This window comes from Rattus norvegicus, chromosome 13 (genome assembly GCF_021556685.1).
Source record: "Rattus norvegicus strain SHRSP/BbbUtx chromosome 13, alternate assembly SHRSP_T2T, whole genome shotgun sequence".
NCBI lineage: Eukaryota > Metazoa > Chordata > Mammalia > Rodentia > Muridae > Rattus > Rattus norvegicus.
This window is the reverse complement of record NC_141546.1, coordinates 46,303,685-46,364,248: the sequence shown is the minus strand read 5'-3', so window position 1 is coordinate 46,364,248 and position 60,564 is coordinate 46,303,685. Positions and strand designations below refer to the sequence as shown.

The 60,564-nt window shown below is 50.2% G+C and overlaps 2 protein-coding genes and 1 long non-coding RNA gene across 10 annotated transcripts; 1 reads left to right on the top strand and 2 right to left on the bottom strand.

Annotated features, from left to right (window-relative positions):
• Positions 1-21,277: 21,277 nt before the first annotated feature.
• Nuak2 (NUAK family kinase 2) lies at positions 21,278-38,048 on the bottom strand. Of its 2 annotated transcripts, XM_087580486.1 has the most exons (8): positions 37,711-38,048; positions 29,238-29,358; positions 26,336-26,487; positions 26,006-26,071; positions 24,505-24,624; positions 23,882-24,014; positions 22,849-23,250; positions 21,278-22,076 (listed from the first exon to the last, which is right to left on the bottom strand). In XM_087580486.1, the coding sequence occupies exons 1-8, from the start codon at positions 37,951-37,953 to the stop codon at positions 22,072-22,074; spliced, it is 1,242 nt and encodes a 413-aa protein (XP_087436612.1). In that variant the 5' UTR covers positions 37,954-38,048; the 3' UTR covers positions 21,278-22,071.
• LOC120096185 (uncharacterized) lies at positions 31,677-38,443 on the top strand. 2 transcript variants are annotated; one of them, XR_015635894.1, is made up of 4 exons: positions 31,677-31,867; positions 32,726-32,782; positions 35,016-35,053; positions 37,188-38,443. It is a non-coding gene; the product is annotated as an uncharacterized LOC120096185 (long non-coding RNA). The 2 variants fall into 2 exon arrangements; XR_015635895.1 differs by having other exon boundaries at positions 35,016-35,095.
• A 9,158-nt stretch (positions 38,444-47,601) lies between these two features.
• Klhdc8a (kelch domain containing 8A) lies at positions 47,602-56,294 on the bottom strand. 6 transcript variants are annotated; one of them, NM_001429589.1, is made up of 8 exons: positions 55,493-55,698; positions 54,956-55,274; positions 54,676-54,849; positions 51,711-51,847; positions 51,434-51,598; positions 50,962-51,177; positions 50,263-50,364; positions 48,370-49,306 (listed from the first exon to the last, which is right to left on the bottom strand). In NM_001429589.1, the coding sequence occupies exons 5-8, from the start codon at positions 51,570-51,572 to the stop codon at positions 49,113-49,115; spliced, it is 651 nt and encodes a 216-aa protein (NP_001416518.1). In that variant the 5' UTR covers positions 51,573-51,598; positions 51,711-51,847; positions 54,676-54,849; positions 54,956-55,274; positions 55,493-55,698; the 3' UTR covers positions 48,370-49,112. The 6 variants fall into 6 exon arrangements, 5 of the variants coding, with proteins under 5 accessions (NP_001094153.1, NP_001416518.1, XP_087437207.1 ...); XM_087581081.1 differs by having other exon boundaries at positions 54,956-55,731; NM_001429588.1 differs by lacking the exon at positions 51,711-51,847 and having other exon boundaries at positions 54,956-55,698.
• Positions 56,295-60,564: the final 4,270 nt, after the last annotated feature.

Here is a 60,564-nt window from a genome sequence, read left to right as displayed (position 1 = left end):
GGTGACACAGGCAATGCCTCTGACCTGAAGACCCAGGATCTTTTTTTCCTCCAGACGAAAAGCCTGCTTATTTGCCTAAGTCTCTCCTCTCAGTCCTCACCAGTCAAAGCTCAGCTTCCTAGAAGATGAGATGAGACACACCTGTCCTGAGCCACCATCAAAGCCTTATGAATCTATCCAAGTGGGGCCCTCCCTCCTCTAGCAGGTGTGGTGTCCAGGAAAGAGAGTGAGAACTGAGGTCAAGATGCTATGCATGGGTGTGAGTTAAGACTGTCAGCCCATACACTTGGGTAGAAATGATGCCTATGCTGCCCATCTAGTAGGATTTGGTAAGGCACAGAGATGTCAGGAGTGGATGCTGTCCCACAATGCTCTCAAATGACCCCCTCAGAAGATATTTCTGGGAGACTTCCCAGCCATCTAGGACTCCACTGGGGACTCGGATCTGCCACCATGGCTGGACAAGGAAGTAGCCAGAGCAAAGCGGCTTGAAAGCTTATAGACAAACCTCAGATGAACATGGGAAGAGGCAGTGGGTCCCACCAAGGCCTGCTGGGATGGTGTCAAGGGAGGAGAGGAAGTAGGGCTTGCCACAGCATATCCAGACGTGTTGGTAAGTCCTGAGTCACCCAAGCAGCCAGAAGGGCAGTCTGGGTGGGGACAGCAGCACTGCGTCTTCTACACAGAGCCTCCGGGAGAGTGCTCCCACGCTGGCAACCCAGCCTTGACATAGTTCCCTGAGTGACCGTCTGGATGGAGCAGCCTGGACCCTTCACTGCTGAAAAGGTCACCTCTGCCATATCCCTGCCTACAGGAGGGACTCATCAAGTTGGCTCTGGCTCCAAAAGTATCCCAAGTCTCTTCCCCAGTCTGTCTGTTGGGATCCAGCTCTGCCCCTGTTAGGCTCCTCGTCTGAACTTTCTTGATTGTCTCTTTCCTTATCCGATGGGAATTTCAGCTCCCTAGATGGAAGTCAAAGGTCAGTAAAGGCCATGGCAGACCCTGTCTCGGCTACAGGACGGCCGCTTCCTCACACCACCCCTCAGTGAGAAGCCACTAGCTGTGTCTGGAAAGGTCTCCAGCTATACTTGGAGGTGGTCCTCTGGCTATTTATCAGACACCCCAAAGGTGAAAGCAGGGAGAGAAAGTTTAACTTCCCTCAAGGTGGATCTCTGATTGAATTTATTCCAGAAACAGGTCCCCATCACAGACCTGCTGCAACCAGCTGACGTTGACCCATCTTTCCCTCACCTTCTCAGTCCTGAGAGGCACAGCTGAAGAGGAAGGTGCTAAGAAGGGTCCCAATATTTTACCACCTCTCCCACTGTGGCTCTTAGGGTTCCCCTCAACTAAGGCAAATGACCTTAAACCTAGCCTTGGGTTCATGTCAATCTCAAAAATATGGTTTTGAGTACCAGGGCATGCATGAACACAGAGACACAATCACACACACACAAGAACACACATACAGACATAAGAACACTTCCACATAAACATACACACGGGTACACATGTACATCTGTGAAAACACAAACACACAAACATGTTACACATACATACAAGCACACAGTGATGCATGCAAGCACACACATACATACATATTTGTACACACATGTGCAGACACAGAAACATGCACTCACATACATACAAGCACACAGTGATGCATGCAAGCACACACATACATACACATGTGTACACACACATGTGCAGACACAGAAACATGTACTCGCATACATACATACATACATACATACACAAATGCATAAACATACAAACACAGCCATGTGCATGAACACATGTAGGCATGGGTACACTTATACATGCAGTTATGCATACATAGGCATATAGGCCTATATGTGGATATAGGCACATCCACTCACACAAGAACACCAGCACAAACATCCAAGCGCACAGTGTACTGGTTATTTTTGTCAACTTGACACAAGCTAGAGTTGCCCGACAAGGAGAGACTTTCATTGAGGAGGTAATATGCCTTTATCAGATTGGCCTGTGAGCATGTCTGTGGACATTTTCTTGGTTAGTGACTGATATGACAGTAGTGATGTTCCTGGACAGACTTCCACCTGGGCTGGTGGGCCAGTTATATAAGAAAGCAGGTTGAGGGGCTAGAGAGTCAGTTCGGTGGTCACGAATGCTGGCTACTCCTCAGAGAACCCACGTTTGATTCCCAGGACCTGTGTGGCAGCTCACAGCTATCTGCAATTCCAGCTCCAGAGTATCCGATGCCCCTTCTAGGCTTCACATGACATGTACACGTAAACACTCACACCGTCACATGCATGCATACAAGATCGCTCTTATCCAAACACACAGCCCAGTGTCCACACACACGTCATTACATTGCTTCTCGGGGATTCTAAGTTGCCATGTTCACTTGAGACCCTGAGAGATAGAGAGAGAGAGAGAGAGAGAGAGAGAGAGAGAGAGAGAGACAGACAGACAGACAGACAGACAGACATAGCCAATGAGTTTCCAGGCCCTGGAGGCTCAGACAAGATGGGATAAGGTGCTGTGTGAAGCCTACTCAAGGAAGAATCCCATCACACGGAGAGGAGGGGCGTCTGTGATCCTGCTTATTTGGGATGCTATGGGGTGGGGGTGTCTGGGACCATCAGGCAGGCCCTCACTGCTGGAAAGCCCAGGCTGGGAGGAGTTCCAGAGGCTGGGTTTGAGTCAGTGTTTCCTTTTTCCTCACTTCCTCTCACACGTCCATCAAATTTCTTGATGACAGCATTCTGACTTGGGGTGAGGAGCATATCAAAGTAGCTTTAATTTGCGTTTCCCTGATGATGAGAGATGTTGAACACATTTAAAAACAGTTCTTGGCTTTTTGTGTTTCTTCCTGTGAAAACTGTCTGCTCGTTTCATCAGACTATTTGTAGATTGGCAGCTTAATGTCCTTGGTATTTAATTTCTGCATCTCTTCATACATTCTAATGTCATGGCTGATATAGATGTTCTCCCATTCAGTGGGCTGTCTCCTCTGCTGATAGTTTCCTAATAATAATGACTTAAAACACTTTTTTAAAAGGAATTTCTTTATTTTATCAGCCTGAGTATTTTCCCTGCCCATGTATGTACATGCACCACCTGTGTGCACTTCCTGAGGGGGCCAGAAGGGGGCACCAGAACCCCCTAGAACTGGAATTACAGGTGGTTGTGAGCCACTTGGTGGGTGCTGGGAACTGAACCTGGGTTTTCTGTAAGAGCATCAGATGCTCTTAACACAGGAGCCATCTCTTCAGCGCTTAAACAAACAAGCAAACAAACAAAAACCTTTAAAGAGGGAGAAAGTGAAGACAGACTTCTGAGTTTCACTGACTTACTATTTCTTCCAAAACTGGCTCCTTAAATCGCTAAGCTGATGCCAGAGGTCAAAGTTAAGTCTCCAAGGAAACCATTTGTCATCCATCTGATCATCAAAACAGTGCAGACATCTGAGTGAGTGATGGCAGACACAGAAACCCAAATGTACCCTGGAGACAGAGGCAGAAAGAGGCCCATGAGCATGTGACTTACCAAACGCCGAGGGGTGGAGCAGAGTGCAGGTGGGAGCTGACATCTCATCTCTCCTCCATGAATGCTTCCATGTACACCCACCTGGGAAGTCCTTTTGGTCACCCCACTTGTCCCCTTTGTCCAAGTACCGAAATATACCTGGCTGCACCCAGTGACCCTGCCTATGCCTGAAGAACATGGAGACTCTCCACAGCTTCTGGCCCATGTCTACACTGAACACATGAGGAACTGACCCAGAAAGGGAGTTATCACCACATTTGCCACAAGAAGATCTGCTGGCCTGAACCCTCTCACCTGGGAGCATTCCCACCACGGCACACATAGCGTCATCTAATTGGGAACCTTGTTGCCTGAAGATGCTTAGAGATGGATGTGGGGACCAGGCCGGGCGGCAGATGAGCAGATAGCATCTAGGGGAAGCTTGGTCTCCAACCCAGCTTATTATCTCCATCTCTTGGGCCTTCTCAAGGCAGGGCTATCTAAATTGAAAGTAGTCAAAAGGAAATAAATCCTGTGTGCACTAGCAGCCTGTCGGGTACTCAGCAGATGCCCTGGCTGGCGGCATTCTATCATAGCACAACAATCCATTCAGACACACACTTTACACAGGTAACCTCACCTAAAAACAATTCTCAAGGGCTGGGAGGACGGCTCAGTGGCTAAGAGCACTGGCTGCTCTTCCAGAGGTTGTAGGCTCGGTTCCTAGATCCCACACAGTGAGTGGCTCAGAACTGTTCTAATTCCAGATCCAGAGCCTTCGCCATCCTCTTAGGCAAAAGGCATGCATTTGCTGCTCAGACATGCACGAAGGCAAAATGCCTATATTCAAATTATATATCTACAATTAATTTTATATATGTGTAACCTTTCAATTTATTATTACATGTTTAACTTTAAAATAATTTTTAAAGGGAAAAATTTAAATTATATTTATTATTTATATCAAATATAAAAATATTATTTATATGTATATATGTACATATGTATATAAATGTGTATGTATTTATGTGTATGTATACATGTGTGTAAATATGTATATGTTTATGTACATATATGTATAAATACATATATACATAATTTTATTATATATACTTTTTTTCTTGAGTTTCCCCGAATACTTTGCTGTAGAAAGTTAAGCAATGGGGGTCGGGGATTTAGCTCAGTGGTAGAGCCCTTGCCTAGCAAGTGCAAGGCCCTGAGTTCGGTCCCCAGCTCCAAAAAAAAAAAAAAAAAAAAAAAAAAAAAAAAAGTTAAGCAATGGAACTCAAGTCATAGGTGGCACTGAACACTGCTGGCACTGGCACAGATCCCTGGTTTCTAGTCTTTCCATAAAAGAATTACAAGCTAGCTTGCAGGGCATGGCATCACAAGTCACACCTCACAGAAGGCTGAGGCAGGAGGATTGTTAGAAAGTTCAAGGCAGCCAGAGCTACATAGTAAGGCCCTGTATCAAAAAAAAAAAAAAAAAAAAAAAAGGAAAAGAAAAAGAAAAAGAAAAAAAGAAAGAGGGGTTGGGGATTTAGCTAAGTGGTAGAGCGCTTGCCTAGCAAGCTTCGGTCCCCAGCTCCAGAAAAAAAGAAAAAAAAAGAAAGAGAGAGAGAGAAAGTTTGAATCAGGCATAGCATTGGTAAAAATGTGTTTTGTTTTGCTTTTGAGACAGTGTCTCACTCTGTAGCCTTGGCTGATCTTGCACTCACAGAAATACACCTACACCTGTCTGCTTCTTTAAACATTGGGCTAAAAGCGTGAGGCACCACACCTGGCTACTTATTGGTAAAAATGTAAACATCGCAGAAGTGAGAATAGTTTGAAATGTACTTAAAGCCAGTCCCCCCCCAAGGATGACACAAGGCTGGTCGAGCTTCCCACACATCCATGCTATGTCCCCCTGATGCCCCTTCCTCCCACCTCCATGTGCCGGCGCCTTAACCACGGAAGCTTTTTCTCTTTGTCACACTTGTTGCTCAAAACTTTCCCCTCATCCAATGTCCCAGCGAACATCGAACATCGCTGCAAGTCCTTAGTCTGGTTTCTCAGTGTAAACCTCCAGCCACCTCTCCTTTGGACCTTCCAGAAACTCTCCTATTCAGGCTCCGGCCAGTTGTGCTCCCTCCAACACGGGGAGGCGAGGCGGGGAGGGAGCATCATGGTTCAAGGAAGGGCTCTATGTTACCTTTGTCATTGTGACAGACACTGGACATTGAAAGGAAGGAAGGCCTTTTCAGCTCATGGTTTCGGGTTTTTCAGTCAGGGATGGATGGGCTGACTCCCACAGACTGGCTGGCCTGAGACGGCGAGGTTGAGCGGCATTGTAGTGTCCTGAGCACTTGGCAGAGGAGGCTGAAGAGAGGGCGTCATCCTAACAAGCTACAGCCGCGGCAGATACACCTCAAAGGCTGATGATTTCCCCTACTGAGGCCCCACCTTCAGCATGTGAGCCTTTCAGGGGATGCTATACTCAAATCACAAGGGGCGCCACGACCCTTCCGCTCGTCTCTGTGTTCTTGCAGCTGCTCCTTGATAGCAGCAGTCTCCCCAAGAGCAGGTCCTGGGATCAGTCCCAATGGCAGCCTGTTTACAACTTCACCTCTGCTCTGGCATGGTGGCACACACCTTTAATCCCAGCACTCGGGAGGGAGTGTCAACCAGGTCTACAGAGCTACTTCAGGACAGCGAGGGTTACACAGAGAAACCGATTTTAAGGCGGGGCGTGGGGGTGGGGGTTGAAGATGGGGGTGAGGGTGGGGGTGGGGGGGTGGGAGGGGATTCAACAGCTTCACCTCTGTTTTTCCATTAAGAACCGCACAGTAGGCTCTGCCTGCAAGTGCTGCTGTGAGTGGTGGTGGTGGGGCACTCTGCCCCTGCCTTAGTAGATTCTTCAGCTGGACACGAGGAGTCGGCCATACCAGACCAGCAAGAGAAACACACAGACTTAATTTTTCACGTCCATGTAAAAATCCCCGAAAAAAAATTAAGACCCCAAAAATGACCCCCTCCAAATCTTCACGTGGTAGTGATGTGTATTGATAATTAAAATATACCCAGAGGTGGGGGAGAAAGTGTCTTTTAAATAAACAGAAAGAGTCACATGGAACCCACGCTGACCTAAAAGTCGCCATAGAGAGTAGATCGGCCTCAAATTTGTGATCGTCCTGCCTCTTCCTCCAAAGTGTTAGACATACAGACATGTTTAACCGTAGCCAGGTGAAGGGAGTCGTCCTAACAAGGTTGGCTTGTAGAGGTATTCCCAGCCGCAAGCCTGTTTGTTTCTTGTAACAGGAGTGTTTCCTCTCTTCCATATAAGGAGAAAAGGTGACCTCAGAGGTCCTTCCGCATCTGCAGGCTTTCAAGTACCTTTTGTTCCATATAACGCTCAGCCAAAGCGGCATATTGAGGGCTGCTGCCCCTCAATCAAATTAGATAATATGCCTTGCTTTAGGAGATAGTTACTACTGTCGTTTTACAGATGGGGAAATTGAGGCTTAAAGAGACCTAGGTAGGGGTTGGGGATTTAGCTCAGTGGTAGAGCGCTTGCCTAGCAAGCGCAAGGCCCTGGGTTCGGTCCCCAGCTCCGGGGGGTGGGGGCTGGGGGGGTGGGGGATGGGGGTGGCGCACTTCTCCAGCACCTGCTGGCAGGAGCTTCCGGAATGGAGTTCCAATTCTCATCAGCCTTAGCTCGCAAACCAAACTTCTGCCTGCCCAGGGCAACTGTCCCTGCCCTCTACATGTCTATATCTGTCCCGATCAGAAAGAGGCAAGATTCGGTCCCCAGCTCCGAAAAAAAAAAAAAAAAAAAAAAAAAAAGAACCAGAAAGAGGCAAGAGAGGCCGCTCTAGAAGAGCCGTAAGGTGGTCCCAAACTGTCCTCAAAGAGGAGGCCTGCCAGGATTTGGCAACACACCCCTACTGCGTTGTCCCTCGCCCGCAAACTGGGCTCTCCTGTTACATATGTCATATAAGGGCCCAGACATATAATAACCTTGTGCTTCTGTGATTCCCTACTCCAGATGACATCCAGGCCACAGCATCAGTCTGACAGGGGCAGGATGGGTTGAGCCTCAACCCAAAGTTACTCCTACTGTCCCCAGACTTCCCTGGGAGTCTGGGAGAGGGTGTGGTGTGGACAGGCCTGCTGGGTGAGAACAGATTTGGAAGGAGGCTCGGGAAGGGTGTGAGGGAGGGTGGGCCTCTAGGGCTGGGCAGTGATCTCACAGGAAGCATGCAGGCAGCTTCTTCTGCAGAGTACCAGTCAGGGCCTGGCAGTCTCTCCGAAGGCCACTGCACGGCCATCTTAGCCATGTGAATAGGCAGCTAGGCTTTGGAGGGCGCCTTCCACCCTGATCAGGTAGCTCACTAGCTCTGTGTCCTGGGTGGTGGACAAGGAGCATAAAGAAGCCAGTCCCCCATTCTTCACAGAACTGGGAGGCTCTGGTGGTGGCCAAGCTGCCTTCACAAACCCAGCTGGCTACAGTTTGTCTCCCCAGCTTCCCTCCCCCAAGGAAGAAGGGGCAGACAGTGTCCTGGTGACTCATCCAAGAGCTATCCTCCCATCCCACCCCCAGGCCTGGCCCAGCCCAGCCTACCTTCTTCTATACTACAAGCTAATGACCAGCCTTCCATGGTGTGGGAGGGAAGGGTCTCGGCTTCCTTTCCCAAGCCCTGCTGAGTCTGCCTGCTCTGTGGCAGGTCACAACACTATCTTTATGGAATGGGGCTGGAGAAGCGAGCAGTTGCCTTCCTGAAGACAGAGGCCACAGGACGCCAGAGCTCCTTCTCTCCTGTCCATAAGGCGACACCTGCTCCCTCCTGGTCCCAGGGAAATGGCGCTATCCTTTCTGCCATCCCCTCCTTGGAGGGGTTGAATCCCTCACTCCAACAAAGACTAGGTGAGGTAACTTGCAAATGCCATTCCACTTCCTACAGGTCAGGGCTTAGTTCTTTTGCTCAGTGATCTGCCTTCCTGTAGAAACCAGGAGGCAGCACTTCACGGATTTCATGTCCACTCCCAGTGCCCACCAGGCCTAGGTTCTCTTCACCCAGCACGGCTTTGGATAGTAGTTCAGTGGCAGAGTGTGCTATGGGCCGGGCACGAAACAGCTCACACATTAAAAAACAACAGCCCTTTAACATCCAGGCGGATGACTTCTGGAAACGTTCCCATCTCTTTGTTTTTATGCAAGGTATCTAGAAGGGAACCCGTCCGTTGCTCCTGTGGAAGCCAGGCCGTGATTGGAAGATGACACTGAGACCTCACCCTGAAGGCTTGGTCATCTTATCATCTGAACATGAGCTGATGTCCCTTTTGAAGAGACATGGTCAGGTCTGCAGGTCAGCCTGCAGGGTAAGGCTTCCCTTAGCAGGAGCCTAAAATTCAGCGTGCAGTCCCAAAGTCCCTTGAGGGTCTGTGGAACCTGCATCTACTCTCTCCTCTGAGACTTTTCCATCGTCCTGTGCGACACCAGCAGCCCTAACAACAGTCCAGGAGTCACAGGCTAGACCGGCTGAAAGCTGTTAGGCAAACATGCTAGAGCACCTTCCTGCTCGCATGGGTCTTCACACCAGTTAGGCTCACAGCTACCTCGCTCACACCCTCATCAGGGACAGAACCTGGAGCAGAGACTGTCATCAAGCGAGCACTAAGCCAAGGCCCAGAAAAGAGCAGTGACTTCCCCAGGGTCCCAGAGCCAGTCTGGGCAGCTGCATCAATTTTCTTACCCCTCGAGGGCCTCCAAAAGGCCTAAGTGTAGAGCCTAAACCCCAGAATCTCAGGAAAAAGAAATTGGCTTCTGGCCGTGGCCTAGTCAAAGGATGTGAACTCCATGTTTGGCCAGAGCATACACCCTGAGCACAGCAAGTTGCCTGCGGTAGAGGGCAGAAACGTGTGGAGCCCATCTATGGGTGTGAGCATTACACATAGGCTCACACTTGTCCATTTTAAGGTTTCCAAGGAATTCCTGCTCCCTAAAAACCTCTCCACTTGTTTTGGGGCCATGACTCCCTTCCATGGTGAGAGTTCAGATGTCATTCTTGTAGCATCCCTCCGAGAAACTCCATATTTAGACCCCACGGGGTGCTATCTGCTTCTGGGTGGACTCACATGACTGCACGAGTCTCAGGCTGGAGCTGTGAACTCAACCACTTCCCCAGGCTTCTGTGGTAAGCCCTCTTTCTGGTCCACACACCAGAAATCATGAGCCATGCTTTGCCTCCAAGTGTGTTCTGTGGTTTCCCTACGTCCCACCATCTCAAACCTCTGTGGCCAAGAGGAGTCCAACGTCCCTGTTGCCGTCTAAGGGTCTTGATAGGGTTCGTCTTCTCTGCTAGTTAAAGAATTAATTGGCAGTGGCATTTTGCTATCTTTCATCTGAACATCTGCCCCGAATTTTTCATTCAAACGTCACCCTGCAGCATGGTTTGCAGTGGCCCTGATGTCTGATGACACTTGAAGCCCTGTACAAAGACACCACAGCAGTACTAAGAGGAAACTTACTAGGAAATTGAGGTAGTCTGTCACATTCATAACTAAATAAACAAAATGAAAAGTAAGAAAGAGAGGAGAAGAAGAAGGAGGAGGAGGAGGAGGAGGAGAAGGAGAAGGACGAGAAGAAGAAGAAAGAAGAAGAAGAAGAAGAAGAAGAAGAAGAAGAAGAAGAAGAAGAAGAAGAAGAAGAAGAAGAAGAAGAAGGAGGAGGAGGAGGAGGAGGAGGAAGAGGAGGAGGAGGAGGAGGAGGAGGAGAAGAAAGAAGAAGAAGAAGAAGAAAGAAGAAGAAGAAGAAGAAGAAGAAGAAGAAGAAGAAGAAGAAGAAGAAGAAGAAGAAGAAGAAGAAGAAGAAGAAGAAAAGAAAGAAGGAAGAATAGAAGATTAGGCAGGAAAAGATCTTGAATGTAGTAGGTCTGGAAAATCTCAGACACAGCAGACAGAGCCAACCAGCAAAGAAAGGCTTTTATTAGGGGTGAGGACGGACACACACACACACACACACACACACACACACACACACACACACACAGAGCAAGGGACACAGAGACCCTCTGCTTAGCTTAGGAGGGACTCGGAAGTAACACTGGGTCTCTTTGATGCCTGGGAGTTTTTAAGGTCTTTGAGAGGTCATCCTCTTCTAAGGAGATCAGTTTGAACAGACAGAGAAGCTCACAGGCCCAGGATTATGGAAAAAACACATCCTGGTCTCTGCTCACCAGGCCCCTTTCTCTGGTCAGGAGGAAGAAGCCAATGTTTGCCATCTTGATCTTTATTTTGGGCCGTCTGTCTGTCGTCTGTCTGTCTGTCTGTCATGGAATTAATTTAACTCCAAGTGCACCCCCACACCCACCACCACTCCCAATGTTGGCTCCCAGGAATCACCCAGGAAACACCTATAAACCCTGTTCAGGAGGGTCCAGAGTTCCAGACCAGCCTGGCCAGAGCCCAACAGCTTCTCTCAGTCTGTGGTAGGCAAGGAGGGGAAGATAAAATATAGAAACTAGACTGGGCATGGTAGCACATGTCTTTAATGCCAGCACTTGGGAGGCAGAGGCAGGTGGATCTCTGTGAGTTCGAGGCCATCCTGATCTACAGAGTGAGTTACAGCACAGCCAGAGCTATAAAAACAATCCAACAACGATAAGAAAGCTATCATTTTAAGTCATTCCCCCAAGCCAGCTAATTTGTTTTGCTTTCTTTTTTGAGGCACAGTTTCTCTGCACAGAACCCTGGTTGTCCCGGAACTCAATCTGTAGACCACGTTGGCCTTGAATTCATAGAGATCTGCTTGCCCCTGCCTCCCAAGAACTGGGATTGAAGGTGAGCTCCACCACGCCCAGTTTAAGTCAGTTAATTTTACTTTACACCACAGAGCAAGCAAGCATTGTGGGTCAGGACAGAGACAGCAGCTGGAGAGGTACATTGGGTCAGGTGGTGACCTTTGACTTGTGTGCAATCTGGCTTAGGCACTCTGGAGGCAGAGGTGAGAGGTTGGTGGCAAATTCAAGTCCAGTCCGGACTGGGGCTGTTATCCAGTTGTTAGAATGTTTACCTATTCAGACCAAGGTCTGGATCTGGTCCTTAGCACTTTTAAACCTGTGTGATTCGTGAATGCCGGCCTGTTGGGGGGCACTGGGGAGGATCAAGAATTCAAGGTCATTCTCAGTTAAAGAATAAGGCCAAGGTCAAAGCGAGCACAAGCTATAAGCCTATCTACAAAAAGAAAGAAAAAGAGACGTTCTTTGCCTTGTAAGTTACAAATTCACAAGGACTTACTTGTCTCTCCTCCCCTGGACTTCCAGGCTTTGAAGGGCAGTGAGCTCAATCTGTTTAGTTCAGGACTCCCCGGGTTCATCACCACACCCAGTCCGCACTAAAGGAGGAGGAAAACAAAGCAAGCTTGACAACCTTCCTGGCAGCCTGATTTCTAGGGCACACCTGTCTCTCTTACCAGACTGAGTGCCTTAGAGCTCACTATGGTGACACTAGAGACCCACATCGGCCCCTCCTCTGATGGTTCTCCTGAGGCCATCTTCCTTTCTCTTTGGGGATCATTTCTACCCCCAAATACATATCTTAAGATTTTTCACCCAAGGCCTCTGAACTCCTGTTGTCCCAGCTATATTTGCAGAAGCTCACCGGACCCTCCCACTGCACCCGCCTCAACCCTCTTTGGGCCCAAAGTGAGGGGGGTGGAGTAGCCAGATGATCTCAGCACATCCTCCCTGGGGACTTCAGGCGTCCCCTGCCTCCACCCAGTGTCACTTACTCATTTTAGCAGGAACTCCACTGATATCTCGTTCACTTTCCACCACTTCCTGTGATTTATGTGAATCTTCCTGAGCCCAGCTACAGATCAGTCTCTTGGATGTAAAGACAAGCCGAAATGTCTAAAGGCTACCCACCAGCTCCTGGGCACACTCGGTTTCGTTTTGGTTTGGTTTGGTTTGGCTTGGTTTGCTTTGTTTTCTTTTGTTTTGTTTTGTTTTGTTTTGTGTTTCAAGACAGGGTCTCACTGTGTCTCCTTGCCCGTCCTGGAACTTTCTCTGTAGACCAGGCTGGCCTCAAACTCACAGAGATCCACCTGCCTCTGCCTCCCTAGTGCTGGCATCAAAGGTGTATGCCACCATCTCCTGGTTTGCCACAATCACCTTATTAAAGCTGTCCAGAAGGGGAGATTCTCTCCTCCTGTGGTCAGAAGCCCAACATCTGGTCCAAGATCTTCCTGTTGTCTAACCTCACTCTTCCTACTGTTAAGATTTCCAGATTGCGGGGCTGGAGAGATGGCTCAGTGGTTAAGAGCACTGACTGTTCTTCCCGAGGTCCTGAGTTCAAATCCCAGCAACCACATGGTGGCTCACAACCATCTGTAATGAGATCTGATGCCCTCTTCTGGTGTGTCTGAAGGCAGCTACAGTGTACTCATGTATAATAAATAAATAAAATATTTAAAAAAAAAGATTTCCAGATTGGGAAAACAAAAATACAAGATACTTATTCAGTTTTGAGTTTGAAGGAGACAGTGGGCAAAAATTCTAGTAAAACATCTTCCCTTCTATATCAGAACAAAAGTCATTTGGACTTAAAAGTGTAGCTTGTTGGAAGTGTGCATGCTTAGCATGTAGGTTGGACCCCCAGCAACCGTCAAAAATAGATTTAGGGTCTGGGAAAACAGCTCAGACAGTCAGAGTGCTTGCTTTTCAAGCATGAGGGTTTGAGTTCAAATGCCAAGCACTCGTGTAAAAAGCTGGGTGTGTCTGTGGCCCTGTAACACCAGGACTGTGGGAGGCAGATGGAGAATCATTGGAGCTCGCTGCCTGCCAGCCTAACTTTGGGTTCAGTGAGACCCTGTCTTAAGGGAATAGGGAAGAGAGCAACAACCAAAGTACCAATGTGCTCCTCTGGTCCCCACATACTTACACGTGACTATGTACATCGATCCACTCACATGAGTACCCACACATGCATGTTCTCTCTCTCTCTCTTTCTCTCTCTCTCTCTCTCTTTCTCTCTCTCTCTCTCTCTCTCTCTCTCTCTCACACACACACACACACATACACACACAACATACACGCACACATACACACATACACATACACACATATACACACGTACCACACACACATACACACATACACACACACACACATACGACTCAGTGAGAGGAGCAGCATTGTTTTTATTCTCTCTCTCGTGTGTGTGTGTGTGTGTGTGTGTGTGTGTGTGTGTGTATGTATGCATACGTACCATGTGAGTGCCTGGTGCCCTTGGAGGCCAGGAGAGGGTGTCAGATTGTCTGGAATTGGACTTATAGACAGTTGTGAGTCATCACGTAGGTGCTGGGAACTGAACCTGGGTCTGATGTAAGGACAAGTGCTCTTAGTGGCTGCACCACCTCTCCAGTCCCTTATTCTGCATAATCATGTGAATATTTTCTTTTCATAGCCAGGCTCTCACTCCGTAGGCCAAGTTAGCCTCAGACTTGTGATCTCCCTGCCTGTTCCTCTCCAATGCTAGGATTACTAACATGTACCATGTCAGGCTCTACTTTTAATTGTTTTCCTTCTGGTTTTTGAAACAGGGTTTCTCTGAGCAGCCCAGGTTGTCCAAGAACTTGCTCCGTAGACCAGGCCAGATTTGAACTTGTAAAGATCCACCTGCTTCTGCCTCCTGAGTTCCGGTACTAAAGGTTTGTACCACCATGGCCCAGTGAACTTTTTATATCATAGGGAAAGAAGCTTAGTCTGTGTCACTCTGAAACGATTCCTGAAGCTACACTTGGAAAGCAATAGTAATATAAAACCAGCGACTTACTTGCTGATCAATATTTTTTTTTCCTTAAGTTAGTCAGGAATGGGAATTACACAATTCCACACATACAATTTAACATGAGTTTTTAAAAAAGGGGTCACATTTCTAAGGTAGCTGTTGAGGACCTGGGGAGGCTGAGTCTGGATCTTGCTTAGAGCCACAGAGGGGAGGGAGAAACTGATCTAGGGAGACAGACTCTCTCAAGGGGCCTGGTCATGGGACACAGATGGTAAAGTGGTCCAATTGGACTCAGCGGAGGCGGAGGAGAGGGGTCTGTAATGAAGACATATTGCCTGCCAAGCATCTTTAGGTGCTGTGACCTTTATTTCTTGCAGCCACACGTGAATGTGAGGGGACTGTGGAAATGGCTTTAAGGTGTCAGAGCATGCTTTGTGGAAGATACAATAGGCACTGAAGAGAGTCAGGTCCTCTAGGCAGCAGGAACAAGAGAACAGTCACACTAGCCAAGGCCAACAGAGCTATCTGCTTGCTGCCCACCTCAAATGTCTGGCGAGGAAGGGATTAGCCTACTCTACCCACCCATGTCTGACACGGGCATGTCCTCCGATGGCAGTAGCCAAGGGAAAGCAAGGTGACACTGGTTGTGAGGAAGGGTACAGGTCTATGAGCGCCACTTGTCACCAGCTAGACTGTGGGGCCTAGCATCCGGATGGGCGAGCTGACCTATCCAGCACTGCATTTACGCAGGGGTCCCCTTACTAACAACAGATTTGAACATCTTACCACATGCTCTGTCCCCGGTCCCCACCCTTAGCACCCCCATCCCTGTATTGTTAACTATCAGCCTCTGGGTGTTGGTTTTATAGCTTCTGCTCTGCATAAATTCATGGAGGGAGGGGACCACTTCTGTGTTTTCTGTGGCATCAAGAACAATAGTCCGGTCTCAGTCAGTGTTGATGGGTTTATTAGGTAACGAGTTGTCTCTTGTTTCTCAGATTCCCTTTTACAAGGGGCTGGGCTGGCTGGTGGAGGAGGCCCTTCACTGTTGGCTTACCGAGTGCCTGTTCTCGCTCCTTAGTCTGGCCTCGGTGATGTCTTGCTTACAAAGCACTCTCACGTGCTGTCGTCTCCCTTAATGCTTGCAACAACTGGATGGGTGTGAAGGGGACTCTGAAAGTGACTCTGAGTCACTTTGTCATGCTTTGTAGAAGAAAGGATGTGCTAACACAGAAGTTGCTGTGGTGGCATTGAACAGCCTGGGGTGAACCTGATGGCTGTGCTGGGATAAGGGCTGGCACCACCACCCAGGACAGCTCTCGGCACCCAGCATCCCGCTGTCTAGGTGACACTCTCCCATTGCATTTGAGTTTCCTTTGAATGAATGTCCCCAGCAGTGGACGTGGTACAGTAGCTTCAAGTATCAGGTTTTGGCTGCTGTTATGTTGTTCAGGCTAAATCGGTGCTCATGACCTGGAGTGGGTTTTTTTTTTTTTTTTTTTTTTTTTTTTAGGAGGCCCAAGTAGGCCTATGGGCAAGCCCAGTTGTTGATTAGCAAAATTTCAAGGTGAATGCAGACGCCACCTTGAATCATCCATAGCTTTGCCAAATCCGCAGAGGACTGGTCACCAGGGTGGGAAGCAGGTCAAGCTGGGAGTCCCTTCGCAAGGAGGGGCTCCTGGCAGAGGACGGACTGCTTCGGAGCATGAGGTGAGGCTGCACCAAGCAGAGATAGTGGTGAACAGTTGCAGCCAGAAGTCCCAAGGCGAGCAGTATCGGACAAGTTCAGACTCCAGCCCCAGAGCTTTGAAGGATGACAGCTCCCTCCGCCTGGCCTGCTTGGTCAGCTTGGCTGGAGGAGCTGAGCACCCACAATCCAAAGTCCAAGCAGTGCAGCCTGGAGACAGACTCAGGGGAGGGGAGGACGCAGGGGGAGGGGGGAATCCTGCTTGTTGGGTCCCCACCTCCACAGACACACTGTTGAGCACATTTCCATCAGGAAATGGGGGCTTAGCATGCGGAGCTGGGAAAGCCCTGTGTTTACAAGGGAAGCTGAGTCAGACTGGTCTATCTTTTAAAACATTCAGCTATTTCTAGAATCTCATTCCGTCAACGCCGATTCCTTCCTCTTCCCAGGAACTCCCTGGCAGGGAGAGAGCAGAAGGCCGAGACTGCCTTTTTTTGAAGACTAAAACCTAAAGAGTTAGTGTCCATTTATGGACTAGAAGCCCCTTCCCCCGTTAAGGTGACTCATTCTCCCAGCTTGTCCTAAATCTCCAGACAGAATGGAGGGGGGCCGGGGCAGGGGGACTTTGAGGTGGGATTAGCCTAGGAAGGGAGCGGGATGCTGGAGAAAGAAGATTGAGGAGGAAATGGGTTCAGATCCAAAGGGAGCTAGAGAAAGCTTGGGTCTCTAAGAAAACTGTGGTTCTAGATCCTCTATAAGCCCTCTACTGAGTACTTGTCAGTAGGACCAGAGTCATGGCCCTTGTGAACACTCAGCCTTTAGGTCTCTTTCCAGATAGCAGTCTGTGAACAGCCTCCTCAGAGGACTGAACAGAGGATTCTGAAGTGCAGAGATGACCAAAGATGACCCGAAATTATTCAGTCCCAGCCCCTCTGTGTACAGCAGCACCTGTCCCTGTCCTAAGGACCAAGGCTAGAGGCAGAGCCTGGAGACATTTCTTAAGTTCTTAGGGAATCCAGAAGCCTTTGTGACTGTGGGATTTCAGGCTTGAGAGTGAGAAAATGTTAGCATAGCCCTCCTCGTATAGATGAAGAAGCCAAGTCTCATGAAAAACTACACAAAGGACGATACACTCCCCAACTTTCTCCTCTTGTCCTTCAGAGAGAGCCTTTCAAGGTTTCTCAGGACAGTGGTGACTCTGCCCCTGTCTTCAGCTCAGCACTGCCGGCCTCCCCAGAACAGAACAGTACAGGCAAGCTTAGGAGGCGACAGCGTTTCAGCTTTGGAAAGATCTGCCTTCCAGTTTAATACAATCTCAAAGTCTTAGAATAGGAAGGGGCACCAGACAACCATAGTCTACTACTATCTTACTTCCTGGACTCAGAGGTCTGCATCAGCCCAGGTTTACCCCACTCCTCCTCAACCCTCCAGAAAAACTGTCAGTTCCCCCTGTTTACCCGTTCAGACTATACCCCCAAATTTGATTGCTCCCGTTTCTGTGCTGCTGCAACTCTGGTCCAAACCCCACCATTTTCTTTCAAAAGTGGTCTTCTGCTAGGTTCCCATCAAGTCTGCCACTGCTTTCCTCATTAATCAGCTAGAATAATTTCATTTAATTTTATCAGTGTGTGTGTGTGTGTGTGTGTGTGTGTGTGTGTATGTGTGTGTGTGTGTGTGTGTGTGTGTGTGTGTGTGTGTGTGTGTATGACAGCTCACATGTGGAGATCAGAGGACAACTTCCGAGAGTCATGTCTCTCCTTTCTACCACATGGACCTCGGGATCCTTCTTAGGTGGTCAGGCTCTGTAGCAAGCACTTTTACTTGTTGAGCCATCTTGCCTGCTGGCAAGACTCTTTTTAAAAGTCTGTTAAGTCGGGGGCTGGAGAGATGGCTCAGTGGTTAAGAGCACCGACTGCTCTTCCTGAGGTCCTGAGTTCAAATCCCAGCAACCACATGGTGGCTCACAGCCATCTGTAATGAGATCTGATGCCCTCTTCTGGTGTGTCTGAAGGCAGCTACAGTGTACTCATACAATAAAATAAAATCTTAAAAAAAATTAAAAAAAAAGTCTGTTAAGTCATTTCAGTCTTTAGCTCAGCACCTCTCAATGATTCTGTTTCCCCCAGAATAAAAACGACGGCCTTAGAATGGTCAACAAGGTGCCATAGCTTCCATCCCGTGGCTTCTCTCGGCCCCTCTTCCTGCAAATCTTTCGTGCCCTTTGCTCCAGCTTCACTGGAGCGTTCAAACACCCATGAGGGCATAGATTGCTGTCAGTTTTGTTCGTAAATGTATCCCCAAAGCTGGGCATGGTGGAGGAATGCCCTACAGACCAGGCTAAGAGAGAGCCTTTCAAGGTTTATCAAGACAATGCTGACATCACCCCTGTCTTCAGCTCAGCACTGCCGGCCTCCCGAGAACTGGAACTACAGAGTGAGAGCCCGCCTTAGAAACAAAACCAAGACCACACCAAACCCAAACACAAACGTACTAGAAGGCACTCGGTAAATTAAAAAAAGAGAAAAGAAAAACGTTTTTGTTGAAGCCCTGAAGATGGACTCTAGGGCCTCGCTCACGCCAGGCAAGTGCTTTCTGGCTGATCTACAGCCCCAGTTCCAATAACTGGTAATTCAATACATGGTAATCAATTGAGCAAGTGGCACATAGCATGTAAGAGATGATCAAGCTACATCTGGCATTCAGAGGTCCAGCCATTGGCTTTGGTCCTGCCCCAGGCTTTGCCAGCCTGTACATCCATCCTCTTCCAGAAAACTAGCCTGACACCTAGTATGTGGTCCCAACACTTCCCTCCTTCTGTTTTAAAACCTCATACCACTCAGCCAAACCGCTGTCCTTGATCCGCCCTGTTCTCTAAAGACACAATCTAGCAGGCAGTCAGAGTTCAGATTCCCACTCCTGAAGTCTGCGTATTTTCTTCTGGGGGAGTGGGGTCTGCTGCTTCCCACATTTCTACTGTTTTTCTCCTCTTACTCTCCCCCTTCGGGATGGGACAGAGGGAGACGGAAGGGTCATCGGATCTTGGGCCAATGTGTCATGGGAGTTTCCCTCCCACGGCCCTACCCCACGAGGGGGTGTCCACTCAAGAACATCATGATCCCGCCTGCGCCTCAGGAAAGGGCCAGGGCCAGGGAGCATTCAAAAAGCCTTTCTGATCTCCTCGGGCTGCCTCCCCCATCTCTGTCTAGGTTGTTCACATTCCGGAAGCGCTGATGTGGCACTAAAGATTCCTGCAGCTCCAGCCTTGTCCCTCGGGGGCCCCGGCGGCGTCATCGCTGAGCCTGCTTTCTGGAATGCCTTTGGTATGAAGTGTCCTGGCAGGTGAGGAGGTCTACAGTCCAAGGCTAGATTTTTGGGGCTCCTCCCCACATTCACTCCTTCATCCCATCCATGACTTAAGCTCCCAGGGTATTAAACAGGCCACAGGAACCCTACCAAGCCAGAAGCCCATGAGGCTCAGCTCCTGCCCAGATAGTGAGGTGCTGCGTCCCTTCTGGCCTTCTTCTCAGATGTCCCACTAGGCTCAGCCCTCTCCTTGGTCTCCCCCTTTCCTGTGTCCCCACCCATTTCCTTTCTTGGGCCTTTTGGAGGCCAGGGGAGGGTGTTTCCAGGGGAGGAAGTTTCTCCAGATCTTGTGCCTGACCAAGAGCCTAGCACATAACAGATATTCCCCGGTAGCTGTTTGCTTCTGTGGTTTTCCTGTTGTTGTTTTGTTTGTTTTCAACCACTTCAGTTCCTGTGAGTCTTCTTGCTCCCCAGCGTGTGACTTTTCACAGATCTGGGTTTCAAGTTTGTGTCCCCACAATGTAAATGAATGTTTCGAATTTCTGTTTCTTTGCAAAAGGAGAGTAAATAGCAGACTCACAGGGGTGTAACGAAGCTGTTGAGAGCGCAACATGGTGGAGCTAGGCGCCCTAGCTCCTGACGCAGGAGGGCGCCCCAAGCCTGGGACGCTGGTACTGACACAGGAGGATAAAGAGTTAAGCTGAGGTCTTATCTCGGCTCAACAAGAATTGGGGTTTGCAGCTCAAGGATATAAAGTTTGCTTAGCATGGCTCCAAGTTTGATCACAAACATCAAAAATAAATAAATAAAAAATAAATGGTAGCCTCTGTTATCTAAACTTCCCATCAATGTTTCCTGGACAATTTTCACTGAGTTCAACTCCTCTCTGCTTCCGTGTGCTGCCTGCCCCCAGCCTGACCGCAACCCGGGTTGTCTGCCACAGTTCAGCACACCAAGGGCTTGTTGCAGGCCCAAAGGGAAGGAAGCAACCAGTCTTGCACACTCGGCTGTGGGATGAAGGCCCAGCCTGTGACGTTCTAGCATTTACGCAAGCCTAGCCCAGTCCTGGGACCTCAGGCACATCTGGGGTCACTCGAGCAATTTTTTTGTGAACTGTGTTGTCTTAACCCCCTAGAGGCCCAGCCTTCCCCTTGTCGTCTCTAGGCTGTGACCTTTCTATGTTTCTAGGTATAATGAAGGAGGTTCAAGTCTTCATCCCACAATGCCCCCCACACTGGGAGGACAGGTGGGGGTGGATAGCTGGGAAACTGAAGCCAGTCAGAACTGGGCAGTTACGGGGTGAGTACCAGAGTAGGTCAGGAGTGGGGGTGGGGAGAGGGCCTGCTCGGGACCAAAGGCAACCAGGTACTTGCCCGCACTTTGTCCTCTGTCCTCCCAGTCCCAGAGTCCAGCAGCTTCTCAGTGGAACAGGCTGCAGGGACAGCTCTGCAGGGGGCTGAGGGGCAGGCGGGGAGGGTGGACATTCCAAGCATTCTTGACTTCCTCCCAGAGTCCGGACCAAGGGCCCAGGGAGAAGCTATCCAGTACGGAAGGAAAGGGAATTTCTTCACAGAGAATAAAGACTGTGGGAGAGTCTTCAGGCTGCAGTGGGCAGGGCACAGGCCAGTGGGGGAGGGGAGAAGGGAATCGACTGGAGAAATCCACCTGATCCATCTCTTCCTTGAGTACTAGGGAAGGGAAGAAGAAACCAGGACTCTGGGCCAAGGCTTTTTTTCCAGATGTTTACCAGGTCAGGCTTAACGGCAGGGGACCTGGGTGTTTTGGAAGGGTTTTTTTGTTTGTTTGATTGATTGATTTTATTCTTTTACGGTGCTGGGAAGTGTGAGTACGCATTAAACAGCATTCTGACTGCCCAGCAGCACCTCCTAAACCCCTTGCCCTATTTTGATTAAACAGAATCTGTGCCCCATCTGTGGTCGAAAAGTATCAAAAGGCTCAAGCACGTGAACCCAAGTCCCCGAAGAGAACAAGAGACTGTTTTTCCAGTTGCCGTTGCTGGTTTTAATGAGGTTTTTTTTGGCCACAGATGAGGGAGGGTGGACAGCCTCTGGTGTGAGGGGACAGGAGACCCAATCCAGACAGTGCTCAAGACATACATCTGAAAAAGCCACCCCCCATTAGAAGGAATCACTGCCAAATACTTCTCTGTACACACACTTCAATGACACAGTGGCTTTCCCCAGAACACAGCATTCACATTACCGAAAGCAGCAAAATTCACTTTAAAAAACAAACAAACAAACAAAAAACAAGAAACAAACGACAACAACAAAACCAACAACAGAAAAAACGAAACAGAAACCAGAAGTGAGAATCACAAAAATAAATAAGTCAGCACATTCTGGGTCCTGCTGGCCTGAGAAACAGACATATCCATCATAGTCTGGTTATCAGGAACAGCTTCAAGGCTCAGGTCTCTGAGGTCCCCTTGAGATGAAGTGAAACAGCAGTTGAGTCTTTCTAGGTCTTTGAGATGCACAGCAGCAGAGATGGAAACCAGAGGCTGTTTCCTCTTTAAATAAGCGAGGTTGCTCCACATTACTTCCAGGGATGTCAGGGTTCTAACCCTGGTGGTCGATGCGAACAGGAACTTATGTGGGTACACCCTGACACTGGCAGAGAGCAGGGGGGAGATGCCATGGGTAGCACTCAGCATAAAGGAGGTAGGCACTTTCAGGTCTCTGTGGCCCCGCTTGAACATTCTGGCAGTCAGGACTCTGTAGGTCAGTCCTTTCCATATCTCTGCTATTTCTCTCAGCCTCCAGGTTCAATCAGGCTGAAGACAGAGAGAGAGTTCTTGATGTACTCTACTCCCCTGGGGAATCCTACCCAGGGTTCCTCTGCAAACCCCTCTCAGAGTCTACCCCATCACTGGGGCACTGCCTCTCCTCCTCAGCTGAGCTTCGAGCAGATTCCTAGGGCTTGTCTGTAGGCTGCTGTCACCTCTTGGCAGTCTGTCAGAGAAAAGCAGCTATCCCCCAAGGATTCCTGCCACCATCGTTTTAGGCCTTCTGAGGGAGGCTGCTCAAGCCTCCTCAGGTTGTCCACAGACACACAGCCCCTCAGTGGGGTTTCGGGAAGCCGCTCGGGCAAGTCCAATTGGTCAAAGGACTCGGAGGACAGGATGCTGTCCTCACTCACAGCTCCCGAGGGACGGCTGGCCCGGGCTGTAGGATGAGGGGAGGCCAGTTGGTCTAGGGAGCCAAAGGTGCTAGGGGCAGTGCCTTCTAAGGCTGTGCGGGAAAACTTGCCATTGAGTTTGAGGATGCCCTTGCGATGGAGGCGCCCTGAAGCTTGTGGAGACTTCTGCTCCACGGGGTCCCCACTCACAAACACATCACCTGCGTCTAAGAGTTCCCCAGACTCACTGGGCTCTGGAGAGGAGTAGTAACCAGATTCACGCTGCCGAGACTTCTTAAGAATGCCCTTCCTTGGGAGCAGGGGTATAGCAGGGACAGGCTGCCCTGGGGTATTGGACACTGGTCTGAGTTCCTGAGGGCCCTCCTGTACCTCCCCCGATGAGGGAGAGGCCTTTTTCTTGAGGATACCTTTCGGAAGCTTGAGGCTGTTCTTGCCAGGGCGAGAGGAAGTATCTTCAGCTGGGTCATTCTGCAGAGTCTGAGCCATGTCATTCTCCTTGCGGGACTTCTTAAGAGAATGTTGCCGCTCCAGCCCCGGTCCCGTGCTTCCACCTCCCGGCACATGCTGCTTGAAGAAGCTACACACTTTGGCTCCATTCTCCAGGAGGGGGCGGGAGGAGCGACGTAACCAGTCCGCCATAGAGGCCCGGCCAGAGTCACCGCTAGGGTGCCCACCCTCTCGCAGAGCTTCCTGTTCCCCAATTCGGGTGCTGTAACCCCAGTTGACCCACCAATGACTGGCTACATCCTCCAGAGTGGCCCGACGGATGGGATTCACCATTAACAGCCACCGGATCAGGCCACAGGCATCTGTAAAACAAAGGCAAGGGCTTAACAGCTGCAAGGACCGGCAGCCAAGGTCATCTTCCAAGGACCTGCCTCCCTAAGTGTACACACTGCTCATGCTTCTGGGTGAGACTAATGTACTCCTTCCTCAGGCTCCGTACTGGTTCAGGCCCACTCCCCTGGTCAACTTTCCAGGACAGACACAGGCAACTGCTTCTGTCCCACAAGCTTTCTCTCTCAGTCCCTTTTTCTACGTCTGTGTTTTCCTTCTCTGTTGAAACCCCATTCTCTGAGGACAGGGACTGTGCTCAATGACAAAGCAAAGCTCTCTATACTTCTTCCCCCTGTCTATATCTTATATAAAAGGTCAGAGTTCTCAGGATGAGGGAAAAAGTCAACAAGAAACAGTACAACTCCAGCAAAGAGGTTTAAGCTAGACCTTAGGGAGCACTTCTAAAGCATGCTCACAATGAAGAATGCTGCCCGAGTCCTCAGAGGTCTCAGACTGGAGAACAGTGGGGCGCATCCTAATCTCCCCAGAGTTCTAAGGACTGTTACCTTCCTTATCACCATTGTCTAGTCGCTGTGCTGGGAATCATTGGCAGTGACGGTGTACCCCACGCCCCGCCCCAGTCTGGTCACAGTTCCCACTTACCAGACGGTTTGCACGGCTCTCGGTAAGCCCCGCTACTGATTTGTTTCACCAGGGTTTTATGATCCTGCCCGTCAAAGGGCATGGTGCCATGCACCAGGATGTACAGAAGAACGCCCAGAGACCAGCTGTCCACCTGAGAGGGGGGGGGGGAGGGACGCTCAGCAAAGACACAGCACGTGCTGCAGACTGCAGAGCTGCCGCCCACGTCTCCAACAGGACGGAAGGTCTCATCTGAAGGTTTCCTCTTACCCTCTCTTGCAACTGGGGGTGGAGGAGGGGGTACGACAGAGGGGTAGGGAGCTCATAGGAAAAGATGCTGCCAGTCACCCCCCTCACCCCGTGGAAAGGACAGCCAGGAGCATAGGAACCATTGCCATCCTCTAGGTCAAGGTGGGGTGGGTGGACTGAGTGCCAGGAGGTGCAGAGCACCAGGGGACAAGAATGAGGCAGGATTTCAGGAGACCTCCATTCTATAGCCTTGCTATTTTCCCCTCAAGGCTTGGTAGGTCACTGCTTTGTAAGGGCCTGAGTTTTGTGTTCTGAAAAAGGAAGCAACTAGCAAACTACCTCATCCATACTGCATGACCTGGATTCAGGGATGCTGGTAGGAGAAGGATGCTTACCTCTGGGCCCACATAGGGCTTCCCGTTGACGATCTCAGGTGAGGCATAGAGAGGGCTCCCACAGAACGTCTGGAGGAACTTGCCTTTGTGATACAGGTTGGAGAGGCCAAAATCAGCAATCTATAGAGTTGGGGCAAACACGGGTCATGACAAAGGTTGAGTGGATTGTTCCGCAGCTCTTGGCCATCCTCTCTCCGAGGAATACAGTTTAATCTGCTGCAGTCAAGAAGTCCTAAAGTTCCTCATCTTGTTACTATCACTTTCAGTTTCCCCAAAACACAGGATCCTGGGAAAACCCAGACCTTGGTGGAAGGAAAGAGACACTCAACCCACACCTCATAGCTCAGGTCCTAAAGGACAGTGCCTTAAGGCCCTCAATAGGCAAGCAAGGCCCCTGACCCACTAACTACATGACTGCTGAGCTTCCCTTCTGAGCCAAGAGTTCATCTCTGCCCACACGTAGGCAGGAAGCCAGGGTGGACCTGCGTGGCTAAGGGGCAAAGGAGAGGACAGGACAAAAGTCAGAGCTGTTCACAGCCCTGGAGATGGAATCCTCTCAAAAGACCCCCCGAGCTGCCGGATTTTAGGGGCCAGAGAGGTTAGGTTCTAAGATCAGCCTCTTCTTTCCCATCAGCCCGAGGTGGAGGTCAAGACCCTGGGGCTACCTGACCCTTCACCCCATCAAAGGGTCATGTGCACAGGGCGGGAGGGCTATTTACGAATCTCTGGCTCCTTTGTTTATAGCTTTATTGGCGTCTTATCAAGCAGTTGCCAGGTGAACTCTTAATGAGTTGATGATTGGTACCAACAGAGTCTAAGCCCTTCTCTGGCTTGTGTGAGTTTTACTGGCTCTGGCCTCCTTTCCGGTCAGCATCTAAGAAACTCCACCTGCTTCAGGAATGGCCTGGATAAGGGCTACTGACTCAGTACCAGGATACCTCAGGACACGCAGGTCAGCAGCCATGGAGTGACCCTTGTCTTATGTCAGGTAGATCTAAGAAGGGCCAGACTGTCACCCTCCCAGTTGTTTGCCAGGCTAGCCTGTCACCTCAGCCAGCTCTTGTCATCTTGCCCTTTCAGCCCTGAGATTCTTATTTATTTCCTTGGCACGAACTTGTGATGGACGTAAACCTAGCTGCTTCAGCATGAGTATGAGAATCCGGTGTTTTTGAGAAACGAAAGTGAGCGCTATAAGGAAAGGGGCCATAGGACGTGCTGACTATAGCAGATTAAACTGTGTGTGCAGGTTTGCGTGCGAGCACTGGGAGCAAGAGGAACGGGGCACGGTACCTGCTGGCCCCAAAGTTATGAATAAAAACTGACCTTCGATTAGACCCTTGCCACACTTGAGATATAACTGGCCTGAGAGGCAGGGTCTTCGTTTCTATTTTAGCCTAACTTCTGCCAGTCACTAGTGGGGTGGCCTTCCTCTTGAGGACTCAGTACCTCATCTATAAAGGAAGTGTTGGGATAGGAGATGGCTAAGGTCCAGGGACCTCACCTTGATGTTGCCACTGGCATCTAGAAGGATGTTCTCCAGCTTGAGGTCCCGGTGAACAATCCCGTTCTGAAAGAGGAAGGGGACTGAGTTGGGGAATGTCGCCAGCAAAGGGAATGGAGACAAGGGACCTCGTCAGAGTTGAGTATAGGCACGATGGGATACAGATTCACCCCAGAGTTCAAGGCCTTTCCGTGGTCAAGAGAGCAAAGCCAGAGGTACTAGCATTCCTCGGTCCGAGAGTCCAGAAGCCTTTCTCTGAGTCCCAGTCTCAGAGCCCCAGACACGCCCTCCCAAAAAGAACACGAGCAGGGCTGGTGGGTGGCCGCTTACCTGGTGGCAGTAGTGCAGGGCGGACACGATCTGTCGGAAGAAATGCCTGGCGTCCCGCTCATTCAGCCGTGGCCGCTCACTGATGTAATCGTACAGATCGCCTCGGCTGGCGTACTCCATGACAATCACAATCTTGCTGCTGTTCTCAAACACTGGAGCGGGCAAGCGAGAATGTCAGGCCTCCCGGAGAATGCTGCTCCCACCTCAGCCACAAGTCTCTGTCATAGCCTCACCCCACATAGGACCTTTCTCTGGAATGTCTGCTACAGAGGACAGGGGCCACAGGGCAGCGAATAAGGACAGAAGAGCCTACGAAGAAGACTCAGTGCCTCCTAGGAGCAGCATATCAAGACCTGAGGTCAGTGGCTAAGTTTGAGCTTCCGAGGACTCTGCAATCTCCCAGGAAGGCAGAGATATCACAGATGGGAGGAAAAGATAGGCCCTCTGAGACCCTACGCTTCATCTTATGACCTTGGCCAAATCGCTACAAGATCTGCCAGTGAGAAGGCAGAGCTGATGGATGAACTTGGATAGGTAATCAAACCATCGTGCCTTAGTTTTCTCCCCTGAGATTAAAGCAACGTCCCAGGTCTCAGGCGAGAAGCAGGCGAGAAACCAGCGATAGTCAGCTCTTGGTCTGGCACGTTATCTGATACACGAGAAAGTGCTCAGAAAACGGGACCTGTTACTGTACACTGTTCTCGAGTGTAATTCTAAAACCTCAGACCTGCCCTGTGACTGTGAGAGCTGAGACAGTCCTCAGTCCTGCCGCCATTCAGAGGACGCAGGCTAGGGCCGGAGTGCATATGGCCTTGATTACAAAAGCGATCAATAAACACGTGGTAATTAATTGGCTGGCTGGCTGGTTTCTTGGCAGTCAGCCCACTCCGGCTAGCCCATCTCCCTGTGTAGGAGGGGCCGTCTCACCACCCCAGGCTGAGTCTTGGCTCCAGTCCTCTAAGGAAAGCAGAAAATAACTGGTTCATCCAACTGGCCCTTCAACTGGTGTGTCAGAACACGCTAGTCTATGACATGGCAGCTTTGTGTTAAACGGGTCCTATGAGTTTGGCTTGCTAGGCCAGCCCCAGAGCCTCTGAGAGAGAGCTTAAGGGCGAGTCCTCACTCCCAGATGTCAGCTTCAAGGCCAGAGGAAAGACGTGTGGTGTTGTTTTCCAGGTAAACGTGGTGACCCAGACTCTAAGGAGTGCCTGACTGAGACCCCTCATATGTGGTTCTCAGTTTCTGTGCAACCTTTAGGCTAGGAACTAAAGATAAAGAGCTGGCATGGTGCATTTTGAGGAACATTAGAAGTCAGTCCCAGCATTCCTGTAGACCAAAATATCTAGTCTATAGCAAGATGAAGATGAATAGACACCAGTAACAGTGATGCCCTGTGCCTGTACCATCAACACGCTTGAGTGTGTGAACAAGTATGAGCGCTCACACACACGCACACAGGCATGCACACACACACACACACACACACACACACACACGCACACATGCACGCACACACACACCAACAAGACAAAACAAATGAAATGCATCATTTCAGTTTTCATTCCCAAGTGGGAACTGGGTATGGAGAAAATTCATACACACACCAATTCATGCACATGCATGTGGGGGGGGGCGCGCACGCGCGCACACACACACACACACACACACACACACACACACACAGCCAATCGCCAAGCGTGATCTGCCCACTGTTCCCGGAGGGAAGAAAAGAGAAATACAATTAGCCTTCTCAGCTACCTTCTTAGCTACTTGTCTGGGCTCCTTATGGGACAGACTCAAGCCACAGGGTCCTAACAGTAGCTTTGCCCTTTATCTTCCTATGAGAGTCGAGACATTTCTATTGGTTCTACTAGGGGTCTTCAGACAAAAGAAAACCACCCCAGACAAATCTACAAGCTCCTGCCTCCTTTCCCTCCTGCTGTCCCTGTGATCCAGGTTACTGAAGTTACATAAAGACTTGAAGCAGTACGTGGGAGGGCATTCTCCCTTCTTCCCCTGTCACCCTCCTCCTAGCTCACTTTGTTGTCTGGGTTGCAGGGAAGAGGGCAGCCAGAGAGATCAAGCCAGAACTGATGTCAGGAGAGAGGCAAGATGAGGCGGAGCAAACCCATGCAGGAGTGATTCAGGGGCACAAGGTGACTTGGGGAGGCCTGGCTAACAGGGGAGCGTTGAACAGCACCCACACCTGAGACAGGTGCAGACTCTGGTCTTTCAGCCTCTCCTGGGTTGCCAAGGATCTCCTGGGGTTGGGAGGCAGCGCAATTAGAGGAAAATCAACAACAGTGACAAAAGGCTTGAAGTCTGGGATGAGGATGCACCTCAATTTACAGAACTTACCTAGCAAGCGTGGGATTTTAGGTAGGACCCCAGCCACGTGACAAGCACACAAACACACCTACGGTTTTTCCTCTTATAGAGTACTCAGTGAAAGTATCCAGGTGGATTTCTGCAACCACCTGTGATATAGATGGATTGTGCCGTTTCGGAAGGGAAGCGTCACGTGTCACGTGGCAGGGTTTTGAATCCGACTTTTGCAACTTCAAAGTCCTTCTCATTCTTACTTCCTGTTTGTTTAAGTTATGTATTTATTTAAAGGTGGGGTCGTGGCAGGGTTTTGAATCCGACTTTTGCAACTTCAAAGTCCTTCTCATTCTTACTTCCTGTTTGTTTAAGTTATGTATTTATTTAAAGGTGGGGTCCTATTATGCACCTTTGGTTGACCTCAAATTTATATTCCTCTTGTCTCAAGCCTCTTAGGGCTGGGCTTAAGGGCATCACCATTGGGCACGTGTCACTTCTTCGTGTTGGCAGATCTGACTTCTGTGCACCCCTGCCCCCCCCAGATTCCAGGCTCCCAGCTCCAAACGTCCCACTACCGTACCTTCATGGATGGCAATGATGTGGGGGTGGTTGAGTGAAGACATGATCTCGATCTCCCTCCTTATGTGCAACAGATCCTGCTCATCTTTGATTTTGTCCTTCCTGATAGACTTGATGGCCACCTGGGAACAGAGGATGCCAGAGATTAAGGAGAAAGGTCTAGCAAGGTAGAGGCATCTATCTCAGAGGATGCTCCATGAGCCCTGGCCCTAATACTCTGCCTGCAGCTGCAACACGTAGCATGTACCAAGGGAAGCCATCCGCCTTCACCAGGGCAGGTGACGGCAATTTGCAGATCCCCTTGTCAAGAAAAGGTCGTCACCTGAGTCCAGTGCAGCACTGACTAATGACCTCATTTTTAAAGTCTACGGGTGAACAAGAAACATAACAACCTGTACCTGTGTGAAGCTTGATGCTTTAGGATTTACAAATCAAATGTGCACAGTGCACCCCCAAGGACAATGTGCACCCCAAGGACGAGGACCTGGGATGACTTGCTCAGGACAATTCGCTCAGCCCTGGGTGCCAGGCAGAGGACCTGACACACATTAGTCAGTGAACAGCAATGTACTGCATTAGTAAATAACCCTGGCCCTCCCCAAGAGTTCTGGGACAAAGATGGAGAACACGTCCTTGCCCTCAGTCACTGGTGAATAAACTGGAAACCCAGCAGGCTGAATACTTCCTTCAAAGCCGTAGTCACTGACTAGCGCAGCTGGCAAGCTGAGTTTTGTTCTTCTTCTGTCCTGAACACCAGTTTGCTATGAACAACCACTCACTAGTCAAACGTTACGGCAGCCCAAGTGCCTCCCAACAGGTGAATGGAGAGACAAATTTGGTGTTTATCTGTCAGAAAACGAATGGAATTCTGATACCTACTATAGCATGGCTGAACCATGAAAATGTACTGTGAAATAAGCTACCCACAGAGTGACAGACGTCATGCTGTCCCCTTCCATGAGGTACTAAAGTAAACAACTCTATAGACAGAAAATAGCTCAAAAGATACCGGGGTATAGGGCAAAAGATGGCATTGGGGTGCTACTATTTAATGGGCACAGCCCTTCTACTTGGGATGATAAAGCGGTTTTAGAGAGCTGGAGAAGAGACGTCTCAGCAGTTAAGAGCACTGGCTTGTTCTTCCAACTGAGTTTGGGTCCCAGCACCCACATGGTGGCTTACAACTGTCTGTAAATCTTCAGTTCCAAGGGACCAGATGCCCTCTGCAGATGTACAAACACTCATCCAGAGAAGACAGCCATACATATTAAATGAAAGCATTTTTATTTTGTATTGTGATGGTTTACAACACTGCGGATATATCTAATATGCTAGTGAGTTATTTGCTGTAATAAAAAAGATCGTCAAAAACAAAACAAGAAAAACAAACAACAACAATAACAAAAACCAAAAACCAAAAACCACCCTCCAGTGAGCAGTCTTCGAAGTCCAGGTAAGGAATGTTCAACAACAAGCAAACAAGTAGACAGACAGTCCTCTGGGGCTTACAGTCTTACAGGGTCTTAAAGGTGGGAAAGGATTAACACCTCCAGCTGGTGTGTGGAGGGGCTCAGGAAGGGTAGGTACAGAGGAAACAGAGGAGTTACAGATCAATACCTAAGAGCTTCCACCTTTCTGGTCCATGGCATTCTCTAGAATGAAGAGAATGGAAACCACAGAGCCAGGACCCAGTATGCCTGGTTCTCCTGTTCTGTTCTAGTGCTGTGGGCAAGTCCTACCCTTGTCAGAACCTCAGTTGCCTTCCAGTGAAATAAACAGATTGAACTAAGTAGTCTCAGGGCCTTTCCTGATCTGGTCTGTGAAATGAGCTGTACAAATGCCAGTGGTCCTCGGGCTGGGTGAGGGTTGGGTGTCCCAAGTCAGTCAGTTCCTGGCAAGCTCTGGTCAAGGACACCAACAGAATGGTAAGACTTCCCCTTCGCGCAAGTAATGAGAAATATGAAGGCCCAGACTGAGATAAACAGCTCCTCATTCAATTTCCCAGGAGGGCTGGCCTCCCCTCTGGATTCAAAAGGAGACAGAAAGGAAACCCCGGCTCGAGGGGCGGGGCCTCTAATCCACCCTTTCACAGGCTCTGGAGAGAGACAATAGCTTCAGCTCTCTGGACAGCAGGCTCTTTTCGGTTTGTGCTCCCCATCTGACAAGAATGCGGAATAGCCCTAATCCTGTCAGAGGAGTTGCTCACAATGCCCATAGCCCCGTCACCCCGGCAACGGGTCAGGGATGGCGTGCCCTCCACCCCAACGGGCCCTAAAGCTGCATTGCTGAAAGGGGGCAGGCCCCATTCTCAGCCCTCCCCAGAACAGGGCAGGGAGGACAATGGCAGATGGTCACCATGGAGCCTCATCCCCGAGAGGCCCAATGCAGGGGGATGATGCAGATGGAAGATCTGTCTGCTTCAACATTCCACCCTAACCCCACTCCCTAAAGAGCTAGGCAGAAAACCCCTGGGCTTAGAACTGGGGAGTAGGGCAAAGGCCTTGACTATTCCTTCAACGAGGAGCTACCTCTCTCTTCTCCATTCAACACAGAGCAAAACTCCCACACACCACTTTTCCATGATGCTTTTCTCACCCTGAAGGGGAGATTGCATGGCCTGCTCTCTTCTCTGTAAGTCTTTGTTCGTGAAACCAGACAATGAGTAAAGGGCTGTGAACTCTTTAGAGACAAAGATCTGTAAAAGATCTATTATGGGCAGTAAAAACAGTATGTAAACACACATCACTATCTAGACAACTAAAAATACCTGAGCGCTTAAAATGCATCCAGGCAACGACTAGGCAGATGTCAGATGCACAGTTGTGTACACACAAGTGTATAGAAAACTGAGATGATGTCATAGGCTTAGGGACAGAGCTCTGAGGGAGTAGGGGCCAAAAGAAATGAGTTTCCAAAACAGATTTTTGAGGGTGCTAGGAATTATTTGGGATGGCTAGCGGGCACACAGGTCTCAAGATCCACTTCTAACCTTAGAAGACGTGAAATTCTAATTTCACCCCATCTCATTCTCCTAGAAGACATCAGAGGGGTGAGGGGCAGGTCAATGAACCCCCCAGTTGTCTACAGTAGGTCCTAGGAGATCCAGTCTAGCACTTCCCAGGAAGGAAACAAGGCTCGTTATTGGTCCTCCATCAGTCCCCAAAAGGGTGACAGACAAGAAGGACTGATTTACCACTGATATGATGGGGTTAAGCCACTGTTCCCAAACTCTACCAGCCCTGGTTATATCAAAGTCAGTTCAATCTACTACCTCTCAGGACTAGAAAGAGTCCTGGGTGCAGAGGCCTTTAACAGCTGCACACTAGTGAACACTCGTTACAAATATCTATTTGTTAAGTCTCCGGATGATCTTTGCCTGAGGGAACCAGTGAGCAGATAGTTTCCCCGCTCCCCTCCCTCCCAGGCCTGGGCGGGTATCTCCCTCAGTTACAAGGAGTAATTTCTAGAGACCTTTGTTCTCACCTACAGGGTTACTGGCAACTGTGCCCAAGGATGAAAATGAGATGACTGAAGCCCAGGAAGAAGGTACCCGAAACCCAAGGGGAGGCTGGCCACAGGCCAGGGTCTTTGTCCCGACGTATTTCTTTTTTAATTTTTGCAAACGTCTTAATTTTATGTGTGTGTGTGTGTGTGTGTGTGTGTGTGTGTGTGTGTGTGTGTGCGTGTGTCTGGTGCCCAGGGAGGTCAGAAGAGGGTATCAGACCCCTGGAAGTGGAGTTATGGATGCTTGTGACAGAATAGGTACTGGGAGTGGAAATTGAGTGGTCTGGAAGAGTAGCAAGTGCTGTTAACCACTGAGCCATCATTTCAGCTCCCCGATACAATTACTAGTGCCACCCTCTTTACCCTGCATATTACCCACATTCAATCAATGTATTATATGGCCACCACACTCTGAGGCGGAAGAAGGAAAACCAGGCCAGGGATGATTCTGTGTGTTGAACACGTGGCCAGCTGTGTGAACCCAGGCAGCTGATTCACACTGGTTTCTCTCAAGCTATGTAACTCAAGGCACAGAAAGCTAGGCGAATCTGGGTTGTTTGATAAGATTTAATTATTTTTTACTTCATGAATATGGGTATTTTGTTTGCATGCTATGCGTGTGTGCCACATGCATACAATGCCCATGGAGGTCAGAAGAGAGCTTTGGATCCCCTGAAACTAGAATTACCGATGGTTCTGAGTGGCCAGCCACACGGGTGCTGAGAACCAAACCCAGGTCCTCTGCAAGGGCAGCAAGTGCTCTTAACAGCTCAGCTATCGCTGCACTCCTTGGTTGTCTAGATTTAACGTCCTGGCTTGTGGAAGGCCTTGGGGAACATTGGGAGTGGCTTTCTTTACTTGGAAAAGCATGGGAAACCAGCCCAGGAGAAAACTGTTTCAGATATGGAAGGATGGGTGAGGTTTTCAGCTAAGAGAGAGCAATCAGAGCATGCCAGGCAGGTTGGGGTAGATCTCCAAGTTGCCTTCCGTGCTTCAGCCTTCTGTATACAGCTTCTTCAGAAATGGGTCACTGCAGTGTCAGGAAGGCACCACCAAAGGACTGGTGCGAGGTCATCGGGCTCAGCCATGTTAACTGTCAGAGCATAAGGGTTTCCTGCTGAGACCATGCCAGTGAGTTTTCCTGTCCTTGAAGCTCTGCGAGTTCATAAAGGCAACAAAGCTAATTCCCCAACCAGCAGTGACCACTTCAGAAAGATAAACTTGAAAGCTAAAGTTCCTCCATGCACAGGACAGGACTACAACAGAGGAGAGAATCTCAGAAGACAAAAGTTTCTTGGAGGTGTCCAATCCTGCCTAACCCCGTCCCTGCAGAAGGGACAGCCCATATCTTGCCATGGGCCACGTTGTGTGTGCCACTCCTTCCTATTTAAGACATGCCCACTCTTTGCCAACACCCTGAGGAGTCGGTGCTGAGGCTCCGTGGGTAAATACTGCCTTTCTCCCAGAGCTCGGATTAGGAATGATCCGTATTGAGGCGATCAAAAAGCCTTAGAAAGAAAAAGAAGGGAAAGGGGCGGGGAACGGAGAGATGCTGGTTCTGGGTGCTAGGAGAGATGGTCCAAGTTGGGCATCTCTGGTCACAGCCAAGATCCTTGACTCCTTTCTGCCCTTTTGTGGGAAGCAGGCAAGGAGCTGGATGATGACCCACTTAGATAGTGCCAGAGAGGTTAGGTGTAGGCAGTCCTGGCTGAGCAGCGGGATGTACCACCTACCAAGAGCTAGACAGGAATCGGGAAGAAGCTGCTCGGGTAACCTGAGCCATCTCCCCTGGTCCCATATAATACCACCTCTTCCCTGCCTCCTCCTAGCCCACTCTGCCAGGTTCCTGAGCAAGGAGCTTCTCTGCCCAGCCCTTTTGTGTGGTTTGGCTGGAGCCCAAGGACAAGAGTCGCCTGCAGCCTCCCTCCCTGCTGCTAAGCAGGCAGGTGCAGGAGGAGCTGGGAGGGTGCATCTTGCCCAACAAGCCTCTGGCAGCTGGCCAACAGGAGCCGTCCTCTGAAGTTGGCTGAATAAGAGATGAGGGCTTGGAACAAAGCAGAGACCATAGTGATTCAACTCAAGAGGAGGACCGAGCCCAATCTGTGCTCCTTACTGAGGCAGGAGAGGTCCAGGATGAGAGAGAGAGAGTTCCCTAGGTCAAAGCCGCCCTGGCTGGGATAATATGTCCCATGTGTCTGAGACACTGCTAGGATTTTACAGATATTACTTTATTCAATCCTAGGGAAACCTACAACATTATAATCTGACTTTACAGGTATGGACACCGAGGAACACAGAGAGGTAACGCATCTGGTAAGCAGTGGGAAGAACAACTTGACGCTTTGCAGAAATATGGTATGGTTCCTTCACTGAGGATCCTTCAGCAGGGTATTGAGAAGGGGGCTCCCAGTGATGTCTCCCCGTCTAACCATTGCCTGGAGGTTAGACTGGAGTGCTGGGAGGGCAGTTGGAACTAGCCGATGGATGACAAAGCACTCAGAGGCAAGCCCAGGCTCATCTCAAAGCTAACTCGTAGACCAAGACTCAGCACTTGGTCATCCAAGGCGTATGGTAGGCAAGTCTGGAGGGTTTGCTGCAGGTCTGCCACTGCCCAGCCAGAAGACACGTCACTTCCCTCTCTCTGGGCTTCAGTTCCCTCATCTGCCAACGAAGGAAGCAACTTGTCTCCACGGTTTTCCAATGTGTGGAAGCCCACTAAGCAATTGAAAAATGTAAAAGGAGCAGAAGCAATGTGACCCCTCAGAACTACTCACATGGGTTGCCTTCCTGCCCGTCATGGCTCCCCTTAGGGGTGATTGAGACAGCCATGCAGATCAGACCAAAGGCTTTGGTGAGACCTCAGCATGTGTTTTTGTCTTTAGGGAGAGGGGTTGGTCAGGGGAGCCAGGGAGACTCACAGGAGGAAATGTCATTTGGATACCAGGAATGTGTCTGAGATCCAGAGCAAATATTTGTTTTTCCTCTGATGCCCTCCTGGAGCAGCCATTAGTCCCACCTACCTGTCCCTCCCTGCAGATAATCTCACAGGACCCTGCTTAACCATCTCTCCAAGAAGAGAGTGGGAAGCAAGCTACAAATGGGGTGAGAAATTCCAGATGGCAGGAGGCTTTCCTGGGAACTGAGTTCCCACCAACAGTTCTAATAAGACCTAAGCAGCCAGGCCATGTCCCTCTCCCCCACTGAACTATGGGAAGCAGCGGCTCTTTAGGGAGAGCAGTTAAGACGTAGGGGTGGGTAGGTGGGTAGGTGGGTGGGTGGGTGGGTGGGTGGGTGAGGATGAGGGCACTGCTCCAGGATTGGGAAATCATTAGCACAGCAGAGAGCTGCTTTCCAAGAAAGAGAGGGGACCCTGAGCAAACTCTAGGCAGCAATCCTGGGTGGTCTGGTTGGGGAGTTTCAGGGCAGACTCTCCACGTTTGCTGATCTTGGCTCCTTGCATGCAGCAAGACACATGGGGATTCCTTCTGAGTCTCTCTGTTTTGATGTAAGAGTCATTGATTTACTTCACTTCAAAATCAAATGTGATCTCTCTCTCTGTCTCTCTCTCTCTCTCTCTCTCTCTCTGTGTGTGTGTGTGTATGTGTGTGTGTGTGTGTGTGTGTGTGTGTGTGTGTGTGTAAGGCAGTGACCTCAGTCAGGAGCCGATGGGAACTCTGAACTTTGATCTCAGTTTCTCAGACACTCTAGTTCTCTCAACCCGCTCTTCCCACAACAAGAGACATGGGACACAAGCCACAAGCAACTATTTTCTAGCTAAGCCCCCAGACAAAGCCTGGGCCCTGAAGTCTCAAGCCTGGAGCCTCTGGGATCCTGGCACTTTATAGAAAGAGAAAGAAAAGAAAGCCCGGAAGTACACGATTGCCCAATAACTGTAACCTGGCAGCGGGCAACTGGGGACCGTGCCAGGCCTTAGCAGGAAAAACATACTTGTTCCTATTGATGGGGTTATAATCCACTCCTTTCTCCAACATCCACTCTCCTTCACCAATGAAATGACTTCTTGAATTTCAAACCAGCTACTGGCTGCAAAAGCAAACAATTAGGGGAGGGGACCATTCCCATAGTCGAGAGGGCAAATGATGGCGGCACGCACCCCCACCACCACAACCAGCATCCACTGGATCCACCAACTGTTACCCCTAAACCACCTACCTGCTCTGATTATGGATCTTTTAAAAATACTTGGTGGGAAATGAGAGACTGAGCATTTTAAACTGAGCTGGGTACCTAGTTAATACCCAGACCTGCTGAACTGGTGCGGAGGAAACATTGTGTAACTTTTGGTAAATCTGCTATCCTTTCAAGGGGACACCTCCAGATAGAAGTATTCATTCTCAGCACAGGACCTATGATTAGGGCTCACGTGCATTTCTATCTTACTCTTCCAAGCTTGTGAGACAGGCTGTGTTCTCCCTATTTTTTGCAGAAGGGGAAACAGAAAACAGACATGGAGGAACTCGCTCTGAGTTATGGATTACTATGACGATTACACACGCGTGAATCAAAAGGGCAAGTTCCCCAAAGGCCTCAAACCCAAAGACATGGCTGGAGTGCTGGGAGGTACAGTGAACCTGGCACTCGGGCCTGGTTTTACACTTCCCAGAATAAAAGCCCATCACAACGAAACTTTGCTTCATCTCGTCTGGAAAGGCCCCGAAGTGTCAAGTCAGAGTTAAAGATCTCCACACTATCTACAGAGAGCTGGTGCTTTCTACTTCCTCCTTCCATTCTACTCTGTTGACGTTTGTTCCCGTCAAAATTCAAGTTAAGCCCCGTCTTCCCAAACCACAGGCATCTATTTGCAGCTAAGATTCTTGAGTCCGTGAGCACTGTCCCTGAAAAGCACCGACAGACACATCTAAAATGCGCGCGCCGGGCAACTCTGCCGAGGACACCACAAGGGACGCGCTATGAGCTCCGGCGAGCCGGGAGCCGCGAGGGACACTCACCAGGCGTCCCGAGCTCTCTCGTGCTTTCTTCACCTTCCCGTAGGTGCCCTTGCCCAGGGTCTCCAGGAACTCGTAGCGGTGCCTCAGGTTGTGTTTGTGATGGTGCCGCTTCACCGCCTGCTTCTTCATCAGAGGTTTGGGCGACTTGATGAGCCGGTCCGCCAGCGGCCGGGCGCTCTCCGTGGCCAGGGCGGAGGCCGAGGGAGCCAGGTTCCCGCGCCGGTGTAAGGCCACCGACTCCATGGTGCGGGGACGGCGAGGCGGAGGGGGTCGGGCAGCAGCAGCAGCGCGCGGAGAGCCGCAGGCTCAGAGGTCACAGCCGCACCCGAGCACGCTAGAAAGCCCCGCGTTCCGAATTGCTATAAAACGTTTGGAGGGGGAAGGTCCTGGCCACGCCCCTGCGTCCCATTAGCCAGCTTGCCGGCGACTCGTGACCAAAGCCTCTCCCATTGGTTCAACGGCTCCTGCCCCGCTCCTCCCCTTGGCTAGGCGCAGAAAGGTGTGAATGGGGCCCCGCCCACCTGGACCGGAGAACCAGGAATGCGGGAAAGGAGGCACAGTCAATTACTACCGAAGTGCCAGTCCTTAAATTTGAAAGCTCTCTGAATTGCTTTAGTCTCTGAATGACGCCAGCCTTGTGCTATTGTGCTGTGTTCTCAGTTGGCAAGGGACAATCTAAGAGCACTAGAAAGCCCCAAAGTGTTTCTCCACACGCAGTAAATAAATTGTTTCTCCCAAGCTCAAAATCTGAAAAGCCATTTGATAACTTCTTGAGGTCCGTAAAGAAGAGGGTGAATAAGGAGATGGAATGGGTTGGAGGTTGACTGGTTAGAAAGCGGTCCTGCCTGCAAGTTCACTCTGGCTTCCACCAACCTTAATTCGATTCCATAATCCAACAGGCCTGGGAAATCCTTACTTTATAGGGTTGAGTGGATTTCCTCAAGATGTGGTGGCCTTTGTGGATTTTCACAAACTGTGGGAAAAGCAGATCACATTCCAAGGACTTACATCCTTTTGTCCCTAAATCTGTAAGGAGCTTCTTGGTTCCAGGGTTTCTTCCCAGTGATTTTTTTAATCAAGAGTGAGAGGTTGGGCATGAGACTTGGCTGCAGTTGACAGGCCTGGAAGGGTATGTCCAGAACCCCTTTTTCTGATGTAGAAAGTGAGTTTACTTCTGCCAAAGGCCACACAGCTGACAAGAAAGCCACAGAGCTGGATTTCAGACACTGGCCTATAGAGATAGAATATAGGACAAGAGGGCTTCCCCAATTCCAGCTATTCTGGGCATCCCTCCCCACTCTGCAGGACCTCACCTCTAGCTGTATCTAATTTAGGACTTGGCAAAAAAATCAAAGAGGACTACTACATCCTCAACTATCAAATTAAAAAAAAAAAACAAACTAGTATCTGCCCATTTTCCTACTTCTGTTCACCTTTTGAATCTTTCCAGTGGGGAAAGAAAACGGTAGCCAGAGACGATCCACTGAGTGTGGATGACCCACGAAAGCTGTATAGCTAGTTTATCATCCTATCTTCTGCCAGCCCGCCTTTCCACTCTGAGTAGTCTGTGAAAACAGAAAAGGCTCAACCAATCTACTACCTGTGCTCCCCATCTGTCAGGTCCTGGGGGGGGGGGGCTGTCCAGGAGATTAGGACAAGGAAAAGCAAGTGTCAGAGGAGCAGACTCCAGACTGGGAGACCTGGCTGGGTTCTAGTCCTGACTGACGTGAGAACAGGAGGGACCCCCTAGCCCAGACGAGAGGAGGATAGTTTGGGAGGACTTTCTAAAGATAGCTTTTAAAGCTTACTAGAAGACCTGGTGGCCATTAACTAGCTGTCTCAACATTTCCCCGTAAGATGAAGACATTCAGAGGATCCCAAGGTTTCCCCTTATGACTTAATCTAGACACTTACCACTGTTCCTGAACATCCCCGATACCCGGTGCACTGCTGAGCAGACCAAAGCGTACAGTGGATTCATACAGAGCCGATGACTGGATGGGCAACGGAGGCAAACAAGCAGGCCTGGCCACAGAGGAGTGAGACCACCGAGGGAACTGAGAAATGGCTCAGCAGGAAAGAACACTGAACTGCTCTTCCAGAGGACCGGGGTTTGATCCCTTGCACCCACATGATGGCCCACAACCAGACAAAGCTCCAGTTCCAGGGGATCTGGTGCCCTCTTCTGATCTCCAAGGACATCAGGCATGCATGTTCTGCACAGACATGCATACTGGCCAAACGCCACACACATAAAATAAATTAACAATTGTTTACACAACTACTGATTACAACAGCCAAGTGCTGTAACTTAACTCTCATTCTGGGTAGGGAGGACCTGGGATACGGCTCGGTGACTTAAAGATTGAGCTTAGATCCTTGGAGGATTTGTCAGGACATCTAAGCTGAGCTGAGCCACCCCCATTCAGTCCTGTCTGCCTCACGCTCTAGTCTTAGGAGGAGGCATTTCTTCTAACCCTCTCACCCAATCACCAACTACTTAGCCCAATGATTCTCAACCTTCCTAATCCCATGACCCTTCAATGTAGTTCCTTATATTGCGGTGACTCCCAACCATAAAATTATCTTTGTGGCTACTTCATAGCCGCAATCTTGCTACTGTTATGAATTGTAATGTAAATATCTGATATGGGGTCTATAATCCTGCGACTCGAGGGGGTCGAGACCCACAGGTTGAGAACCTATGGTCTAAAGGCTTTTGTAGAAAGTGAGCCTTCTGGCGTAGTCACTGGGGATAAGATTTTATTCCTGAACTCCTGCACTCCATAGTCTCAATGTTCTGTATGTCGAGGGACTGGGTGGAATGTGAAAGCACCTCAGAATGAGAGACTATGACGAGTATTAAGTTCAGAGTGTAGGCAGGAGCTCATAATGAGAGGCAGCAAGGCAAATGGCGTAAGGCAGGTGTCAGGCACATCTAGAGGGGATGACTATTAATTAGTTCCCCACTTCCAAGAAGTTTTCTGCCTAACAATAAAGAAGATATAAATAAAACAAGCTTCCCTATAATCTGTGACAGAGAGTGGGAGACCCCTCAAAGTGGTATGAAGTTCAGGTTCGTGGGAGAAAAGTTGGGTATTGTCTGACTCAGGAAGGGGTTCAGGGGTCAGGGGGTACTCAGAGGAAGCCACTTGGGTCTTGAAGGGGTGGGTGAGACATAGATTAGTCTCAGGCATGGCATGGAGATGTAGGGAGAAGGAAGGGAAAGAGCTAAGTCATTTGTTCTCTGTGTATCTGAGAGCCATGAGGAGTCTCTAGGACCCCAGAGTGTCTACTCCCGGGGACTATCAGGACAGATGCATTTTTTTTTCCTCAGGGAGAAGAGTAGATGCAGGACCCAGCTCACTACCCACCTCCAGCCAGAGACCTTGGTCGTTAAATTGCCTGTTCCTTACAGCTCAGATGAGTTATGGCCCTCAGTCAGCTTTTAGCCCCACTCTGTGGTGGACAATAAGGCTTGGATATGTGAACCTTGTCCTCTTAGGGGCTGGTGGAATTGTGTGAACAGGAACCAGCCTGTTAGAACTGGTTCTCCGAAACCAGGAGCTATGACTCCAAAGAGCTGGCATAGCCCGGTAGTTTAGAAAATTGAGACATCTGGCTCAAAGCTGCCCTCTTCTGGCTGAATTGAGTATAGCAGGGCTTGTGACTGCCTGTGCGTGGTATAAGGTCTATCTACCATTTGTTGAGCTGGCCTGCGATCTAAATATCCTAGATGTAGTGTCACCTGCTAGAAAGAAGCATAGCTGGAGGTAAATAAACATGATCATCTCAGTGTCGTGGCTGTGCCTCGTACACCCCCTGTGGGGCCCAAATGCAAAATGGAACTAGTGAGCTACAATCTAAAATTCTAGCAAGTCCTACAAGGAATGTGACAGCCTTTGCTGGCCTTAGCCTCACTAGGGACTAGCATATGATTATACCCTCTGCACAAATGAGTAAGCTAAGTCACAGAGAGACTATCATTATAGGGTCACATAGATGGCACCAGAAATGTCAGGCTTATGGGGGCTGGGTAAGGATTCTGGTTTGCCCAGGCTCCTGATACTCTGAATTCATGTATGAAGCATGTCACATGTCTCTTTCATGAGCTTGCTTTGGGACCAAATGAGATATGAAGTTACCAGATAGACAGTGCCCTCGTAGCTTGGGTTTTGGCTGGCCTTCCGTCAGAGTCCTGGCAGAGATCCAAGTGTGTTTCGGGGAAGCTGTACAACAAGGACTTAACAGACACTTGAGCTCTGTTTGATCTGACCCAGGCCAGTGTGAAGATAAGCTCAGAGTTAGTGAGTGACTGTTGAAGCTGTCTGAGAGCTGTGCTGGGGGACACCAGAGGAGCTGGGGGGACACAGGAGGAGCTGGGGGACACCGGAGGAGCTGGGGGACACAGGAGAAGCTGGGGGGACACAGGAGGAGCTGGGGAACACAGGAGGAGCTTGGAGATGCAGGAGAAGCTGGGGGACACCGGAGGAGCTGGGGGACACAGGAGAATCTGGGGGGACACAGGGGAAGCTGGGGAACACAGGAGAAGCTGGGGGACACAGGAGAAGCTGGGGGGACACAGGCAGGAGGAGCTGGAGGACACAGGAGGATCTGGAGGACACAGGCAGGAGGAGCTGGGGCACAGGAGGAGCTGGGGACACAGAAGAAGCTGGGAAACACAGGAGAAGTTGGGGTACACAGGAGGAGCTGGGGGGACACAGGAGGAACTGAGGGGACACAGGGGAAGCTGGGGAGCACAGGAGGAGCTGGGGACACAGGAGAATCTGGGGGACACAGGAGGAGCCGGAAGACACAGGAAGAGCTGGAAGACACAGGAGGAGCTGAAGACACTGGAGAAGCTGGGGAACACAGGGTAACTGGGGGACACAGGAGAAGCTGGGGGACACAGGAGAAGCTAAAGGACACACAGGAGAAGGCTGTGTAGAGAGGGGAAAGGAAGGTACTCCTAACCACCACCCCCATGCTAATTTTTAAGCTCAGGATGCCAAGAGGTAAAAGGGTGGGTGTCTATTTTAATTTTTATTTTCTATTTTATCTTAAATTCTAGGGGTTCCAGTCAGTGCTTTGCGAAAGGCTCCCCACCTTCCTGTTGATGATCTTCCTCCTTCTCTGCCCCTTGACCCAGGTCCTCTTTCTGACCGCTGAGGTTCTGCAACTCCCCTTCTGTGGCATTACAAAACCGGGTGTCTGAGCTTTAGGCAGGTGTTAAAAGTTACAGGATTCCTCTAGTGGGTCCCTGAGGTTTTAAACGCACATCCCTGTGTGGTTCCACTGCAGTAAGTCACCGGGGACTGTTGATGCCTGAGTTGGAGTCAGTAAAAATAACTCCCGTCTTTCTAACTGTCAACACTCCAGTGCACACAACCTTAATGCCTCTTCAGTGAGCCTTGGCTTAGGTGCTGGGTACATGGGGAGTTGATGCAAATGAAGCAGGGAGCACAACAGCCTGTGTGGGAGTCAGAGAAAGGGCTGGACAAGATGACTGAGTCTCCCTAGGCCTAAGTGGCCTAATGAAACCCTGAATTTGGAGCTGGTTTGATGTAGAGTTCTATGCTCCTCCGCAGATGGGCCTTAGAGCAAGGCACACTCAGGGGCCTGGTGGCTTCACTTCATGTACATGAGGGGATAGTTCCTTCCTGTCAGTCCTGCCTCCATTCAGGGGAGACCCAGGAGGGACTAGGAAATACATAGGAGGGAAACGCGCCTGGATTTGAGGGGAGACGTCTAGTACCCCCCTCTGTCTTCTGCCCAATTGGCTTTGCTGCCAACACGAGTTCCTGGGCTCCCAAGCTGATCCTGGAATGCTAACCCCAAGCAAAGCACGTTCTTTAGTCGGGTCAGCAGCTCCTGGCCCTGAGTAAAGGAAGGTAGGAGCCAGCATTCCTCGTGGCCCTGAATAACACCGGTACAGTCTGGTATTAGGGAGTTGCTATTGCAAGGTGAATTAAGGAGCCACCATCACCAGAGATCATAAAACGCTGACCTAGAACTCCTATGAGAGCCTAAAATAAAGATCTGAGGGAACTCATCCATAAGCAAGGAGACTTGAAGTTCTGCTTAGTTTCTGACCTGTTTCTGTGTCTGTCTTCTGTGGGGAAGAATTGAAGAAAGCAAGCAGGCAGGGTGAGGCTTCCTCTCACAGTGAGTGCTGTCTCCCGGCTTTTTAATTCCTGACTCTAACTGCACTGTGCTGTACCTCCAGTTCCCACCTGACAGGCTCTCTGGGATGTCCTGGGTCACATGGGTTAGTGCCACCATCACAGCCTGAGACCTCAGAAACTGTGGCGAGTGGACTAGAAAGAGAGTGGCTTACATTTGCCACACATGGAGGGGTGTTGAGGGTGGCTGGGACAGGTAGATGGGGAGGGCTAAGGAGAGAGAGAGAGTCTGGAATACTGAGTGGGAGGGGGCAACTCCTTTATGGGGAGCGGAGGCAGGGGATTTTATGAGAGAAGGTTGGCTTCCATGCATGCAATCAGATTTATAGCCAAGATCTCCGGAAGGGTAGAGGGAGTCCAGGGAAAGCCTGGGCAGAAAGGGTACTAAATATTTTCGTGTGGTGATGAGGGTCTGAAGGAAGCCAGTCACTGTGTGAGGGATAGAGGCTGTCTAGGGTAGAGCCTGCTTCCCTAAGGCTCTAGAAGCTCATGTCTCAGGTCGAACGGGAACAACATAGAAGGGAAGCCCCCAGTCATTCCCCTTCTACAAGTGGGAGTGTGGAGCAGGGGATTCCGGGAACTTGAGGTATATAGAATTGTTTTCTTCCATGTGTTTGCTTTTGAGACTGAGGAGAGGACCAAATGCCTATTTCCTGTTGAGTGGTAAGTATGATGATTTTGCGTCCTTATCTTGCCCAGGTGAGAGAGCAGACTGCTTCAAAACAGTGACCTTGGCCCTTCTGGCACAGTCATGTATTCTGAGGCTAACCAGAAGAAACACTTCAGAAGCTCTAACAAACTCCAAGGCCACTAGCCTAGAACCCAGCCTGGCTGCTCCCCATGGTACAGGCAAACAAGAAGGCAAATTTTAACTCCCCACAGCCCTTAGGCCCAGCGCACACAGAACGTCCAGACACTTCTCTGTCCCCCATCCATCCGCCCAGAGACCCTCTTATTTCCTCTTTGAAGGATGGAGGTGGCTCCCAAGATTTGCATTTAAAAGAAAAAGCTACCTATGCAAGAGGAGAGACCCTGTCAAAGGAGGGTGGGAGTGAGACTTAGGCCCTGGGTCTCCCTGGATCCTACCCAGGGAAAGCCATCTGAAAGGAAACAATCTGTTACTCACTTATCAATACTTGGCTGCAGCCTGTGCTGGCACCATGCCAAGTACCAGACAGGTACTAGGCAGAGAGAGCAGATGAGAAAGGCCAGGTAGTCCCTTCTTGGTGGAGCTCCGCAGCTTTCTCAGGAGTCAGAGTCCAGAATACCATTAGGCCCGGGTCCTCAACAGAAGGCTCTCAGCCCAAGTGTGGTTCAAAGAGTTCCTCTAGCCCTAGTGGCGAACTGTGGTATGGAACTGTTAGGGACAGGGGGTGATACAGAGGGTGCAGGGCCGGGCCACTGATGACCCTGTCTTGGCAAGAAGTGTGGAATGTTTTAGCAGTCCATCCTTCAAACGATAAGGACCCTGAGAAGCCTGGCCAAACGGTTGAACTGCTAGGATCCTGAGCTAGGAGTGGTGACAGCCTATCTACGCCTTCGATCCCAGCACTCAGAAGGCAGAAGCAAGTAGATCTCTATGAGTTCAAAGCTAGCCTGGTCTACATAGCAAGACCCAGGCCAGTGGGGGCTACCCAGTAAGACTATGTCTCAAACAAACAAACAACAAACAACAAACAAAAAACAGGGGGGAGGGAATTCTAAGTCTGGCTACCACCTACATTCGAGAGCATGTATACACGAGTGTGAAATCAAAGCTATGCGCGCGACAGATGCCCATAAGGGGGTGTGTATAATGTGTTTGTAAAGACTGTGCGAGTGTGGGTGTCCGTTTGCATGAAGAGTATGCACCGGGAGGCGTGTCCGAACGAGAGGGTGGATGATGAGTACATGTATAAGCGGAGCGGGGTTCGAGCCTGAGAGAGAAAGGAGGGTGGGTACAGGCAGTATAGATGCGAGGGTGGTGGGCCCCACACGCTGGAGGCAGTGACGGGAGTTGGCTTACGGCAGACAAGTACACAGTCTGCATGTCTGCAGTGGTCACCCTCGAGAGTCACTCCTCCTGAGCTGGGGAAAACCGGACTTGTAAGCATTTTGCTCCACAGAGCAAATGAAGGCCCCGGGGGCTTCTGAAAGGCAGGTACGCCGCTGCCTGTGCAGCCCGAGTAACTTTAGCGTTTGAGAGAACAGACTTGGGGTTCAAGCTGTTGAAACAAAGAGGAGCACAGTGCGGAGGAGAACACAGCCCTTGACATCGGGGGAAGGCACTCAGGGCATCTGGCTCTGGCAGTCGGTTGGCTCTCCCCCTTCCCTGGGACCATGCCTCCATCCACTGGCACTGTGGTGGAGAAGGGACAAAGCCGGAAGAGCACCACCAGAACATGCTCCCAGCATTCCTTTCTAAGCCTCAGCTCCCTCAGGGTCAGCTCAGACCCTGCCTTGGCCTCCCCCAGCTGAGTGCCTGAAGTGTGAGCTTTTAGGCCCTCATGCTTCTCTGGAGGCCCGGCTCTAACAGTGGGCTGATGCGGGAAGTTCGGGACTCAGGGACTTCTTGGTTTCCCACCCTGTTCACCAGACTATGATGGTGATGAGCTTCATTTGCTCTTAATTTCCTGCATGCATGAAGTCTAGACTCTTCCACAAGGTATGAAGAGGTCTCTTCTGGATCTGCTGGCCTGAATTAGTCTCATGCCCCCAGAAACACCTCTGCATTCTTCCACATGCTCTCCCCAATATCCAAAGCCTTTCAGTAGTTCTGATTTTAAGGAACAGGGGTGAAACAGGGTCTCTCCATGTAGCTCTGCCTGTCCTGGAATTTACTAGGTAGACCAAGCTGGCCTCAAACTCACAGAGATCCCTGTGCCTCTGTCTCCTGAGTGTTGGAACTAAAGGTGTGCGTCATGTGCAGCTTCTGACTTTGAAAGCCAGAGTCTCATTATGTTGCTCAGCTGGCCATCAACTCCTTCCTATGCTCAAGAGACTTGCCTCAGAGCTGACCAGAGAATGGAAGCAGGTACTTTACCACCTTGTGAGACCGACTGGGGAATTCAGGAGGGTAAGGGACCTTTGGAAGAGTGTGGTGTGGTGTGGCAGTTGGATGTATGAGGCCTGAAGGCAGGCCATTGGCTGTACTGCCTCTGAGATGCAAGGGGTATCGAACTGCACGCTTTAACACAGAATCAAGGGCTTCCCTCACCGCTCACTGAGGCATCCCTAGTCTTCTCACAAGGGAGCCTGGGCAGGGGTGACCCTCACAGATACCAGCTCCAGCTTTGAGTTGCTCTGATAATGTCAATGTCTAAGTCAACCTCATAGACCTTACTGGGCCCCCTAAGTTACCAACTATCTTAAAAGGTTCTATCCTCAGATATGGGGCCATTATACCTGGAGAGAGCTCCCCTATCTGTCATGGCTCCTCTTGGGTTGGGAATGCTCTGAACAGGACGGAAGTGGAAGTCGGATACGGAAGAGTGAAACAGCTTGCTCTGAGAAGCCACCTGTCCTCCGTAGCCCCCCAACTCTTTTTTTTAATAGTTTGTTCAGGGGTACTTATCGGTATTGGAACCATAAGCAACGGAGGCTTCTTTGCAGTCTGTTCACCAGAGGCCACAGTCTTCCTCTTCACCTCAGTGAGGAAAAAACTGCTAGGCCAGCAGGTGGCAGTGTCCTCCTGGAACCCCGAGGTAAAGCCAATAAGTCACCATCCCTTAAAGACCCAGGTTTTACTCGGTCCTTGAAAATGCGGCTGAAAGTACAACACCTACCACCACACCAAAAAGAGGTCCTTCTGACCCCGCAGACCGGAATAGACCATCCTCCAGTTCATGCTCCTTGCGGGGGTAATTAATCACCTGAGCCCTGTGAAGAGAGCCGGGCTCCCTGCCTCCCCCACAGCCTCAGTAGGGGGTCATTCTTTGTGTCCTCAGGGCTAACACAGTGCTAGTTCAGTTTGCTTTCTGTGCTGGGGATGGAACTCAGGTCCCTGAGCATGCTGGGTAAGTGCTCTTCCCCAAGCTAGGTTCTAATCCAATATGAATGACTGGGAAGTAGCACAAAGAACTGCTGTGCAGGTTACAGGGAAGGCACACCCACCCTTCTGACCCCCCTCACAGCCCCCTAGTTGTTTTTAAGTCAATGAACAATTCCTTCATCCTTTGAATATGCCTAAATGAGCTTCAGCTGAGTTGATCGAGGTTAGACATGGGTATAACTGAGCAAAGATTGAATGGTCACGACCTTGGCCAAACATACACGTGTGTACCAAGAGAAGAAAAACCGGTTGCCTCTTTGAGAGTGGGACAGCTGTGCCCAAGGGAAGGTAGAACGCTTCAACAGGAATGGCCACGAACAGGTGGCCAATCGGTCCCTATTTAGCATGAGAACACAGCGGGAGATGGTCTTGTGGGGTTTTTTCTATCTATAAACCAGAATACTCCTGCCTTGTCTCCGGGGTCCAAAGAAGACAGGGACGAAGATGTCAATTGTGCTGCTGTTATTAACCAGGGTGCAATTAATCCACCCTTAGTGGATTTGGAAGCCACAGTGTAAATGAGACAGTCTCACACAGAAACACTCTGAGAGCTGTTGGGCACAGAGTAGCCAGGCCTCAGGCTGGGAGAAGGTGGCGGAAGACAGAATACAGAAGATATTGACGCTCCATCACCAGGGACCTGAGAGGAAGGGTCCTTTCTGCCCAAGCTGTTGGCCTGGTGTGCGAGCCTCCAACTTCCTTCCTACCCAACTGCCCTAGCTTCCAGCTCAATTCCTGATAAGTAGGTGAGATCTGGAGCAGGCCCACAGCTGACTTCTATATGGGACCATCAACCAAAGAGAAACAAGGGTTGGGGTGCCCTGTTCTTCGTTAGTTTACCTCATGACACTCAGACTACCTCAGAGATAGGGAAGGACAGCAATGGCTTCCCCTCTGGGTGACAACTGCCCTCCACCCCAGGAGGCAGGGGAGAGGAGGGAACTTTCCCATGCCTTGCAATATCTGATCACTGAGTGAGGTTTCTTCCCAGTCCACAGCCCAGCACTGACTGTTGGAATCGGCTATACTTTCTGAGATTGCACGTTTAGAGGGAGAGCCCCAGGGCTTGACCTCGCTGTCTCCTAACAAGACCTGGAGGCTGAGGAAGTCGTCCAAAGTGCTTTGATGAGACCATTCCTCATGTCAGGAGTGGAGTGACGCTGTCCAGGCAAAGGTGCTGCTCGGGCCAGCTAGGAGTCAGAGACAAACAGTGCCTCTACCGCATCGCTCAGTCCCTGGCTGACACCCCCCACGGCCAGGAGGCAGTTCTTGAAGACGATGCTGGAGCAGGCACAGCGGGGCGTGGGCATGGGGGGGAGGGCCTCCCACTTGTTCTTCTCAGGGTGGAATGCTTCTGCTGTCTCCAGGACAGTGGGCTGGTTTCCTGAAAGCAAAGGGGAATCAGACCTTAGACCAAGGAGCCCAGCCACCAAGCCATATCCCATGGTGACCATCTCCCAAAAGCCAAGCAACTTCCTTGTCTATGGCTACAGGAGGGCTCTCTTTACTGTCCCGGGGCAGGAATTCCTGTCACGGAGCTTTGTCCCTTGTCCCTTCTCTGCCTCTACATCTTAAGAACAGAATTGTTTTTTCCTGTCTTAGTTTTCCTGTCTTAGTTATCAGAAGGTTTTAGAATACCACTGCCTCCTGATTTCACACATGTGCATGCACACACACACTCACACTCACACACACACACACACACACACACACACACACACACGCTTCCCTCATTATCTAGCCCATATGGTTGTTCATGAATGAGAATGTCTACACTGAGTAAACTTTGGTTGCCCCAAGACAGACAGACAGACAGACAGACAGACACACACACACACACACACACACACACACACACACACACACACACTGCCTTTATCACTGTGCCTTAATGACTTCAGTGTGCCTCCAAGTCCTGGTCTGGTCTTCACAATAGCAGCGGTCTTTGCCTACCAGCAGTCTTTGCGAGGGGTCAAATCCAGAATTCAGAGCATTTACTTGATCATGAGCTTTATATCCTAATAAGAGCTGAGTGCCCACGGGTGACACAGGTCAAGGTTTACCTTTGTCCCCAGCTATCTCCAGAAAGGGACTCAGGGACCTGGGTTCAGCACAGGACTCCATATGCCCTCTATTATTTCTAGATCTCCGTTTTCCTGTTTCCGATTGGAAAGAACTTATGTGGGACCTGTGCAGAAAGGTCGAGTCTGGACCGTATTGAAATTTTTGGAGTGAATCAGCAGGAGGTATGCCTGGAGTCAGTACCACCTGTTCCTCCAGTGCAGTGCCAGGGACCTACCAAGTCCCAGAGCCACAACACAGCACAGTTGAGATGCATACCAAGGCCCCCGGCCACTATGACCCGTCCGCTCAGGCCACCAGCCACAAAGTCTGCCCGGCGCTTCTTGAGGAAAAATGAGCGTTCCATCTTCAGCCATCCCCCTGCAAGTCACGCATAATGACAGTACAGAGAAAGAGGATTAGGTGCTGATGTTCCCTAACAAATACAGCTGAATCCCAAGTGGCTCTTACCCTGGTGGTTGCCCCCAGCCCTTTTCATTCACCCCATTCATCCAGGGTGCAGAGAGCATGCCCTGTTGATTGAAATGATGCCCTCTACTACTTTGGCCTTCTCAGGTGCTTGTCCCAGTCTAAGGTACATAATTCCCATGAGGACCCTGTTCTATTTAGATTTCCCACAGCTCTAAAAGGGAAAGGAATCTGATTAAAGGCAATAAGAGAAGTCATCAGGGTACCTCTGATTCTCCATCCGCAAAGGAAGAGACCCTTCCTGACCTGACCCTGCACAGACACAGGGGATGGAGAGGAGAGGCCATAGTGAATGAAAACAGACAAGCGGGCCAAAAGGATTCTTAAAAAGATTCTGACTCCAAGCTTATCCGTGAGTTAGGAAAGGTGCTCAGACTTCAGAGAAAGCTGCCTGGATATGTAAGCAGCCCCAGGGAGATTGTCATGATGGGGAAAGTGGGGACCAGTGAGAACAGAGCAAGGAGCCAAGGGAATGGGGACCCAGCTCACCCTGCTCCATGTCGAACACATCCATTGTCCGGAGGAACTTGGGCTGCCGGTACAGACGACCCTGCCGCAGGCCTCCCAGGCTGTACAAGTGGTTGTCCAGGGTCACAAAGCTGGAGAAGGCCCGCTTACAGGGAATGTTGGGGAACTTGGTCCAGGACCGAGACTCTATATCAAAGACCTCGAAGGCATTGACTGCATACTTAGATTGTCGTCCCCCTAGAGATGGGGATGTGGGGAGGTAGGCAGGGTACAGGGTAGAGGGTGGATTAAAAAAAACAAGCAATTCCTGAGAACAGAGAGGACTGGGCTTGCCTTTCTGTTATTCAGTCATTTGGAAGACTCCTCGAGGGCTAGGCTGCGGCAGTGTGATTATCCCCTGTGGCCAAGGGAATTCTCAGGTTGTTGGCGTCACTTTCCAGGGGACACACCCAAGGGAGCAAGGAGGGGAAATGAGCAAGTAGCTTGTCCTTACCCAGCACATAGATCTTGGAGCCTCGGAGGAAGGAGGTGGCAGCATATCTTGGGGTGGGCATGGGTGCTAGTGACACCCACATGTCCTTTAGCATGTCATAGTGTTGTAAGTAGTTGTGAGGACGTAGGTCCAGGCCCATCCCTCCTGCGGCATACACTCGATAATCTAGGAAAAAAGGCCACACAGAGACATGGTTCGGCTCCCAGGCACCCAGAGACAGGCCCCACAGCATCCACCATCTTCCACAGGGCATGACAAGTTCCCAGCTTTCGCTTGCCTAGCGAATCGCAGACGCTTCGGTGATGTGGGCAGCACCATTCAAAGTCTCTGCTCCGGTTAGTCTTTCTGAAACTGTGGATGGACTGTGTGCTCCGGCTTATGTCAAGTCCTTGGCAAAACCCGGTATACTAAACCCTGCACAGAGACACATGGCAGCCAGGCCTAGGCCCAGATAACTCTTTGTAGGTCTGTCCCTCCACTGTCCTCCTTCCTGGGCAGCCAGAGTGGAAGCCCAGGCTTTTGTATGACCTCCACTAGTGACCTGTCTCCTAGCAATCCTCAGATGATTCTCCAGTAGGTGATGTCCTTTAGAACTATAGCTAGCCCCACTCTCTGGCCTTCTACACCCGGAGTTGTCAGTTGTCCGCTACTGCAGTGGGGAAATGGCATCCTCCTTCGCAGGTATAGAAGCCTGCAGGATCCAGAAGACACCTGTGCTCAATGGGAAGAGGCCAGGTCTGAATGAAGATGAGGAGGCTTTGGAGAGCTGACCCTTCAGAAACCTAGTCCTAAGAGCAGGGGGTCTCCACCTTTCTCTTCTGCTCTTGGCAGTGGATAGCTTTTCAGGGACTCAGCACATTGTACCTGAGAGCATGGGCTAACAACATTTGTGCTTCCCTAGACCCTGGCCGAATGGGTCCTTTTCTCAGGGACCTTCAGTTCCTGCATGGAGTTTTGGCTCCCAGCAGCCCTCCCTCACAGTGGTGCCTTGACTCTTTGAGGTTACTACTGCAGGAAGTGAGCCTTATTTCCTTTCAGCTCCAGGCATCCCAGGAGGAGAATCCTAACCCTCAGCCTAAGGCTGGGGCAGGACTTATTGATAGGCACCTGATTAGCACAAATTCTACCTTCTCTTCTGGAAACACTCCCTCCTGGAAAAACCCCAACCACTCCACAGTCATTCAGCTCTGGGCTCAGTTCTGACCCATCCTTCCTCTGGGTCCCCTGAGCTGTCAAGTGGGGCCCAGAGGACTTGGCTGGGTGCCTCCCAAGTGATGGTATCACCGTTGCTCTGTAGTCACATGTAACTGATACCAGCCTGATGTTTCTCCCAATACACTGTAGATGGGGGATCTGTTTGTCTAAGAAACCAGGACCAACAGTTGCCATTCAACCTTTACCAGCCTAACCGTTGAGCCCGTTTGACTTTACAGTTTGGAGAGCAGGCTTAGTCATTGCTTAGTATCTATTTAACCTTGGTGAATTAACCTTTCTGGGCTTCATGCTGCTTCTTCTAAAATAAGAATGAAAATAGCACTTATCTCATTGGACATATTGGACGTCCAAAGGGATAAAGCACCAACGGGAAGCCTCAATTCTTCACTCTCAGCATAATTTATTGAAGCTAGAGATGGGGTGTGGTTCATTGCTCATCATTCTCTGTGTCCCCAGAGGCCTTTGGGCCTTACCTTTAAAAAAAAATAGGGTCTTTCTATATAGGGTCTTTCTATGTGGTTTGATTTTATAATCCTTGTGCTTTAGCTGAAGCAAGTCTCTGGTTTTTGTTTTATTTTGTTTTTCGAGGCAGAGTTTTTCTGTGTAGTCTTGGCTATCCTAAAACTTTGTAGTCCAGGCTGGCCTCGGGCTCTGAAATCCTCCTGCTTCTGCCTCCCACATGCTGAGATTAAAGGTGTGCACCACTAAGCCCTTTTGCCAGGTAAGTCTTGAACTTGCCACTCTTCTGCCTCAACCTGCAGAGTAGCCAGGACTCCAAGCCTTCAGCACCAGGCTTTTCACCCTCCTAGCTAGAAGGTCATGGAAACCAACGCTACTGTCTACCCAGCCCGGGGGGGGGGGTTCAGGGCCCCAGCTTGTCAACAGTCATGTTCAGGGCCCAGATTTTCTACCCTTTTCCTTCCTCCCAGGGATTAAGACTGTGCCAGGGGGCTGGAGGGTTGGCTTAGTGGTTAAGAGCACCCGACTGCTCTTCCAGAGGTCATGAGTTCAATTCCCAGCAACCACATGGTGGCTCACAACCATCTGTAAAGAGATCCAATGCCCTCTTCTGGTGTATCAGAAGACAGCTCTGGTGTATCAGAAGACAGCTACAGTGTACTTATATATAATAAATAAATAAATCTTTAAAAAAAAAAAAAAGACTGTGCCAGGGACAAAGCAGGTGCTTAAGAAAAGTTGTTTTCTGATCTGGTCATATGCTAGCCAGTCAGCTGGGTTATAGTAGCAAGAGAGACAGGGACGGGTGGAAAACAGGAAGGTCACCCCAGCAAGCCTGTGATGAGGAGGCAACTTGTATGTGAACTTTGGGTCTCTTAGCTCCCATTCTTGTAAAACTCTGTGTTTTTAGCAAAACTACAGTTGGACTCTCTCTCCACCGCAGGCTGTATTAGGCCCAAGAAAAGCAAAATGAAGGCTTTGAGAAAGTGAAGAGAGAATTTTAAGACCACATGCAAGCAAGAGAACTTGGTGAATCTCGACAATATGCAACATGAAACAACCTTTGGGAACATTCTGACCTCCACTCTTAAGTCTGAAACTGCAGTCAGGAGCAAAGGAAGATCCTAGGATCAGGTCACAAAGCCTCCTTGGCAGGGCCTGGTACTGGTAGAAGGATGGGGTGAGCATCCTCAGGAACCTACATAGGTAGGTTTTGAGGGGGGCAGGTGGCTAACGGCAAATGTCATTCGGCTGAATGCCAGGGTCTGCAGAGTCATTGCAGATAACCCCGTGGCTAACACCTTGGCTCTCCCTCTGTAGTGGCCTGCCCAGCCTGCTGGAGCTGACTCCTGGCATCAGATGGAATTCCTAGACATTTCACCTGCTCAGTTTCCCTTTCCAATCTGTAAAGTAAGGGCAGTGGGTCTCTAGTTTTAGGGCTTAAGGTAAGGCTCGAATGTTATGGGGAGTGTGTATTGGCCTCCCAAATCATGTTGCCTTACACCCGTTTCCCCCATAACCCTTTACTTTCTTCTCTAATGCCCACCCTCAACCCTGGCTCCACTTGCCTTTGGCTGTGACAGAAATGCCCATGGCAGCCTCACGCAGGACGCTCCTCTTCTTCCACTTGCCCTCATCGATATTGTACATTTCCACGACCTTCACAGGCAGTTGATTGGTGCCCACACCCCCGATCACCATAATCCGCTTTCCTAGGGCAGTAATTGCTACCCCAGCGCGGGCTGTGGGCAAAGAGGGCAGGGAGGTCCACTGGTCGGCCTCGGGAGAGTAGACCTCGAAGCAGTCCATGGGGACGCCATTGTCATCACATCCCCCGATGGCATATACCTGCCCCCCGGTCTCCAGCAGTGAGCAGTAGACCCGGCGACTGGGCAGTGGAGCAAGGCGCTTCCACTGGAAGTCCTTGACATTGGGCACCTCCATGGCAGCCCGGGGGAGGGCCCTGCTCGCACGCCCCCAAAGCGTCCCGACAAGGTCCAGACCCGGGGCCCGCGGGCTACACGGCGCCGGCCCGCACGTCCCCTCTCGCAGCCTCCATCTCGTTCTGCACGGGCTCCTGCCGACGCCCGCTGGCTTCTCCCGGTCCCTTGGGTGTCAGCGGGGCAGCGACGTCCACGCCTGGCTCCGCGGAAAGAACCGGGCGAATCTAGGGCAGCAGGGCGCCAGCGGTAGCTCGCCCTAGGTCAACTTTGTAGGATGCGCCCCGCCCCGCCCGGTCCCCGGGAGCGCGGAGCCCACCCCGCTGTGCGTGGGCGTCGCGCTCGCCCCGCACTAGCTCCCGGGCGGCGCCCACAGCGGCGCGAGGCTTTCAGCACCGGCCGGGCAGCCGCGGAGCGGAGGACAGCGCTCCCTGCCCTTCCCAACCTGCACGCCGGCCGCCGTCACCCGCGCAGGCGAGCGGTCCCCAGAAGCAGAGCTCCAGCCGGAGGACACCAGCTCCCCGTACTTCCTTCCCGCAGCTTCCACACCTTGGCAGACGCCCACGCGCTCCCGAGACGGAGGCTGTGGCGACCCGGGCGAGCGAGGGCAAGGCCTACCGCGTCTACAGGGTCGGAGACAGCCAGAGAAGGAGCGGGGTGCCCAGATGACAGGCAGATCCTGCCAGCGTGGAGGCGGGCGTTTGCGAGTGTTTGTTTTGGGTGAGGAGGCGGAGAGGCCAATTACCCAGTTTGTCTACAGTACACAGACCCAGTTCGTGACAGGCTGGCTTTGTTTGGGGGGAGGTATGCTCACATGGTCTAACCTCAGAAGCCAGTTAGGAGACATAGATGTGGCAGGGATCCTCTGATCTAACAATCCTCACGCGTGTGCATGTAATTCACATAGAACCTTCTTTCCCTCCTAAGTGGAGATGTCCACAAAGGCTCAAATATTAAGTCACAAACAGGAGAACCACAACTGAACACACCAATACCACACAAGCTGGGAGGACCTCGCCTTACAAACCCTCACGCATCTGTAATGGGCAAACCTGATTAGCAAATCCTGGCCTTTGGCAGTAACCGCAAGACTGGATGGATGATCTCTTCAAACCACCCAGCAACAGAACTGTAGTTCCCAGTAATACAAATGACCATGACATGTGGGGCCACCTAGTGGGTGTCTCTCCAAGCCCACAGGGTCCTCCTCTTTGACTTCCTACCACTGGGAAATACTCAAGCTTGGGAACGTGACAGACTGCTATTGAAATGTTGTTCACTCTGGAAAACGTGTGTGTGTATGTGTGTGTGTGTGTGTGTGTGTGTGTTGGTGTGTGTGTGTTGGGGTGTGTGTACGGGGGTGTATGTGAGTGTTGGTGTGTGTGCGTGTGTTGGGGTGTGTGTGTGTGCGTGTGTTGGGGTGTGTGTGTGTTGGTGTGTGTGTGTTGGTGTGTGTGTGCTGGTGTGTTTGTGTTGGCGTGTGTGTTGGTGTGTGTGTGTTGGGGTGTGTGTACGGGGGTGTATGTGAGTGTTGGTGTGTGTGAGTGTTGGTGTGTGTGCGTGTGTTGGGGTGTGTGTGTGTTGGTGTGTGTGTTGGTGTGTGTGTGCTGGTGTGTTTGTGTTGGCGTGTGTGTTGGTGTGTGTGTTGGGGTGTGTGTACGGGGGTGTATGTGAGTGTTGGTGTGTGTGTGTGTGTTGGGGTGTGTGTACGGGGGTGTATGTGAGTGTTGGTGTGTGTGCGTGTGTTGGGGTGTGTGTGTTGATGTGTGTGTATGTGTTGGTGTGTGTGTGTGCTGGTGTGTTTATGTTGGCGTGTGTGTTGGTGTGTGTGTGTTGGTGTGTGTGTTGGTGTGTGTGCTGGTGTGTTTGTGTTGCGTGTGTGTTGGTGTGTGTGTGTTGGTGTGTGTGTACGGGGGTGTATGTGAGTGTTGGTGTGTGTGCGTGTGTTGGGGTGTGTGTGTGTTGATGTGTGTGTATGTGTTGGTGTGTGTGTGTGTGTGTGTGTGTGTGTGTGTGTGTTGGTATGTATTTCCCCTCAGTGTTGGGGATGGATCTCAGGGATGTGTATAAGGTAGGCCCTAAACTTTAACTTGTGATAAACTATAGATTCACACATGGTTGTAAAAGTTGTAAGAAAGAAGTATTCCTTTATGTACTTTCCCCTAGTACTGATATTCTACCAAGCTATAATTCAATGCCATCAGCAGAGCACGTTTTCTTTTTCTTTTTTTTTTTTTTTTTTGGTTCTTTTTTTCGGAGCTGGGGACCGAACCCAGGGCCTTGCGCTTCCTAGGTAAGCGCTCTACCACTGAGCTAAATCCCCAGCCCCAGAGCACGTTTTCATTACAAGGGTCCCATGTCACCTTTTGATATCTGGTAAGAGGACTCCATAATTCCCCCTTGCTCTTCCCTCCCCAGCCCCTGACAGTCCATTTCTGATACCTTGTCGCTTCAGCCATGTTGTACAGGAGCTGGGCCTGTAGTTCTCTTGGCGGAGTGTTTGCCTAACCAGCACAGAAGCCTGGATTCTGTCCTCAGCACTGCATATAACCGCGTGACTTAGCACCCAGTGGTCCATATCTATAATCACAGCACTTGGGAGGCAGAGATGGGAGGGTCAGAAGTTCTAGGTCATCCTTGCTATATATTGTGTTCCAGGCTGCCCCGGACTACTTGGACCCTGTCTCAAAAAGGAAAAGAACGTTATATGGATAAAGTCACACAGTGTGTAACCTTTTACCGTCCCCCCACACCCGAACTCACTCCTGAAGTATCATTATTCATGCCGTTTAAAGAATCAATAGCTCTCTAATTTGCTCTCCCTCCCTCCCTCCTTCCCTCCCCTCAACCCCTCTCTGTCTTTCTGAAGCACACGGTCTCAGTATGCCTGGAGCTCAAAATTTTCCTATCATAGCCTCCAAGTCCCCATTTATTGAGAAAGGTTCTCTCACAGAAATCTGCCTGCCTTTGCCTCCTAAGTGCTGGGATTAAAAGTATGTGACTCTTCACCAGATTTTCCCCCTTTATTTCTTCATAGTGTTCTGTGGTTTGGATGTAACCTTGTGGGTTTTGTGAAGGTTAAGTGAGGTAACGGAGGCATTATCACCTTGCCTTCTGACACAGAACCAGGACTTAGTACATTCCTACCAACGCTCATACTGCGACTCTGAATTCTGGGAGAAATAGAAGCCCGAACTTAAAAATAGACCTATTTTAACATCTGGAGCTCTTGACCTAACGATTCCACTTATTTTTAAAGCTTAGATTCTTGTATTTGCAAAATCAGCACCTAGATTATCCACAGAAGGTTGTGTTCCGTTCTCCCCATCCAGAAAGCACTCACAAATTCTAAGAGTGTAGTCTAAACTAATGAAGTTTAGACAATACCAACCATTCCTGTTCTTGGAACAGGCCCCAGACCTTAGCACAACAGAGGCCATGATGGAAACATCGTTGAGGCCTTGGAACCCAGCACACATGCCGGAGTGAGAACAAAGACCTAATCCATCAAAGTCCACAGTTCTGGGAAAGTCCCTGAATGTACGAACCTTGGGTCGTGCCTTCTGTGGTTCCACTTTCAGCTAACTGTTCTTGCTATATGAGGAAAGAGTGCAGGATGTGTTTCTTGTGCTTATAAATTCACCCAAGAAAGGCTCAGAACTACACTCAGGTCCCAAACACCCAGAGTGTGCTTGCCTGCTGATGAGTAAAGACTTTCTGTTAGCTCGAAGCCATGTCTAAGTAGTCTTCTCTGGTGGGGACCTCACGAGCTCCTTAGGGAACTATCCTTTCCAGAGGAATATGGGATAGACCCTTACCTCGAACTGAATCAGTTTCTCAGCTCTAGCTGTGGTAACTGGGATGGATAGAAGCCACGGCCTTCTCAAGTGGGTTTGTTGGGATCTATCTGTCGTCAGCCTCACTTGCTGGGAGCCTTCGCAGAAGCAGCAAAGCCAACTCGGTTCTCACACCCCTCCCAGCAGGTGGGCAGAATTCCCAGAGCTCAGCCCTTGCAACTCCAGTCTCTCATCATCCTCCACCGTGGGGACTTTGCCAGGCATCTGTGAACATCTCTGTCTCTAGAGGAGTCTGACACTCGGGAAGTGCTTCGCTTAGAGCTGGCAACTCCTTCAGAGGACTCGGGGCTGAAGGTTCCAAATGACAAATGAACAAATTACGTATTAGTAAGAAGGCTGGGCGTTTCTGTTCTCACATGGCCTCTGGCCATCTGTCCACCTGCAGTGAGGGAAGGTGCCCAGAGCCCAAAGGAACCCCTAATTGCTGAGTGTCTCACCTAGGGAGCCATCAGAGCTCAGTCCTGGACAGGCCCTGTTCCAGCTCAGTGTTCTCATACATCTGCAGACCACAGGGGTCAAGAGACTCAGCCTTGGAAAGGTAGAAAAAGCCAGTTTGATTCCAGGCTAAGCCCAGCTGCTAATTATGGAAGTTTGGCTTATTGCCTTTTCTTCTCTCCTTCCCCCATTGCTCTCTCCTCCCAGCCAGGTAACATCCTTTAGTCTTTACATTGAGGCACAGTAAAGCAGCTTGTAACCTAGCAACCACCACTTAAGATTCCCTGAGTCACCTGCAGTTCCCATGCCTGGGCTGACTGCATCAGGTCTGGGCCTTAGGGACTGCCAGGCCCAGGGGGAGTCCTGTGTGTCCTTTGATTCCTCTTTGTCCTATTCTAGTGTGGAGTCACTCTCCCATTCAGAAGTTCCTCCTTATGTCAGACCTAAATCATTCTGGCAATAAGATCTTACATAGCACCCGGTATGGGTTTCTGTTCTCTCTTTAAGAGTACATATGGGGGCTGGGAGATAAGATGGCTCAGTGAGTAAAGGAACTTACTTACCCCATAATTTGATTCAACCTCAGGAATTCACGTGATGGAAGGAGAGAACCACCTTTCATAGGTTTTCTACATGCACACCATGCCATACACATATAATACACACCATACACACACACACACACACCACATACAAACACATCACACACACATACCACGCACCACACCACACCACACACATAATCACACACTACATATGCACATGCATGCACACACACACACCACACATACCACATGCATACATCACATACCACACACAGAGACATGCACATACCAATCACACACACACACACCACAGACACACCACACACACCACATATACATATACCACATACACACCACACACATTATACATACCCACATATATCACGTACATCACATACACATATATACACCACACATACCACATACCCACATATATCACATACACATATATACCACACATACCACATACCCACATATATCACGTACATCACATACACACATATACACCACACATACCACATCACACACACACACACACACACACACACACACACACACACACCACATCACACACACCACACACAAATAATAAAGTAAACTAATTAAATACTTATAAAGTTTTTGATTGGGACAATCAAGACAGAGGTGTCGTTAACACAACCAATGCCCTGGGTCACCTT

Coding starts and splice junctions, on each gene's coding strand:
- Klhdc8a (NM_001100683.1), bottom strand. CDS start 55,051: ATGGAGGTGCCCAATGTCAAGGACTTCCAGTGGAAGCGCCTTGCTCCA. Junction 50,365..50,961: donor TGTGTTCGACATGGAGCAGG/GTGAGCTGGGTC, acceptor CGTGACTTGCAG/GGGGATGGCTGAAGATGGAA. Junction 49,307..50,262: donor CATAGTGGCCGGGGGCCTTG/GTATGCATCTCA, acceptor CTTTGCTTTCAG/GAAACCAGCCCACTGTCCTG.
- Nuak2 (XM_087580486.1), bottom strand. CDS start 37,953: ATGGAGTCGGTGGCCTTACACCGGCGCGGGAACCTGGCTCCCTCGGCC. Junction 26,488..29,237: donor CATCATTGCCATCCATGAAG/GTACGGTAGTGG, acceptor TGCCCGCTCCAG/TGTTTGAGAACAGCAGCAAG. Junction 24,625..26,005: donor ATGCCAGTGGCAACATCAAG/GTGAGGTCCCTG, acceptor CCAACTCTATAG/ATTGCTGATTTTGGCCTCTC.